Source organism: Cupressus sempervirens, chromosome 9, assembly GCF_028749045.1.
Source record: "Cupressus sempervirens isolate cs-2001-9-10 chromosome 9, ASM2874904v1, whole genome shotgun sequence".
Lineage (NCBI taxonomy): Eukaryota > Viridiplantae > Streptophyta > Pinopsida > Cupressales > Cupressaceae > Cupressus > Cupressus sempervirens.
In genome coordinates this window covers 522,334,596-522,406,684 of record NC_143126.1, presented here as the reverse complement: position 1 = coordinate 522,406,684, position 72,089 = coordinate 522,334,596, and positions in this window count along the sequence as shown.

Below are 72,089 nucleotides of genomic sequence, written 5' to 3'. Positions count from 1 at the left end.
GATCGAACTATCTATTCTATTAGTCTAGGTGGCCTTGTGAACCCTAGTCCCAAGCTCATCCCATCCTATTGGGTGCTTGCACGTTCTCGGGCATGCCAAATTGAATTGACCCTAAGAGTCACTAAATGCCATAGGGATGTGATCTTTGATGAGGCATATCTCAGAGCTCGTGCAAGGTATGGATATGATCATAGGTGCTATAGGACCATGTTGCTAATACCTACAATAAACTCTCTCACTTCTTGGAGATTGGATTTCTTTTTCTTTTTCTGCCCCATCTTGGGTGATGCTAAAACTTGTAGTGTTGGCCAATACAAAGTTGGAAACTACTAAATCTCTCTCACCATTCACCATGGGATTAAACTATCTATTCATTAGCTCTAGGTGGCTAGGTAAACCCTAGTCCCAAGCTCATCCCATCCCATTGAGCACTCAAAAATTCTCAGGCACATTGAATTGAATTGACCCTAAGAGTTACTAAATGCCATAGGGAAATGCTCTTTGACATGGCATGTCTCAGAGCTCATGCAAGGTATGGATGTGATTTTAGGTGCTATAGGACTATGTTATCGAGACCTATAATAACTTCTCTCTCTTTTTGGAGATTGGATTCCATTTTGATTTTGTGGCCCCATCTCGGGTGATGCTGAAACTTGTAGTGTTGGCTAGTACAAAGTTGCCAACTATTGAATCTTTCTTACCATTTGTCATGGGATCAAACTATCTATTTTTTTAGCTCTAGGTGGTCAGGTAAACCCTAGTGCCAAGATCTTCCTATCTTGTTGAGCACTCAAACATTCTCAAGCATGCCAAACCAAATTGACCCTAACAGTCACTAAATGCCATAGGGATGCAATCTTTGATGGGGCATATGTTGGAGCTCATGCAAGGTATGTAAATCTTCCAATCACCTATCAATACGAAACTATAAACTATACACTCTCAAAACTCTCAAAGAGCTCGAACAAATTAACTCCAATACTCCATTACCTTATCAAAACCTTTCCAACTACTAACTTTTGGGCTCATTTTCATTGAGTAGAAGTAATATTCTTCAAACCCTTTTCTTCAAAGCCTTCCAACACACATGCAAACTTTAACCAAGCCACTACCACATTTTCAATTGCTGATTCTCTATATTTTCTATGAAATCGAAAGGTATTTACTAATTCTTGGTCATATCCATAATAAGAAACAAAGGTATGGTGTCATCTTATAAGATGGTGATCTAAAACAACCAAGGGACCTTTAAATCTTCCTCCACTTTATATAAAAATAACATGCAGGTACTATGATCATTTAACTCAAAGAAGCATGTAGTTTACTACTCAATCTATGAATACAAAGAGCTTTGTGAGATAGTTGAAGAATCTCTTGGGAGGATGGAATATATGAGAGACTAAAGTTGTGAGATAGTTATCTTATTTAGCAAGGAAACCCTCATTATAACAAGGGTTTGGAGGTTTGTGTATCTCCTCAACAATTATGACTTTGAAAATCAAAAGTTTGTAAGATCTTGGTAAGGTAAAACTATAAACAAGTTCATTTGTTATTTTTATTTGAAATTTTAATGAGTTGGGAGTTAGAAGGTATGTTTTGGGCCTATTTGTCTAGATTTAGGCCTACAAGTTATATGCTTTATTGAATAGTTAGGAGTCTATGTTTTTGGAATTTAGTCAAGCTCAGTATTGGGTATCCTAATTCCTCATTGGTTTCAGTATTTTTTTGGAGAAATTTTGATTTCCTACCTTAAAACCCGAAAGGTACAGCTATAAGAAAGAGTCTTTTAGGTTTGATTGTGAGAATTGATGTTTTGAAGTCCACTAAAGTATATAGCACCTTATGAATGTTAAAACCACTTAAATGGAAATGAGTTAAGCCTTTTGGAATCTTATTGGGGGGTGTTTTGAAAGATCCTAGAGGGTGTAAGGTAGTGGAGGTGTTGGGTATTGTGAGAGGTAGTTGGTTGAGTTTGTGAAGGGTTAGGTAGATACATTTCGAATAGGTAGTTTGCCTTAAAAGTGTTCTTCTTAGGAATCCACTAGCTTTTGGTGTGAGCACTCTACATCATTTTGGATGCAAATTACATTAAAATGAAAAATATGAAATGTACTTAAAATGTAAACTAAAAAAAAAAGATATATATTATGATAACCAATAATGTCATACATGAAGAAACATATAATATATTATGATAACCAATAATTTCATACATGAATATTATGATAAGAAATAACATCATACATGAACAAGCATATCATATATTATGATAACCAATGATTTCATGTCTAATAATTCCATGCATCAAATATATATCATACATCAAATATAAAATGTCATATATACATCAAATGTATGTCGAAAATGTCCACTAACATAAAATCCAAGATATATGTCTACTAATGCCTATACATGTGTGTTTATCCCTATATCTTCTCCTTCCTATGAGGGGAAGGAAACAAATCCCTAGAGGTCTTTGTTTGTTGCATGGAGGGAGATGATGGGGTCTTCCTCACACACTCACTCCACTAGTACATTTCCCCTTGTTTTTCTACCAAAATTTTTGACCAAAGGCCATATTGGCCTATGATTTCATTCTTTTTTAAATTTTTATCCTTGTGTTGGTCAAAATTTTGACCAAACTAGGGTTTTATGCCTGAGTTGGTCAAAATTTTGACCAACTTGGGTTCATAACAATTTTTTTTTCGTGGGAGCTTTTTGAGAAAACATTTGAACACAAAATTTTTGTAGTGGCTGATCTCAATCGAGGAGGGACATGCAAAAATAGTATGGAACTCAAGAATAGAGATGGGGATAGGAGCCCCACCCTACCCCCCATAACTAGGAGAAGGTAAACTACAAGTGCTTTTACCTTTGCTGCGGGATAAACTGATTATGATTCCCCATAGGGCGATGGGAGTTTGATTCTTTAGGGATGTATCTAGAGCCTCCCAAAAAGTTTCTACTATCAATGTCTTTAATTTCCTACAACTTTCCAATGCTTGTATTTTTTTCATCTATTGACCACAATTGATTATTACAAATTCTTGGAGTGAGATTGACTCTGCAAAGTTTGGTCTTAGAAGGAGAAGCTCAAGTTGATTCTTCTTTACCAACAGCTAAAGGTGAAGGAGAAGGACCATGTAAAAGCTTGCTTGAAGATATTTTAAAGTGTAATTAAAAAGACATGCCTACTACAATTGATAAGTGGGTCAAAGATGGTAATTAATTTCACAAAGAAGAAGCCAAGATTATTATCAGGTAACTTAAAATGCAAAAAATATTTAGATGAGCCCTCTAGGTCAGTGTCTTTTATCATCTTTGCTTTCCTAGTCTTGAGTGTTTCGTTAAACATTAGTTTTCCTTTGAAAGAGAGAAAAATAATCTAATTTAGGGGTTTTGTTAAACATTAGCTCTATTAAATGTTCCTACATGCTTTCCTAGTTTTAGGGATTTTGATCTCTTCTAATTGGCAATTATAGCCCAAATCTAGATATTCGAGGCTAGCGCAACATTGTTGAGAGATTGATAAAATCTCAAGAGATAAACCTACCAGTGATATACATTTGAGGCTACACAATGATGAAGAAAAGGAACCTGAGAGAATAGTCAACTCAGTTAGAGGGCACTGTTCAATATTTAGATATTGAAGGTTAGTAAGCTATACAAATGTTTTTGGTAAGGAATTCAACAAACAGTTGTTTATTATCAACTCCTCCAATTTGGTTAGTTGACCAATGCTATCTGGTAATCCCATGAAGCATGTCTCACCCAAATTCAACTTCTTGAGTGATCCCTGGCTTGTGACTAGCTGAGGAAACTCCTTCATTTGAGTACATCCCCAAAGAATCAGAATCTAGCAATCTAGATCCTAAAGTTTTATTAGAGTTTTTAAAAGAAACAGAGGTATTTCATTCTATTAATTTGATTAGAAATACATTTTTTATATGTAATCAAAATGATATATATGGTTTACTTGTGTGTAGAAACTCAAAAACTTAAAAGGCATCTATTTTTGTGGAAAAAATGAGCAGCCTCCAATCGAAAATTAAGGACTACCATCTCAAGTGTATGAGAAATTCCTTAAGAGTGCTGGCATACATGGATTTGGACTCTGGGCTAAGCCAAGACTAGTTCAACCAGTTGAATGAAGAAATCTCCTACTATTTGGGGTTTGAGTAGATGGGTTTTTCTAGTAGCCTAACAGGGGCATTACAAGCTTTCTTCTCCAAGTGAGTTTTTAGTTTGTAAGTTCAAGACTTCATTGTTTAGATGAAAATGTGTTAGACCCACTTGAGATTTTGAAGTGTTACCTATTTCATGAAAGCAACCCATACTCTAAATCATGTAATTTTTGTTAGTTTTGATGATTTCATAATCTTGACAACAGCACATGGTCATATACAACCCTCCATACAAAAACACATTATGCCCCCCCTACACTTTCTCTATAATTGGGGCCTCAACCTATGGAAATATTACATTTGGAATGGCCTTGAGATTCCCAAATCCAAGTGTTATTGGTTTCAATAAAATAGGAAATCTCTGTAACTGCTTAACCAAATGAAATACCATGGATGCCAAAATAAACTTAAGTTGATGATTTAGATCATATAGTGCATGGAACTTTAAAATTATGACATTAAAAACACAAATCTAACCATTAAAAACTATAAAGATAGTGAAGAGATTCATCGATATGCAACAATATGACTTTATTAATATCTCAATCTACATACATCAGGTTTCAAGACAAGCCATGATCTGTAGAACCTTACTCTTAATGGCATCACTCCATATACTTGTTGCATACATCATTCTCCTTGGCAAAGAAAATAATTTCCAAGTTTCAAGGTTCCTTCACATTGATTACCTTTGGATGATTATATTGTTTCTAAATGTTGATTACTTATTGCCTTACTAGAATCAGATGCCCTTGATCATTTGATTATGTTCTTCTCTCTTGTTCTATGTTATATATTAATGATCTTGATCAGATTTGAAATTGTAAGCACATTATTTTTGCACTTACTTTTTGATTAGATTGATGCTTTCATGGATTTTTGTCATGAAAGTTTCCTCTTTGATGAAGACAATACCTTTTAACTCTCTCAATTCCCACATATAACAAACAATAATATCTTGACTTTAACCAAATACTAATGCTATTCATAAGATATAAGATATTTAGTGCTCATTATAGATGGTACTTGATTACTAATTCTATAATATTCCTTGTTGATTGCATTTTTGTATCTCTAACAACCAAAATTTCATCATATAAAATCATTATTCTAGAGGCAACATCATGAAATCATTCAGTTCAAGACACTTATGATAGGTCCCTTGATCCTATCCTTAATCAATAATCTTTAAGGTTTATTGCCTTTATTCAATCACCATATTCATAAGATCGTCATTCACTATGGTGCAATGTTTCTCAAGAGCATTAGTTCAAAGGGTCATCAACTTAATCATCAATAAATCTTACCTTATCAATAAAATCTTATTCTTTCCATTCAAGGTTTCAAACATATTTATCAATCCAAGATCCTTGTCCAATGTCCTTATAACCTACACACACAAAACCTTTACTCTATTGCCAAGTTTCATTATTAACATACCTTGTCCAAATATCCATTCTAACAAATAAGATTCTTACATTGTGTCAGAAGCCAATCAATGAACTCATTATCATAATGGCATTATAATATTCATTATATAATAACTCTAATGTTGAATTAGATATCTTTGGGAATCAAGCACTATTAAACTCTTAAAATATCCTTGAGAAATCAACAGTGAAGTACAAAATCATAATATTGTCTATTACTTATAACAAGGAATATATATTCACTGTTAACATTTGAAGTATGTTAATGAGATTTCATTTAATCTCAAATTTTGGAATCTTCAACACAAGGAAACCTTAGTCCTTCCAATTCATAATCCTTAATGAATTGGTGAATCAAACTTCACAAAAGAATAATGGTCCAAAATTATTGTCAATATTTAGACAATTAAGCTGAAATTTTCATGCAAATTATATTGTTTATCTTCATTGGAACTTCCACCCAAGAGTATAGAGTACTCATTAAATTTTCCTCTTATTAACCTATTTTCATTGTTCACAAACCTTTATATAGTATTCTTTTGATTAATAAGACTTGTTATAACTAGGAAACATGGGTCTTACTATTTTAAGCCACTAGGACATCATGGCATTCTCACATGGAACCACTTCTCAATAAAAATTCAAAACCAAATGAAAGATTATAGAGTTTACTATCTAATTACATAATATTAGAATTTTTGACTAGTTACCTAGCAAGGGTTTCAAAAATCTTACACAAAACATAGATATCTTCCTCATTATTAATGAAATCTAATCCCACAAAAACCACAATGGTGAGGACTCAATGCTCTTTCATGCTGTGAAAATGAATCTTTAGAAATAAGTCAAATATACTATAAATAGATTATGTAAAAATGCTTTAAATACACCGAAATAAGTCATATTTATATTTTTTGATAGTTAATTTTTTTGTATCTATTCTATGCACTGGTGATTCTAAGATCCATTATCTTGAATATGTTAAGATAGTAAATCAAAAGTATCTTGGTTTGGTAGCACTGATTTTCAATTAGTTTTAACAGAGAAATAAGTGATCATTGTTCATTGACAAACCCTTAGGTTGGAGAATAAATGTAATTGTCACCTTAAATATAGTGAACTATGGGTACAAAAACCATCTTTTAGTTGTGAAGTATCCTTATCTAAGAGGATCAATTTCATTTCTCTTCAATTGAATCAGGTGTAGAGGTTGTGTTGCATCAATTGGGTACACTACATAATTGAGTGGTATATTGAAACAAAGAAACACAACTTCTACACACTTAATTCCAATAAATAGAGAAAGCACATGGATCCTTGATGTTTGACGAAGATGATTCAATACTAAAAGATGGTATCCTACCATTCATACCTAAAAAGAAATTTCATGATCTAATATGTCCTTCCAATGCATAATGCTCATCTGAATACATGACTACCAACATGAGTCATCCTTAGACTCATGTACTCTCATAGTGCATCCACCACATAAGCCATCCCATATGTACATCATAACTTATATTCAACATCTCATGAAGAGTTACAATGTTCCTTCATAGATCATAGGGAAGATCTTATATGATATCTTGGAAATTATTTCAAGGCAATGAATATGGGATACCATCTTTCAATTGTGAAGCATCCTTATCCAAAGGAGATCAATGTCCTTTCTCTTTAATCAAATTAGGTGAAGAGGTTCCTTCAAAGCAATGGCTGGTTCTATGACACCCCTTTGCTCAATTTCTGAATAGCAATAGAAACTTGTAGGCCTTTGTATAGAGAATTCCTCTAGTTCTCGAAGATTTGATGGAACTCCCACCAAAACCAAAGGGAAGGGTTGTGGAAAGGCTGATGATTTAGAGTTACCTCCTTTTACATCACCACAAAAGAATAGATCTATACCATCCTCAACTACAAATGTGAATAATAGAAATAGGTTTGGCTAGACATAGAGACATGAAACCAATATTACTAATGGAAGGTGGTCTCCACTTCCATGGGAAAATTGTAGTGAAATATCTGGACACACAAATTTTACTCCTTAGTCTTTAAACAATGCATTTGGAATTGAGGAAAACCATGCAAATGGGAATGCAATTCAATCTAGTAGAGGGTTTGTTGTTGGCAATGGAGATTCTAATAATGCAACTCCTTGCCCTATAAAAACTGGAGGGAAGACATCATTGAATCATTTAGACTGCGGTTCTACTAGCAGTACACCTACAAAAAGTGTCACAAGAGCAATCAACAATGGAGCTTCCATTGGCATGGCCACCAACAGTTTTAGATTTCCTACTTCTTAGAACTCAACTGCAAATACTGGTCATGCAAGTAAAACTCTTGCTATGGTATTGGCAACACCTACAGTGGTAAATACTATTGAAGTGCCACATTTTGAACTCAAGGAAGATCCTTCATTTTGGATGGATCACAATGTGTAGGTGATGAATTTATTTTTTATTCTTCTCATTAAGTAGAGTGTTTGGGCTAAAATGCAAAACTTTGTTTTCAACTTACATTTCCAGCTATTTGTAATTCTAGTTTGATTTCCTTCTCTTTTTCTCTATGTAGTTTCTTCATCTTCTTTGCTTTAGCTTTCCTCTTGGCATCTTTCTCAACCTATAAATATAATAGGTTAGAGAGGATTCTATCTAGAAAATCAGATCATAGTGAATATTACTAGCGCTTGCACCTACAGAGGGTGCAAGAGTATAGCCGATAGGGTCAGGCTGTAATAGTTTGAAAATAGATTGAAAGCAAGAGCTCATATATGTTCAAAAAATGTGTGTATAGAAGCATATAGTAAAAAAATATAGCCTACATGCATGCCTAGAAATCTTGAGAAAATACAGGAGAGTAATAGTACAATATGACAATGCTTCATGATCACATCTAAAGATGGCAATAGTTTATGATTAGAGCCATTCCTTCTAGCAAGAGTTTCTACTATTCCTAATCCAATTTTCATTTATCCTTACAACCATTAATAGGTTTATCAGTAGTAAAATTCATTTATTGATCAACTGACAAAATAAGGTCATGCATAAAGTTTCAAACAATAAGCACACAAATATTATGATATGAGGTAAATGTTATTAGAAAACCCTAAATACTCCTTTATGCTTCTAGATTTATAAACATAAATGAATTTTTGAGAGTAGATAGATTAAATGATTGAAATTTTGAGAATAGATAAATTAAATAGTTGACATGCAACAATCTAGAATGTTGGTTGCTGACGTGCATATTGTGTAGCCTGCAAAGTTTTTATGATCCTTTAAGCAGTCCAACTGGCTTAAAATTGGAAAGATAGCTACTCAAATTAAAGTTTCTACTCAAATTTTGGGAAGTTGCAACAATCAAAATTACATATCTACATTATTATCACACCAAGGTCCCATAACATAAGAAACTACATGATATCCAAAAAAAAACACTGAGGCTATCTACTCTGGAGCCCAACATGATATGGAGATGCTACTTGTAAGTGATACAAAATGATAATGTTATCTACTCCACTATCCTCTACCATATGAAGTAACTACCCATTACTAGTCCATAACAACAATGTCATCTTCTCCAAGATCTATCATCATATGTTGGAGTTATAACCAATAACTGCAATTCTACAATTATGCATCATGAGTTTAGCTTACATACTCTTTGTCTTAGTCTATCATGAGAACTAGCCATCCAAGATTTCTTCTCTTTCTGTATAAGCTTATTGATACATCGAATCTATCGGAGAAGAAATGACTTCTCACTCCCTACTACTAATTTAGGGTAACTAGTATCCTAGGAACCAATACTACATAGTATTCTCCATCATTTCATTTACCAATAATAACATCTAAAACCATGAAGCCCATCTTTGAAATGATGGAAATGAGTTGCATCACTTACAATTATAGATCTTTTAGAAATATCATGAAGATGTAATGACATAGTTAACCAATGAAGATTCTTCAACATCATTAGGCCTTTTGTGGGGAATGTACCATGGCTTGATTTTTTCCATAATCGATTGTTGCAAAGGGAATATCCTTGGTCTCACATCCACATCATGCAAAACATTTTTTGTCCATCTTGATGAGGAATCATGGAATATGATCCAAAATGTTGAATCAAATTAGATATTTACAACTCTTTCCAGAAGCTTTATTATTAAGTACAACAGGAGCTTCCTTCACATCTCAGGTCAAATTCTACAATATTCGCATGAATTTCTTTTTGATGTTGATGATATGTTTCTCCTGCTAAGAATAAATGTACCATACCCTTATTCAATATCTAGCTACATCCAGGGCTCTTTACCAACCCCTTCTCTTTTATCATTAATTTCAACTTGGTTGCATCATACCATTTTCCAATTCTGGAATAGATACTTGGCAATAAATAAGCTCTAGACTTTTGAGAATCTAATTCAAGGAGAAACTTTGCCACATGTTCACCAAGCTCAATATTGCAACAAATTCTGCAAGCAAAGAGAAAGTTAGCCCACACACTAACAATAGGCTCTAACGACATGTTTATGATAAACTCATGAGTAGAGGTTGGGTCCATTGGGCTTAAGATTGAGGAAAAGTCCATCCTTGTTACAACTCATAGACTTGAAATTATGTCTCCAACAAAGAGAAACTGTAGAAGATGTGAAAAGTTCTAGTTCATGGGACATAGCTAAGAACATGAGTACCTTTGAGGAGAAGAAAAATGCCTCCAACTTCTCAGCCCTTGCTCTTAGAATTGGTGCTTAGGAGGTAGGTGATTCATGGCTTCAATAATATCATTATTCACATAAAAAAAATAACCCTAAATCCTACTCAAGAAATGACTTTAACATAATGTTGATCAATTCAATTTGGGTATTTTGTGATTTTCTTTGGGCCATTGTCCATTCAATCAATTTATTGATATTGGTTTATTTGCACTATATTTTAAGATATGAAGGTGACTTGGTGGCAAAATACTATTTCTCAAAATGAAAGCTTGTTTGGGAAGTATTGGAAGGTGGGTTGAAGAGAAAAATAGAAATCCAATGGGGACATATCTCTGGTCTTGAGGCAACATGTCCTCAAAATGGACCAGGCACCCTTGAAATAGAGGTGTGATATCTAAATTGAGCATATTCATAACTTTGTAAGAAATTGAATTTTAGTTAAATGCGTGATATATGATATATTGCAAATGAATATTAAGTAATGAAATTTACAACTAGTTTGCAAGTATAGCTATCCATGTCACCCATGTTCTTCAAGGAATCTAATCAATAGCCAAGAAAGCACACAATTTGGCAAGCAACCTCTGACTTCACCTCTAGTCAAGAAAATCTCTACAAGTTAGTGAATTCATCCCTTGTATACAGAACTATTAATCCAATTGAATTCTCTATTGCATATCAATTATAATTCTTCAAATTTCTTTTTGACATAGGATGATTTAGACATTAGATAGTCCAATAGTGATTTAACAATGTTACCCAATGACTACTAAAGAAAGATTTGGATGAGTTTAACATTACCCATTTATCAATGGATTTAGTATTAGTTATTTCACTATTTGAAAATTTTGATCAATTATACGTTATGTTAGAGTAGACTCAAATTCAAGACCTCTGAGAGAAAGACTCAAAATAACTCTTGCCTTTGATCAATAGACTTAAAATTACCCATTCAACTGTTGAATAGGTTTAATGGGTTTAGACATTTATCAATACATATCCTAACTAAAATTTCTTATATTATTTTAGGAGACATTTGTTGCATTTTTCCAAAGGATAGCTTGACAAGCATTATTAGAACCTTATTGAATCTAATTCTTTCTTGATGTTGCTAAGTAAGAAAGGTTTATCAAATAGGGGTTCTCCATTGTTCGAGACATGATTTACAGATCAACAAAGTCTTTACTTTAGCTTGTTGCAACAGAACATTCAAAGACATTTTTATTTATTAGCTAGGGAATTTTTTGTGTCAATGGTGTTCAAATATTTCTTGTAGATGTGAAAACGACCACCAAGAATAAAGTTCCTTTAGTACACATGCTGATGCTAAACTAGGTAGCCTTTTGCATTGAGGCAAGAAACAAAGTTGCAGTTCTGAAATTGCATAAAGACTATGTTCCAATCTGTATGGAGGTAAATACAATATTTATCTTCTCTATAGTTGAAGTAATTTTGAAGTTGAAATGAATGCGTATACATATTAGTTTCTTAAATATTATTGCATAAATGTTGTGTGAGTTGGGGTATGCATCTCTGTCAGTGTTGACCATTATCTTAATAGTTTTTGTTAGCATTGACCATTATCGTAATAGTTTTTGGTTTATTATTATTAGTGTCTAGATGATGGAGCTCTAGAAGTTAGAGATGCTACATTTTTAGTATTGGCAGCTATGGAAAAGGTATGCCAATGTAAATATATGTTATTTTGGATTTTTTTAAGGTTGATGCTCATTGGACTTGTGGTTTTGCATTAGCTTGTTGGAATGAGACCTTTAAAAAGATCTTTGGAAAAACTTGATGAAGTAAGAAAGAAAAATCTTTCAAAAATGATTAGAACATCTGGGAGTGGTCAAGCCACAACTGCACCATCAACAGGTAATATATATGACTATATTATTCTTTCTCAAGAGAGACATTGGCTGCAAGTATTTGAATTGAATTGGTTTTGTTGCCTAGGTTGATCATGAGTTGGAGAAAGTGGTGGTGTGACTTTAAATTATGAGGTGATACTTTGGCTATATTTAGGATACATGAAAAATCAAGTCATTTTTGTGTACATTCAAAACTTTAAATTTTAAAGGCTTCTTGTTTATTTTCATGGTGATAACTTTGAAAATCCAGCTATTGAGAAACTCATAATTAGAAAGGCAAGAATTGGAAATTGAGATTTTCACAGGTTACGTTTCTTAATTGAAACCTATGTATGATGTTTGACTATCCATCAACACATTAAAAGAAAAAACATCGGAGCCCCAACTTTGACTTGGATTTTGTGGCTTGGCAACTCAAATCAATACTTAAATTCCTTAAAAAACATAAATTATATGCACAATAGTTACAAACTGTATTTAATTTTAAGCACTGGCTTAACCATAGGGAAATAATCTATTATGTCCTGTTTGGACATGTTTTTCCTTTAGGAGGTTTTAATTTATATCAAATTAATTAATTGATGTCAGGACGTGTATGTTACTAAAATAGTCTTCAGAATAGTGATGATGAGTTATTACCTAAGTCACAAGGTACAAATTCAAATTCTTAACGATCACAAAATTCAGATCAAAATTCTTATTTCATTTTTTGGGGAAAATTGAAGTGAAGCAAGCTTTTCCTTTTCTCATTTTTTCAGTCTAATTGTAATGCAAGCTACTCCTTTATTTTTACAACAATTATAGAAAATATTAGTCCATCTTTATGGTTTGTGTCTAGTTTTTCCCTCATCATATATGTAACTTTTATAAGTACTTGACATTTGTATACTTATACAGAAAATAAGTGAAAAAGGATCATTGTCATTGAAGTTTGATATAATTTTTTTTGGACTCATATTCTATAGTTGAAGTCATTGGAAGCTACCTTGATGGGTGCCTTGAGAAGGGAAAATGTGGCTGAAACTGCATCAAGGAATCTTGAAGCTAAGATTGAATACCTAAACTGACAGGTATGACCAAAGATGATCCATTTAATTTTTTCTATGAGTTCATATGCTTTCAATAGTCAATTTGTGAGTTTAGAAGAAATGGTTAGAACCCACAAGTTTAATGTTTCAAAGTTAAATAATAATAAAAATTCTTCTAATCACATCCAGGGCCCTTGAGAAATCACCTTTTTAATAAAGCTGAATGAAAGCTAATTGGGATGTCGCTTTTCTACTAGCAAATAAATTGAATACTATTTGAATATATATTTTTTATGAACTTGGTTTGTGATGACTAACCTACAAGTGGTTGAAATTTTTTTCTATATTTGTTAGATTGTTTTGCATTCCCATAGAGTAGTGTATTCTCAACAAAGTTATACTTACTGGTAGAATGTTCCTGATAGGATCATGGAAGAGAAGAAAATAATTTTCTATCCAAATCTTAAATTTTAATCAAAGAAGAGTTTTATCTAGTTGCTGAGTTTTAATTATCATGCCTCCATAAAGCCCTACTTAATTGTGAAATGTGCATAATAGGTACGATAGAGAGAGGAGGATACCCAACGTAGTTTGTGATCTAATTTTGGACTTGCGACATTTTACAACCTTGATCACAAGTAGCCTATGACTAGTCGAGTGGTGACACTTTTGTATCATCCTCTAGAAATTTTGTTAGGTGCTACAGATTATGGTGTAGGTGCTGATCTCTGGAGTGTAGGTTGCATACTTGCTAAGCTACTTGTAGGAAAGCCAATAATGCCTGGATGTACAGAAGTAAATTTTAGAAGTCAACTCAGGGTTCTATTTCTCTAGTTGATATTCTTGATTACATCATGCATAGATAGTAACCTATGTTTAAATAATTTTGTGAACTAATTGATCCAAGTTTATATGTTTACTTCTACATGCCATACTGTGTGGAAATAAGTAGGATTGTATTTTGATTTATTGTTTTCCTCCTGCACTGTGAATCATGATTACTGAAGGTTGCCCAACACTATTTGGGTTCAATTTATTGAACAAAATTGAAAATAATAGCAAGAGTTCTGATCTTATCACATCTTCGAAGGTTTTTTTAAATATTTTCATCTATTTATAGCTATATTCGTATTTGTGTATAACGTGCTGACTCCAGTGGTACTTCTGATTTTCTCATTTCATTGAGTTTGAAGCATATACATATGCTTTACCAACAACATGTCTTGTATGGTAGCAAAAACTCCTTAAGTTTTTAGTTATGATGCCCTTGGTTGTTGATAGTTTTCTACCAAGACTTGGTTGAATTTCAAACAATTCTTGATAGTTTTCTACCAAGAGTTGGTTGAATTTTCCACCAATTATAAAAAAATTTGACCAAAAATTGGTGGAAATTTTGACCAATTCTTGATAGTTTTCTACCAAGAATTGGTCAAAATTTCCACCAATTCTAAAAAAAATTCGACCAAACATTAGCGAAAATTTCGACCAACCATGACAAATCAGAGCTAGCTAAAATTAAATTTTTTCGATGAATGTATAGGTTGAAATTTTGACCATCTATAGGTTGGTCAAAATTTTGATGAGAAAATTTATCACAAATTTCTTGGTCAAAATTTTGACCAAAATTTGTCAAAAATTGAGTTTAAATGTACTAGGGCCATCAACACTCTTACTCTAAATTTTGAACAATGTCAAGACATGCTAATTAATTAGTGATTCACTATACATATGAAATGTGATCAAATTAGTTTATTATGATTGTAATTTACCTATATGTCAATGCCAAATGTGTCACTTAGGAACTCATCAGTGACTAGCCCATCATCCATAGTGTCTCCAACATGACTTCCAAATGTGCATAAGGATCCACATGATGTGCACAAGTGACCGTGATGCAAAGAAGGCTCCTCCTCAACTAATGAACTTGCACAATAAATGAGGGTTTGTGTCAAAGCATTGATAGTTCCCAGAGTATTGGTATCTACATGTTCCTTCACAACTGAAGGAATAATCACATGCTCACCTTGTGGCTTGACAACAAGCGCCCTAACTAAATTAGGGCCACAACATGCCCCTGACCTCTCAAACAATGACCCCCCACCTCTACCCTGAGATTCTAACATATCAAAATAATTGGGGATCTCCCTAAGGACAAATTCACAATACAATTTCTTTAAGAAATACATTGGAACCTCATGATTATTTTAGGGAGGGGTATCATAGACCATCCAACATCTATCCAAAAAGTTATTTCTAATATCATCATTTATGCACCAATGGATGGGGAACCTTTTAGTTGTATGTTTAATAGTGTCTTGTTCTCCAGGCTTTTTAAACAATGCACAAATGCTATCTTTTGCTATGTCCTTTTTTCTTACATCTTTATAGGATAATTTGTTTGCATAATGTCTTCTTTTTTCTCCTCTCTTAACATGCCAAATATCCAACTGACCACTAACAGAAGCTACATGGCTCATAATGGACTCAAGGGAGGATGCCAAATGTGCTCTCATAGGATTGGTTTTTCTACAAGCTTTCGACCTACCAATGATTGCTTCTAATTCATTTTTCCCTCTTTTTATTTCATTCATTATATTTTCTTGGGTGTCAGGAGGAGGTCTTTCAATTGGTGGAGGTTGTAGAATTTCTTGCTCTTCTTGTGAAGGGTTTTCATTTTGATTTTTTTGATCAGGCTAGGGATTTGGCGGTTGATTATTTGCATTTTCCGATAAGAAACCAATTGCATTCTAAGTAAATAAAAAAATTTAGATCAAAATTGAAAATCCCTATAAAATAATGTAAAAACATACAAAACAATGCAAAAACATATTAAAAAAATGCAAAAACAAGAGTGGAAAACATACTACATGATACTAATCTTGATCTTTGATGATGAGGAGGCATTTTCAAGAGGCAAGTGAGCAAATTCTTCAAGTTTTACAAACTACATGAGCTCTATTGAGGAGAAAGAAGGAAACAAAAATAAATAAATAAAATGGCCGCAAGTTTGCAGCCCATATATAAAAAATTGTAATTTTAAAAAGCAAGCATGTGCTTTGGCTTGGGCTGCACAAGCCTAAGGCTTGTGGAGCCCAAGCCCAAGCATGTGCACACTTTAAGAATTTTAAGAATTTTTTTTTTGTGTCATGTTTTTGGCACCACAACTTGGTGCATCAACCCTAATAAAAGGTAGAATAACCAAAATAAATATTGATGCACGATTCAGAGCCATTCCTTTGTAGAAATATGATTCTAGGATCATTGGCTCACATATTTTATGATGTTCTAATGTAGTCAGAATAGAAGAAGGAAATGCATGGAAAATTTATTAATCATTTCCAACAAATTTTTTTTGTATATTCTTTCTTAGATGTTTGTAATTGATTTCAAAAGATTAAAAAGTAAAACACATGCAAAAAAGAACTCAAGGGCTCATGATGGTGGTTTTGTACAATTTTCTTGTAGTTTCAAGCAATTTCATTTTCAAATAAAGTCAGGTTCGAGTTAGAAAATTTCATTTTGAAATCACATAAATAAGGTTTCAAACAATTTTATTTTCAAATCACATAAATGAGGTTTCAAGAAATTTCATTTTGAAATCACATAAACTTGAAGCAGTACATGTCCTTACCTAGATAGTGTCAATGTTATGTTGGTTTGCACCATTGAGTCAAACATATATATATATATAGATAGATAGATAGATAGATAGATAGATAGATATATAGGTAGATAGATGGATAGACATAGACATAGACATAGATAGAGACATAGATATTGATGTACTGCAAGGTAGGAGAATTATCTATATCTATATATAGATAGATAGATAGATAGATATAGACATAGACATAGACATAGACATAGACATAGACATAGATATTGATGCAGTGCAAGGTAGGAGAATCCCCAAAGGAGATATCCTATCCCCTAGCTACACAACCACATAGTGGAAACACAACAACAAGAAACAACAATGCAAGATCTGATACCAAATTATAATAATATATTCATAAAATATAACTGATTACATGTAATGTGCTAGGCTGTAAGGCCTTCCTGGTTACGACCAAATACAAAGCAAGTAATAGTTTTGCAAAATACCTAAAGATCTAATCCAAATACTAGCTAGTACAAATCCACACTCCGATAGAAATCCTCAGGGAAGATCTCAACTTGTGCTCGCAAGCCCACCAAGCAATCCCCTTGTTTTCCAAGTCGCAGCTACTAGCTCTTCTCCAAATTCTCTCTTCAAGCTTCTCCTCTTCTCCATGATGGATGGATAATGACTAAAGACTTTCCCAAAACCCCTACTTATAAAAATCCAAGCCACAAGTCAGCTTAGAACATAAATTAAATACAAATACATAAATTAAATGCCACAAGTCAGCTTGCAACAATAATTAAATGCCCAAAATCGATGTTTGAGTAAAATTATGATATCTCCTAGCTTAAAATGAATTAGAACTCGTGCTTCAAACCATAGGTGGAAATATAGATCCTCTTTAATCCTTACAATTTTCATCCTCTAAATAATTGTGTAAAATTAGTTACACATCTTGCAACAAGCACCAAATTCTTAAGCAAGGCCAAGTTCCATAGACCATGCCGAGCAACCAAAGACCATGCCGAGCTCCAAGACCATGCCGATATCCAAAGACTAGGCCAAGGTCCATAGATCATTCCAAGAAACCAAAAACTATGTTGAGCTCCAAAGACCATGTTGAGTTCCACAGACTATTCCGAGCAACTAAAGACTATGCCGAGCTCCAAGACCATGGCAAGTCCCATAGACTATGCCGAGCTCCTAGACCATGCTGAGCTCCAAAGACCATGTCGAGTCCCATAAACCATGCCAAGCTCCTAGACCATGTAGAGCCCTAAAGCATGCCAAGAAAAAGTCCTTCTTTGACCAAGTACAAGTCCAAGAACCCACCAAAGCAATTACCAAGCCTCCTCCCATGAACACCAAAGTAGTCACCAAGAAAACCCAAGATGCTCTTTCATCAGACTCCCCAGGTAAATAGAAAACTGTGTTGCACACTTTGATGCCCAAAGAAAGATAAAAAACCAACTTCATCTTCACCAAAGGCTTCAACTCTGATAGGGATAAGAAAACCAATCTTCCTATCATCCACATCTACATCACTCTATCAAACACTAGAATCTCAACCATCCAAACAACATGCTCGCTCACAGGAACAAACTGAACATAATGCTTCAAAATCAAATCCTAGTCCATGGTAGCAACTAGTGAATCCACTAGCAACAATATGTAACTCCTCATCAACATATGCCAAACTCACAACACCAATAGTCTCATTGCTCACAACAAGATGCTTTGCAATTTCCATGTCAGACTCAATCGATTGATCATGAAAACCAATGTCCATCCCAACATCAACAAGGTTAGGAATATCCTTAGCAACAACCTCTAGCTACTTTGAAAGTTCTATATCAAACTTGACAAATTGATCAACAAAACCAACTTCTTCCCCTTTGACCTTGGTATGCCATCTTCACTCATGAACAAGTCTCTTAACTCGCCGAACAGCTCTCTTCCAAATTGGTATACTCCAACTCCACAAAAATCTACAGAATTCCTTCCTCACCCCATCCTTAACTCAATCAACCAAGCTAGCTTCACATTGAGCAGACATCTCAGAAAACCTCCTCTCCACCACATCACAGATATTTGCAATCATCTCAGGGTCCAATCCTCACAGAGCCATATCCCAAGATCTTCGTAAACCCTCTGCAACAAATCCTTCCCACGCTATTTTTGACAACCTTGAATTATTTGCAAGTTAGATCACAACTTGCCACCTCACATGAATAGTTAGAAACCAAATCACAAGTCTAGGACCATAGATCTACAATCCAAAAAATCTCTCTATGATCATGCCTCAACAAGATCAGTCTTCCATCTTTGCATCCATCGATCCATCCGTAAGCCCTCTGCAATTGCAAGTTAGAACCATGATCTACCACCTCACAACCAAGAGATCTAGGACTCCAGAAAGAATAATACACCACCAGATCAAGATCTACTCAGATCAACATCTCCAACCTAAATCCTAATGCAAACTACCTCAACTTCGGTGATCTGTCTACATGCTCAAGAACAACCTTCACTTTGATACCACCTAATGCAGTGCAAGGTAGGAGAATCCCCAGAGGAGATATCCTAGCCCCTTGTGACACAACCACATAGCAGAAACACAACAACAAGAAACAACAATACAAGATCTGATACCAAATTATAATAATATATTCATAAAATATAACTGATTACATGCAATGTGCCAGGCTGTAAGACCTTCCCGGTTATGGCCAAAGACAAAGAAAGTAATAGTTTTGCAAGATCCCTCAAGATTTAATCCAAACACTAGCTAGTCCAAATCCACACTTTGGTAGAAACCCTCAAGGAAGATCTCAACTTGTTCTTGCAAGCCCACTAAGCAATCCCCTTGTTTTCCAAGTCGCAACTACTAGCTCTTCTCCAAATTCACTCTTCAAGCTCCTCCTCTTCTCTATGATGGATGAATAATGGCTAAAGACTTGCCCAAAATCACTACTTATACCAATCCAAGCCACAAGTTTTCCTAGAACACAAATTAAATACAAATACATAAATTAAATGCCACAAGTTGACTTGCAACAATAATTAAATGCCCAAAATTGATGTTTGAGTAAAATTGTGATATCTCCTAGCTCTGATTGAATTAGAACTCGTGCTTCAATTCATAGGTATAAATCTATGTCCTCTTCAATATATAAAATTTTCATCCTCTAAATCATTGTGAAAAATTAGTTACACATCCTGTAACAAGTACCAAATTCCTAAGCAAGGCCAAGCTCCATAGACCATGCCGAGCAACCAAAGACCATGCCGAGCTCCAAAGACCAGGCTGAGCTCCATAGATCATGCCAAGAAACCAAAGACCATGCCAACCTCCAAGACCATGCTGAGCTCCAAAGACCATGCTGAGTCCCATAGACTATACTAAGCAACCAAAGACCATGCCAAGCTCCAAGACCATGCCGAGTCCCATAGACTATGCCGAGCTCCCAGAACATGCCGAGTTCCAAACACCAGGCCGAGTCCCATAGACCATGCTGAGCTCCCAGAGCATGCTAAGCCCCAAAGCATGCTGAGCTCCAGTCCTTCTTTGACCAATTATCAGTCCAATCACCCACCAAAGCAACAACCAAGCCTCCTCCCATGAACTCCAAAGTAGTCACCAAGAAAACCCAAGATGATCTTGCATCACATATACATATACATCTACATGTATATATACATATTAATATACATATACATATACATATACAGATACATATACATATACATATACATATACATATACACATACATATACATATTACATATTATAGATGAACCCAAAACAAAACTGTGAAACTACTATCTAAAACCTTTCTAATGAGATAATGTGTTATGAGCTCTTCATCAGCAGGATAGAACCTAAATTTAGGAGGTAGGTGTGCATCACCCTTATCATGAATGTAACCAAAGTTAATAGTCTCCATTATTGATTTCTCTTCCCAATATTCTCATAGAAACACAAGAAAACAAATGAATTGTTTCAATTGTCCTCCACTATATAGGTTAAGGTAGTTGTGTCCAATTTGTTAGATGCCCACTTAGCCTTTACAAAATCTAATATGTGGGTTATGAGAAGATGTTTTATTGAATTCTTATATGGGTGTTAGGAGATATGGAAAAATAGGATGGGATGGGATGTGTTTAGAGGCACAAATCAAAGATGAATATGAATGAATCCTATTGCTAGTCTGAAATGGATTCCCTCAGCCTAGTGTGTACATGTGTAAGAAAATAATCACCATAGATAGGATTGCTTGGTATTAGAAGAGTATGTTTATACATCATTATCATTATAGGATAACGAAAGGAGGTGAGGTTTTGTGTGTGTGTGTGGGGGGGGGGGGGGGGGGGGACTATTAAAAGCTCCTCCTATGATGTATCTCAAAATCCTAAGAGAGAGAATCTATGCATGCATGAATATGTGTGCTATGAGTAATGGTAGATGGTAAGTGAATAAAAAATTAGGTCATAGGGGAATAAAAAGGAGTTTGTGGGGCTATAGCTAAGATTGATAAATAATTATTTGGATTTCCTATTATATGTAAAGAGGAGATAGAAGAGCCCACAATAAAAAACTAGATCAAATCTACGTACAACAAGGAACTACACTATTCAGTGCTTGGTCAGTTATGATAACTTATGACTATTTATATTCTTACCCACCTAAGAAAAATCCCATATATTTCTCATCAAATCCCACCTAGCTTTATAAATGAAAACCCCACAAACTAGAATTAAAAAAAAACCACAATCAGGGCCAATGTGTGGATATACTAAATGAATATATGAATTCCATGGGAATTGGCATGTCGTATAGTTGGGCCAGGGGGTTGCGTTTATGATGCAACTTAGTGCTGAAGGAGGTCATCCTAAAAATATTAGTTCCACAAATTGTGATGCTCAAACAAAACAAGGGTTGCAAAATTTTGAGGGCATAATTGATGGTATTTTTGCACATGTTTTTGTTGTTCCAAGCAGTTTCATTTAAAAATAAAATTAGGTTTCAAGCTAAGAAATTTCATTTGCAAATCATGTAAGCTTGAAGCAGCACACATCCTTACCAAGGTAGTGTCACTAGTGGGTTTGCAAAACCAATACACATCCTTATCTGGGTAGTGTCATTGGTGGGTTTGCAACATTGCGACATGGTACTCACATTTTTGTGCTCAAATGAGAATCCTACCTTTCATGCATGGTCTTTGGTGAAAATGGTTTGGTGTTTGTCTCTCTTTTAATGATAGCCCATTATTGTTGGAATTAAAATGGTTAAAGTAATAAGTAGTCAGACTTCTAATGATGTCAGAGAATTTTTTTTTAAAAAGACACCAATTTCAAAAAATCTACCCCTGTGTTGGAAATTAACATCGTAAATTAGGGCCAAATGTATTAGTTAGCTAAGTTCATCACACAACCACACACATCTCAAAAGAATTGAGCCCAAGCAAAGAGATTCTTTCAAACCAATACTGAAGGTGTTAAATCTTAGTAGTCTAATGCAATCCAAGGGATAAAGAATCATCAACACAAGACAAGATCTAATGATTATGAAGATAGGTAAAAGAATACACATTGTCCTTGAGATCTAAATCAATTTCTTCTATATCTATACAAGATATGCAATATAAAGTAAATAAATTTCTTAGAAGAAATGATAAATTTGTTAGAAAGGCTAGGGTTGTCAACCTGTTAATGCCCAATACAACCAATAGTCTTATAGAACCACAGGAGGTAGTTAAGCCTTGTTGCAAACCCTATGAGGGATGTTGGCTCACTACCAACAATCCCCCTCCTAGCATCACTCACTGTGGCTTATGAGATTTGAACCTATGTCCAAACTCTGATACCAATTGTTAGAAAGGCCAGGGTTGCCATTGCACCAAAAGATTGACCTATTAATTCCCAATACAACCAATAGTCTTATAGAACCACAAGAGTTGGTTAAGCCATGTCACAAACCCTGCAAGGGATGCTAGCCCACTACCAACAATTCCCCTCCCAACATTACTTGCCATGGCTTATGAGATTCAAAACTATGACCAAGCTCTGATACCAATTTTTAGAAAGGCCAAGGTTGTCATTGCACCAAAAGATCGACCTGTTAATGCCCAATACAACCAATAGTCTTATAGAACCATAGGAAGTAGTTAATCCATGTCATGAACCCTGTGAGGGATGTTGACCCACTGCCAAAAAAATTGTCGAGGAGATAAAAATATACTTACCATAGAAAATGGAGCCTTGATTTTTGTGTGTTGTGCTATTTCTAGAGATGAACATAGCTAGATGTGGGCTTGAATCATGAGGAAAAAAAATTAGAAATTATTTGGTGATCTATCAGGGGTGAACTAGTTAATCAAGGCTGACCTAGTCATTGTTGATGCATCCAAGGGTAGCCAGTCAACCTTGATGAAATGTGTGCAATGTTGATTTTGATTTCACAATTATGATAAATTAAGAAAAGGGTACTTTGATCCGTGGTTGGTTTTTTCCTTCTGAGATCTTCTAATATCTAAAATTTTGGGTGTTGGGTGGCTATGTAGGGGTTTTTGTTATTCAACCCCTAATTTTGGTGATTTACACATCCATAGATAGTGAATATGTCAAATGCAATGTGTCTAATGATTATGTAGGAGCTTTGAATGTAAATTACAAGGATCCAAATCCTTAGATAAAAATCTCTAGCATGAAATATTGTACTTGGATACTGATGAAATAAAAATTAATAGATGCAAGGATAACCTAGAAAGCATACTAAGCCCCCAAGGCTAAAGATATCTAAGCCATACTCATGATCCATGTTTTCTATTCCATGATTGAATCTTGAATGATTGAATGATAGAATGTGACAATGAAGATGAAGAAATCTCTTTCTTCAAAGGATGTTTCCAATCCTCTTTGCTTTCACCTTGCACATGTGCTAAGACAAATTGTGATGTCCACAATGGTTTGTCCACATGAGAAATATTTGCTTGATATTACTTGAGTGTGTGTATGCTTGCTTGGTTTTCATATATTCCAAATGAAGCTATTGAGGGAATCTATAAAGGATTTAGATTAAATTTATCTAATAGGCTGGCCGAGCTCAAAAACCTAACTCTAGACCAAATGCTGAAAAGGAACTAGTGACCAAGACCCAAACTATGACCTACTCAGGGGTGTACTACAACCCTAAATAGTCCATTAGGGGTGTATTGCACTCCTGATTGGTCAAGGCCACAATTATCCCCTAATAATTAGGCCCAAAAACCCCTAAGACTATGTCAGGACTCTAAAATAGGTCACAAAATCCAAAAATCAGGTCAGATTATGTGGAAATCCTATTTTGGTGTAGAAGAAGAATTATGTTGATTCGAATGGAAGGAAAGGGGAGGAACTAGATAAATATATGCTACCTTGAGTTTTTCATTGTAGAATAGGATTTCCCAAGAGGACTTATTAGGTCCTACCTAGATCCCTTTTAAGAAGAGGATAGGAGAGAGTTATGAATACATCTTAAATGCAAGTTTATAATTAAATTATATTGAATATGTGCTAAAAGGTCATAAATTGAAGTGCTTCCAATTTAAGACAATAAATTTTGGTCCCCACTTTAGTTGGATATGACACTATGTGGATATACAAGCTAAAGTGAGGAAACTTTTTAAAGGAAAAAAGGATAGCAAAGTCCAAAAGCCATGATCCTACAAGAAAGTGTTAGTACCTGCATCTTGAAAAAAACATGTTTGTAAAATTTCAAAATCTCCTAGAGCTTATTAAGAATGATATTATGAGGTTCATAGGTGCCTATATTCCCCCCTATTTTATATTTCTCTTTTCAGAGTGGTGAAACAAGGTGATATAGATGACCCTAGGAAAAAAATGAAGATTGATGAAAAAGGTCTTAAAACTTAGTGAGGAAGTTATCAAAAACATATCTCAACCAAATTCAAAGGTAAGATAACTAAATCATGATTCAAATACCTCTAATAGTGAGAAGATTGAAGTTATCTAGCTCAAGTTATGATAAAAATAGTGAATGCCTATTCTAAATGCATAGAAATGAAACATTAAATATGTTGAAAAACACTATAAATAGAGGTTCTTACCATTCATTTGTTACCTTCATAGATTTAATAATTTTATGGAGTTTTGAAGATGAAGAAGGAGCTAGTACCAATGTAGATAGAGGTTCTGAGAGTAGTCATTGCAACCAGTGATCCACTACTTGAGGTGAGTGTTGATAGGCCAACACTAGGGAAAATGAATATGAAATATTTAATACTTTAAATGAATTTCATCTTGGTCTATTTGTGTCAATCTAGGGGCATAAGCTTGTGAAAGGTTTTTGGGTAATATTCCATCAAGGGGTGCAGGTTGTGAGTTAAGCAATTATGAATGCAACTAGAACACACTAAAATAAACCTACAACAAACCAAAGTAATTCAAGTGATAGGAAGTGTCACTTCTTGGAAACTAAAACATTAGAAAAAAAATAAAAAGAAACATCAATCCATAAAAATAATAACAATAATGATTTATGGTAGAAATAATAGTAACATAAATAGTTATAGAAATATTTCATTAAACTCTAAATTAACTAATCTAAAATCACTAAATAGATAAAAACATGAATATCTAATTTAACAAATAGAAAAGAATGAAATCAAAATCTTAAATAATAGGTTAAACAAACACACCAAATGACAATATCATCATTCTTTTCCAAAGAGTAAGCCTTTACTCCGTGACTTGAATGGTTTAATAAAGAACAAACAAAGCCTATAGTGTTTCGATCATGAGAATATGATGTTTTTATTTATTGCATAATAATGTAATTTAGATCTGTGTATAGTAGTTTCCTTTGTGGAAATGTATATATCCCCAATACTATGTCTCATGCCACTTATATATATATATACAACCTTACATTCAAAATTATTGGTAAATGGTTGATGTCAGACCAACTATGTTTGCACAGGGGCAAGAGATTTCTAAATGTTTGATACCTTTGTAACCATTGATTTCCTTGATGTAGCATTCTTTATTCTAGTAGCTTAAGAAGTAAAGGACACCTTCGGTGATAAAAAATATGTTAGCACATAACTTGCCACGATGTCCTCTCCACACATAAATACATTATGGATAATATTGGCATCACATATTAGTAAACCCAATGTATATCTATGCTGACAAGAAATGATATCCGATCAACATGTTTTCTAAAATGAGTGCCACCGTGGATACTTGAATGTTTCATAAATTAAAATAGTTTTAGAAGAACATATGAAAATGGTTGTCACTTATTTTCTTTGTCTAGAAATTGTGCCTTTTACCAAAAACTAAAACTTCATTTTGTCTCCTTCCATAATATTATAATATTCACCAATTAATATAGGAAGATGCATAGTAAGTGACAAGAAGAACTACAACTCATAATAAATATGTTAGATAAATACAATCATATCTATTTATTCACATACATTATCTAATAACTAGATTAAATATTACTCATATATATTAGATTATATGCTTCATAAAAAGGGAAAATAGAATATTAAAATGGACATGGAAATGAGTATATCTTTTATGAAGGCTAAAATGTGGTATAATATAAGACATAAATATCTCCCATCAAGTACTAGTGTAGGGTGATTTTGGCTTGATATGCACATTTTTTACTATTTTGATGCATATTTTTATCTTTTTATGATGTAATTTTTATCTTTAGAGGAGAGTCTGATTGTCAGGATGGGAAAATGTTGACTTTGATTAGCTAGGTCAACCTTAATGATCAAAGCCAACCCTAATCAAGGGGAGGTCAACCTTGATTAGGGGAGATTGACCCTAATAAGGAGGAAATTGGCCTTGATCAAGAAGATGTAAACCCTATCAAAAATGATCAGTTTGGCTCAGTATGTGGTACTAATGTCTAATATGATGTGATTTTGTAGGTTCTAGTGTCTCTATGGGAGCATTGTATGTCACAATTGATGTACTTCATTTAGGATAATATGAAAAATGTGATTGGAGAGGACAATCAACTACTTAAAGATGTGGGCCTATTTTGGGTAGGCCAAATTCTATAATTGAGACTCCGTTGAGGCATGATTCTAGCACTAATGGAGTGGTAGAATGAGGACACATACATACATTCCATCTTCCCACCTGAGAGATCACTATTACCTTAGAGGATGTATATTGGGTACTATGTCTTCCTATTAGAGGGCTTCTAGTGAGGTGTCATGCTAGTAGAGATGCAGATCAAATATTTTCCAATGAGGAGTATTATAGATGACATATAGCATTGATGAGATCTAGAGTAGACTAGATGGGTCTACATGATATCATTATAGGTGATAGATCCTTGTTGAGATTGTGGATATGTTTCATATTGAGATGCATTATGATGCCAAATGGTAAGAGGACAATATTTCTATCACCTTTTGTACATTTTGTAGGAGTTGTGGAGAGAGATCAATAATTGTTTGCATGGGATAGAAGTATGCAAGATAATATATATTTGGAGTTGAGAAGACTCACTGGATACCAAAGAGATAGCTTGAGAGTATGTACACTCTTACAGGTGTGGTTGTTTGAGAATTTTACATTCACCGGGCCAATAAGAGTTCTTATAACACTAGACCAAAGCATTCTGAGAGTGTATGCATGTCCTCTTGCTAAGATGTGGTAGTTTGGAGACATACTATTTTGGAAGATTAGATTCGATCATATGTGAGGAGATGAGATAGTACAAAGACCATAACTCAAGATGGCAGAGTGATAGAATACTACATATCAGATGAGATAATCATAAAGGAGGATATTTCTAGAGGGACACCAGAGTCATGTGATCAATAACATGGGTATGTTAATTGTTTTCTAAATGCATTAAATTCTGTAAAAATAAAAAAATGTTCAACATGCAGAATGTGGACTCTGCAGTGAAAAAAAAATTGAGATAAAGTCCAACCAATATAATTGAGGAGTTTCCAAAGTTGTCACAGAAGATGAGATTACTACGTCCGCAACAAGGAGGCAATAGTTGTCTGGGATCACATTAAGAAAATAGAACAAAAACAAAACAACCCCTAGAAAGAAGTTACCTTCCACAATATCGTTGACAAGAAATGATGATAGTCTAAACATACATGAGAAGATACTATAACAAAAAAATCATCTTCTCACAGTAGCTCCCTCAGGAGTTGTTGCACTGTATTTACTCAATACCAGATGGTGGGTTCCTTTTAAATTTAATGCTAAGAATCTATTTGTGATGCTTAGAATTTGGTGGTTTCATGGTTCTATACCCTATTTGCTAGCTGATTTTTAATGTTTATAGGAGTCTGTACATCTTGATTTTACTCTAGCTCTTAAAGAATTCAGTGCAAATACTGAATTAACTTAATGTGTGGATGTTAATACAGCTTTGTTCTGGTCTGATTTTTGAATGCAATTTTTGAGAATGCTTGAAGAGAGAAGACATAATAGAAGGGAAAATTTATATTGCAAAGAAATTATTTAAATAATAGGCTGAAATAGGAGTAAATTTGATCACCCAAATCTGATACAAAATCTGAAAATGACATAACATTGTAAACTGTGAATGCCTAGTTGATTAAATCACATTATAAGCACAAATTCAATGTATGCATTTACTTGAATTGAAGGTATGCATTACTCGAATTGAATGTAAATGTTTGAAGCAATTATAATCAGCACATGCAAAGGGTTTTCAAACCCTAGCTTGCATAATACATTACCAATTGCCACGGCCGACGGCCGGGTCCAACAATGGACACCCTTGCCAAGTTCCACAAATTCCTTACAACAGTTTCTATAAATCAGATTTGTGATATTCACTGCTAACTTCCAATGAACTCCAATTTGACTCCTATAGTGAAGCAAGCATCTCTTAGACCTCCAAATTGTATCTCTCAACAATATGGAGGATTTCACCTGCAAGGGTTTCTGTCCTCACAAATCAACAAGAAGCACAATCTCCTTCAAGAATAGAAGCGTAAGCAATTACAATAGGGGAGACGACCTAGTAACCATGCAAACTAACTTCAGACACCTAGAACTCCTAATCTGTATGTTGAAATTTTACTTTTTGGTGAACCTCTATAGGCAAGTGAAGAGCTTAAAGCTAACCTTTCGGCTTTTCCGCATTTACGAAGCTCTTTGTAGAACTTGTAGAGTGTGAGGTGGTCTAAAAGTGCCATTTTAAAACGTCACCCCTATTATGTTCACCCCCCAATAACTGCTCACCAAAGGAATAGTACTTTTTGCAAAAATGGATCAATCAACAACCAAGTTAGTTAAAAAATGATGAGAACATGTCTAATCAGCGATTAGTATATGTGCTATCATTTTTGGGGGTTTTTTATGAGCGGTAATTGGGGGGATCTATAATGGTAGACGTAGCAGTCATTGGAACGTGGGTAGCTATTGGGTCGTCTCCCCTATTGAACATGTCTAATGAGAGCTCCAGTCCTCCTTAAATAGCTTTTTAGCTTCCTTATTGAGAAAACACATTTTTTCTTCCCCCCAATTTTTTGGTAATGCATTTTGTCTGATTGTTTGGAATGCTTTTCCACAATTGTTTTGAGAATGCTTCTTTAGTGAAACATGGGGACACTTTTCTGCCTTAGGATCCTTGTGTTTTGAAGACAGACGACCTTGGGATATCCCTTGCCTTCACACCCTTGCCGCCACATTGTTTTGGAACAAACAGACCACATGACATCTTTGGAATGTCGTTTCATTTATGATCAAATAAAAATCTGGGGATGCCTAGACATCCACTGACCATCTTGGGGGTGTCTGCGCGTTTCCCATTCTTAGATGGCAATAAAATGACTTAAGAAAATTGCAATTCTTTCTTTTGTTTTTAAGTTGCCATCCTAATCTTAATTTATGATGCATCCCATCTTGGCCCTCCCAAGCTCTAAAAAAGCCCCTCCAAGCTTCATTTTTGCTCACAACTTCATTTCTCTTTGTTTGCTATAGCAAATAGAGAAGAGTGAAAATGAGAGAAAATAGTGATTGGAGGAGTGAAAGGAGTAAGTGTAAATGAAGGAGGAGTGGCATGAAGCAAGAAGATGAAGAGGAAGATTCTACACCTTGAAGAGATTTTTCAAGTACAGGGTTTGTTTTATTTTTTGATTTTGACTTGTTTTTGTTGTTTCATTCTATACATCAGAGTATATGTTCAATCTTGAGGGCAATAATGGAATAATTTTTTATTCTGTCCTCAAGATTAAAAATAAATAAAATTTATTTTAGTATGTTAAATTTTTAAATTAAAATAAATTTTAGAGTTAAAATTTTCTAAAATAGGCTGAAACAAGTTGCGTATTGAATATATTTTCATTTCGTGAAATGGAGTGTGACAATGAGCTTTCTTAGTCATGATATGAGTGAAGATGAGATGGAAATTCATTTTCATGGTGGAATTCAATCAAAATATGAAAATGAGCATGAGGTTGCAAGGGGTGAGCATTGGGCTGATCTAGAAGTTCAAAGTAGTTACATCGCATGTGCATTAGTCCTCCCAACTTTAAATAGAGTTTGCTAGGTTGGGCTGATCTAGAAGTTCAAAATAGTTCCATCGCATGTGCACTAGTCCTCCCAACTTTAAATAGAGTTTGCTAGGGGTCCTTATGATCCCAAGCATCCTCTCAAATAGTTTTTAACAACAATAACAATCTTAACTCTAATAGGTGGTGGCACAAGGCAATGGAGATGTAACATTTGTGTTAAGGAATATTTTGGCAACATTACTAGAGTTAATGCACAAATGTTTATTTGGGGAAAAGGTGTCGATCCATGTAAAATTTGGAAGAGCCTAAAATGTCCACTACAAAAATGAGCTCAACAAGCTTTGGGGTGTACGTAAGGAAAATACAAATTCAATACTTTGTCATGTAGGATGCATGTTTAGGCTATTCAATAGTCTCAAAAGCAATCACATGTGTCTACTTGTGCATTGCATCAAAGAACATGAAAAATGTTAGGACCTTCATCCACTTGTAATGCAAGGGAATATGCAAGATGCAAAGTAACCCCATACTTGAAATGTGTAATATCCTGCTCAAGAATGAGATAGTTAATGTTGCTGGCAAGTTCTTCTTTGCTTCTCCTTTTTATAAGACAAGGTTGCACAAATACAAAGATACTTGAGGATTATGTGTATGGGTACGACTATTCTTCAAAATAGGGGTCGAGGGAATGCTAATATTTTATAATATAATTTAATATTTATAGAAAATTCAAAAATATGAGTCATGACAATGGATTTTCAAAATAAGAACAATGCTAAAGTTTGTAGATGTAATGTATTATTGTCAATTTCATATTTGCAATATGTTTGTAATAATTATATATGCTAAATGGTTAGAAGCATATCTTAATCAAGTTCTTCAACATTGATGCTCTCCACCGAGTACTTGGTACTTGGGTTCGTGGATATGCATTCTAGGGGGTGTACAAGCACCCATGCAACCTAGTTATAAGGAGATAATGTTGATGGTGGCAAGGGGAGGACCATGATATGTGCTCGTAAGTGAGCATATATTGAGAACCAAGATCTTGGATAAGAACTATTTCAAGATCAATGTTTTGATGGAGAAGATGAAGGCATGTTGGGTGGAGTCTAGATGTAGCATAGCTATGGACGGGAGGATGGATATTAGCCATTGTCCACTCATCAATATCATGGTTACATGTAAAGAGGGCTCATATTTTCTTGGGGTGGTTGATTGTTCAGGGCATCTAAAAGATGCTGATTTTTAGTTTGAGGTTCTTAGGGAACCTATTGTCAGGGTTGGGCCACAAAATGCAATCTAAGTAGTGACATATGTAGCACATATGTGCACAGTTGTAGGAAAGCTTAGTGAGGTAGCCTAAGAATATATATTTGGCTGATTCCATGTGTGCATGCCATGAATAAAACACTCAAGGGCATGTGGAAGATTGACTGGATTAGAAGTGGTTAGTGATGTGAGAGATGTGCAAATGCTTATCTGTAACCACCACACTTCACATGCACTCTTCTTGAGCTTTGTGAAGGAACTTTTGAAACCATTTGAGATTAGATATGCATCCCATTTCATTCTCTTGGAGAGATGATTGATTTTTAAGAGTCATTGTAAGAGCCATTGCAACTCATGCTTATAAGACATAACTATTGAGTGGAATTGGTGGGTTGAAGCAAAGACAATGCAAGGGAAGAGATTGAAGGAAATAATGAATAGTGATTTATTTTGGAGTGATGCAAAATAAAAAGTTTCAATAATTGCTCCATTTTTCAGGTCATCAAATATGGGGATGGGGATGCACCTATCCTTGGAGAGGTGTATGTGTGCATTGATTCTATGCTTGACTAAATGAGGGTTGTTGTGTGATAGGATCCCACTTTAGCATTTTGGTATGAGCAAATTTGGCCTCATTTAGTGCAAATGGGACAAGTAAAACACTCTGTTGCATATGACTGCTTATGCATTGAATCCAAGTGGTACATGTCTATGTTTGTGAGAGTTACACTAATTTAGGATGATGAGATGAAGGCAATGCTCCTTAGGTGCATTGATAAGATGTTTAAACCTATTATTGCTAACATGATTTATACTTAGTGGACAAAATTTACCACTCTTGGGGGTTATTTGGGCACAACAAAGATGAATATAGAAACTATAGCACTAGAGGACTTGATTTATTGTAAAACAATCATGGATAGAACTCAAAGACTACAATACTAGATATTTGGCTGCAATCTTAGGTTTCTAGTTCTTCAACTACAAGGACGAACTAGTTTACTCACAACTTTATCTGTTCTTTTGAGAGGAACAAATTTTACTCTTAGAAGAGTAGAGAAGCTGGTTATTGTACATGATGCCTTGTGTCTCATTGACCACAAGACAAGTGTATAAGGAGAGTCCAACAACATGGTGAGATGTAAAGCTAGTGTAACCATCAGAGATTGATGAGGATCAAGATGTCATCGCTTGAGATTTAGGGCTAGTTCATATTTGTTTGGTAAAACTTGATCATAAGGAGTCTAGTAGTCTGAGTGATAAGGAGTTTGACTTGGGGGAGGCTTAGATGCCTCCTTTCATTGCATTTTGACATTTTGTACTTTGATATCATGACACTCATTGCAATTTATGATATATTAGAAATCTTCTATTTTATTGATTCACCAATTTCATTTGTCAAATTGAAATTTTATTTTAGTATTAAGTATTTAGTATATGCGGTTTTTTTAAAACTAATATTCCAAAGTTTCATTTGAAATGTAATTCTTTTGCATCTTTTTATAACTAGCATATCAAGTGTTATACACACTATATATAGTATATGCAACACCTCCCCCAAGCATCTTCTTCCATCGTTGAACTTAGGTCCTTTGCCCCCCTATCTTGAAAACTTGCCCCTATCGCCTCGTCCTGAATAAGTGGTGGAAAATTGACATTTTTGACTATTTTTTGAAGAACACTTTTAAAACTTTTTTTGCTCCTTTCATTTGATAAGAATTACTTCCCTCTTTAATTTCTTCATATACCATTTAATAAAGACCAATATGTTAAATTAAATGTAACATGCTATTTTCCCATTGCTAAATTAAACAATTAAAAGTAAAATAAGATACACTTATTCATATTCACATGAAATAAGGATAGTTATAACATACTATTTTACATATTCACTTGAAGGGGTTTAATGAATTTAATGGAAACATCCTAGATCTACATATCCCAAATTTATTGATTTAACTGAAGGAAAATACCATTTCTTTTTCGAGTCACATGAAAAAGCAGTTATAACTACCATCTAATAAGCCTTTCTCATGCATATAGTTTCATGTTCAATTGAAATATCAATTGATTTAACTAATTCCCTAATATATTGAAACGGAAAATTGATTTCTAAGCATTGGAAGGAATAAGTATTTTAACTATATTACTGATCAATATGCATCAAATAGAAAATGCAGAAACATAAAGTAATGTACCTCATATGTATACAGATTATGCCCTTGTGTTGTGCAAGCCTTGGCATCTGGATGAGAAGAGAAGCATTGCCACAGGTTTAACCTCCAAACCATGTACCCTGAAGTATCCTCACACAATCTCAACTGAGAAAGGCCCTCCCTACCCTGGTATTAGGCTTGGGACACCTCTGTCTTGCCACTGACCATCCTGAAGAGTATCGACCAGTCAGTCAACCAGGTTGTGGATACCTTCCATCAACCTATCTACCAACTGCTAGTACTCTGACATCTAGTGATCACAACAACAAGCATGCTACTAACCTACCTTGGTCAAGGATTTGTGTGGGCACTGCGTACCTAATCACGCACTGCTCGGCTTGATCAAAAAGATCTAAACTTTGGACTACCGTGAGCTGACTCAATTATTTGATTTCCTTACATTCATTTATTTTTTTCCTTCCTTGTTTTCAAATTCTGTTTTAGCCATCTCCTTGTAGCAGTAGAGTTTTTTAAAGAGTTGGGAATTGTTTCTGTATCATCTTTGTCATGAGAGACACTGCTGCTCATGATAGAAAAGACGATTTGCAATTAAAAAATGCAGGTTTTCCTATGTAATGTCCCTTTTTGGGGTGCACCAAATTTTTGTGCGAAAATAGCAATTCCAGTAATATAATTTATTTACAAAAGTTTTCTTTCACTAAATTTGATAACAATTGAACTTCGAAAAAATAATCAATTAATATCAAACAAATGATCATTATGATTCCTAAGCATATGGATCCTTACTATAGCTTTTTCCAATAGCCGACCATATTAGGGATTTGATGGCAATGCACAATAGGATGCCAGGAGAATGTTCTCATGACTAAGCCCAAGGGCATAGAACATCCATCTAAGACAATTTGATCTCTTGGCCAACAAGCAAACCAACTTGGGGTAGTCTACTCAGTTGAGAGAACTGGTACTACAACTTTAGCCTAAATTATTCTTAACGGCTGCAACCATGATTTCTTCTAGTTACCATGATACAACTTTTATTAAGCTGCAATCTAGGAACCTCTTTATTGGAGGCATGCAACTTTGACATCCAAAGTGACCTTTAAGTAAACAATTTCTGTTCTTAATATCTCTTGTCCAAGATAATGGCAGTAATCTAAATTTTAATAATGTTGCAATTTATCCTCAATGGTGGGGACAGCTATTGAAGTGACCAAATTTGGCTAATTATCTACATATTTCACTTGTAGCTTGGGTTCAAGAAGCTTTCTATCCTAAGTTGTGGAAGAAATCATTAGCTGAGAAAACATTAAACCATTATCTGTGCTAACCAGAAAATACCACTAATTATAACTGGAGGTAAAGTACAATTTCATGCAAGCTATCTATGGTACTCTCTAAGGCATCATTGAAGAAGAATAGTGAACATCATTTCTAAAGGTAGATGCATTTATGCAATTTTGATTGATGTGAACTGGGCTAGGAGATTTGTATACGAGTTGTTGATGAAACAAAGGCAAACTTTGTCAAAGCTAATGATAAAACAAAATGATGATTTGTCATATTTTTTTAGCCTCTAGCTCTAGTTTCTCAAGTATTTTAAAGTCCACTTCTTCTGGGGAGTTTGTTACATGTTTATCAATAAGTTGTTCATTGTTTAAACTTATGGTTCATATTAGCATTCATCATGTGTGGTTATGTCATGCCCTTGAAATGACAGTAGACCCAACATCAACACATCTTATTAGCAATCAAGAAATTTTCTTTACAGTAAGACAGACTTCCCAATTTTTCCTCAATTGACAATCATTATCATGCCTCCACTGTACTGATCAAAGCGTTTATAATAGAAATCACAAACCTTAAATGGTAACCTAGACGATTTTGATTGGTTTTAAAGAAATGCCAGTGACTCCTAAATAAAAGTGATCAGAATACTTCAAACAAAGATTAGACTGATGAGATTAACAGCAGTTAGAGTTTAACAATGCAGGGTTCTGGCTTAGGAAGGATAGTAAATGTTTAGTGAAGGACATGCAAGAGGTGTGATTGAAAGGAATTTTGAATTAGCTATGATAACTATTGTTGAGCCTTGGGACACCATAAGGAGATCCAGCTTTTCATAAAGGAACAAACCAATTATCATTACAATAAATATTGAACACCCTAATAATAATTACTTTTGAATAAATCTGAGTATTGAGGCATCAGGTTGCAAGAAGGGGATTAATCTATAAGTGACATGATATTCCTAGGGATGGGTCCCAAAGGAAATAAGACAACTCCTCCTTGTCCTCCTCAAGGATGTAAAAGGGTAGTATGGGGAGGGAAGGAAAGCCAAGGTGGATATGGGTAATAAATCAAGGCATATAGTAGTTTGATTACAGGTATATAGTCTAGCAATAGGATATTTGTGTATCATTGTTTACACCTACATGCTTATACACACACAATGCATGCCATAATGTAGGATTCTTAATACGTTTTGTTCAAATGTTATAATCAGGCAAGACAAGAAGATAATAGAATGAGAAGATAAAATAGCATAGTAACACAGAGATGCCTCCCCCCCCCCCTTTATGCCTCATGTCTCAGAGACAAGGACGCATTGAGGACTTGGATACTCTGCCCCTCATCCCCAGTAGCACAACCAAATTTTGCCACCTCCACCGAGGTTGGGGGGATGTCCCAGTGTTGACTATTTGCTGATTCGACTATTTATGTTTAATGCTTGATGTTCTAATTCAATGCAATGTTCAAGTTTTTACTTTTTTACATCTTTATATCTTAAGTTGAAATACATCTTTTCATAACTAGCAGTTTAAGTGCCATATGTATAGTATATACAACCCCCCATCCCCCATCCCCAAATTAAGGCCCTTCCTTTCCCCCATCCTGAAAGCGTGTCCCCCTATTCCACTGTCCCCCAAGGTGGTGTAACTATGTAAAATAGTCATGAGAAAACTAGTCATATGTACAACACTAACTATATATTGTGGAGATACAGTTTTAATTACATATTGTGGTATGGATTTCTGTAAATAATAGATAATTTATGGACTTCTGTAAATAATAGATAATTCGTTTACATCTACATGTCTTTGATTTATTATGCATTTCATAGTTATCTGTCATAGTATCATAGATATATTTTCGATTCAAGAATGTTCTAATATAGGAGATGTATGTAATGTATGTTATACTCTCTGACTACTGTAACCAGCCATGGTACATGAAATGAGGGATTGAAGCAAGGAATCAGGGATGGGGTCACCTTCTAAGCACACCACCTTGTGGTATAGGATTGGGAAGTCCCACAGGGTCAAAGTTGAACAAAGGAGATTGCTTTTGGGCTTAGGAAGCATGGACATTCGAGCATTCTGTTGAGAGTACTCATTGAAAATAGACACATAGAAGCATTCAATAATTTGAAGTATGAAGTGGCAAGATTGAGGAGAATGTTGATAGGGCACCTCACAAGGTAACCAACCTCAAATGGTTGGCATGGACCACATGAGGCAAGAGGGATGGTATATCCACTCTTGGGCCTAGGGGTAGATGGTCTCTAGGGCACCCTATCAAGTCGCCCCATCTTATCTCTTTTGTGGTTGAATCATTACAAAAATGTTTTAAGTAATCTAGTGTTATGATCTTTATTTCAAATATATGCTTATTTCTAACTAAAGAAATATATTTATGAATTATGATTATAAATGATGTAGGGTCTCAATCGAAGTGAGATGTATGCTTAAACTCTACTTATTCTGATAAAAATTTGACCAGGGCAAAATTTGGGTACTCATAATTTGGGGGACATTAGAAGTGGTATTAGAGCTTAATTTTCCCATCCTACATGAACAAGCTACCTTAATATTCTAACTAGGGTTAACTACTCAGCCCTTCTCTTAAAGTAAATCAAGAATATAATCAAGTAGGCCACATTGTGTTTCTATATGTATATGCCTTGAACTATTTCATGTTAAAAACTTAAATATAAGCAATGCTTATTATAAGTGTATTTTCTATGCCTAGTCTTCATATGCATACCTTGTGTTGCTACACAACTAATGAACATCATTCCTGTTTACTCCAAGTGATATTCCTTATATATGCTTTGTGTATTGCTTCATGCCTTACATGTCTGACTTGCATTTATTTTTTGCTTCATATTCAACTTCATACCTTACTAGTCTAGTGTGTATATATGTGTATTGCTTCTTGACATTTTTTTATTGCAATATGCCTGACTTGTATACTTCAATGCATTGGGTGAGTTTATATGGCCTCATGCCATAAGGACAATTCATGACTTACATGTATTACTATTCATACATGCTCATGTATTCTTGTGTATGATTCAGGCCTTGCATGTGTGTGTGTTTGTGTGTGTGTGTGTGTGTGTGTGTGTGTGTGTGTATAGTGTATTTCAGGGTATGATTCATATATATATTGTGTATTTTTGGGTATGATTCATACACACACTCAAATGTATACTTAATGTTCTGTGTGTTGCATGTATTTGTGTGTCTGCTTCATGACTTTGGTGAATTCATATGTATACTTGATGCTTTGTATGCTGCGTGTATTCATGTCTAAGCTTTATTATATGCCATGCTTTACGTGTTGTGTATTCAAGTGTATGCTCCATGATTTAAGTGAATTCATGTGTGTGCTCAATGCTTTATGTGTTACATGTATGCTTCATGCTTTATGCATTGGGTTTATTCATGTGTTTGCTTCATGACATGAGTGAATTCATGTGTACACTTCATGCTTTGCATGTCATGGGTGTTCACATGTATGCTTGGTGATTTAAGAAAACTCCTAGTTATAGGCGCTATGACTTAAGTGAATTCATATATTTACTTCATGATTATATGTTGCATATAATAGAGTGTTTTCTTCGTGACATAAATGAGTTCATATGTAAGCTTCGTTCTTTGTATGCTGTGTGCATTCATGTGTATACTCCATGACTCAATTGAGTTCATGTGTGTGCTCCATGCTTTATGAGTTACATATATGCTTCAAGCTTTGTGCACTTGCGTGTATTCACATGCTTTCTTCACTTCATGCTTTGTGTGTGTGGGTATTCACATGTATGTTTTGTGAAGTGAACTTGTACTAATACACTACATGTATGCTTCATGCCTTATGTGTATTCCAAAGTAACAAGAATTGGAATCGGATCGGAATCGGCAAGGCCGAATTGAATCGTGAATCGGCCATGAATCAGAATTGAATCACCCACAAATCGGCAAATTTAAAATACCCTTGGAATTTAGTGAGCAACTTATTTCATAAATTCTTTATTGCTGATTCGATTCACCGATTCATAAAAAATCGTTTGGCTTGAATCCAATCGCCAAATCACGTGAATTGCATGAATTGCCATGATTCTTGGAACTATGGTGTATTCACCTATCACTTCATGTCTTATGTGGATAATTGATGTTGTATGGGTAATCACATGCATAATTCATACTTTGGGTGTTCTTCATGCTAATGTGTGTTTTGCATATTAATTAATAGCACTCTGTATATTTATGGGCTTACCTCACATCAATCATGTGTGTATGTGCCTTGCTAGTGTATATGCCTTGTGTCTTAAATACGCTTCACCTCATGTTCGATTTGTTTCAGCTAGTTTATTCCATTAGTGTTTTATGAGTACTTATAGTATTGGCGCATAGAAATGACCATATATTTGACTGCCATCAAGTTCAACAATAATCTATCATCATGCTTGATGCTAACGGCCAACTTTTTAATAGTATAGAAGAAGTGTCAAGTCAGAACTTTTTACTGGGAAGATACAAGTTATGATTGGTATGTGCCATGGCACCCCTCTCTAGTACACCATATAGTGTATAAAAGGTTTGCTTGTCTAAACTTTTACATAGAAAGTCATTGATTGAGATTAGTGAGTGACAAATCAAATTCTTGAAACCAAACTAAGCCCAATACGATATAAAGGGGTCAACATGCAATATCTCAAAAAGTTGTACTTTAGTTAAACCTTGAAGCAACAATTGTTGACATAGAAGATTGATTCATATTTGAATGAAGGTAATACATCACTGCAACATATAGTAGCAGAAATTTTACACTGAAAAAATTAGGGCTTAGCAATCCCTTCTTTAATATCTCAATAGGATAGAGGGAAGCATGGACTTTCTGGGCATCATATATCATGCAAAACAAATGCATAAGGATGTTTAATCATTGGAAGTAAGAAGTGGCAAGATTAGGAGACCTCCTCTCACATGGATGATGTTGGTCACATGAAGCAAAGAGGGATCAATCGCAATTTACTTTTGGCCCTAATGCTCTCACAATTGATGGTCAATAGCAATTTCATTGGTCAACAAACCAATCCTTGGTTGAAAAAATGCTCTTATTCATGGATGATTCTCCACAAATCTGCAAATTTTAATTGATTTTTCTTGGAATGACTGCAGATGTCTGCTTGTCAACAGTCTCCCAATTTTCTTTTGTTGCCTTTACAAATTGGAACCTCTAAAAATAAATTTCTTTATATTTCAGTTCATTTAATTTGTTGCGGGAAAGCCACCTATAATTGATGGGAATGTAAATATCTGCCCGTCCATACTAAACCAAGATTGTAGGAATGTCAGATGCTTTTTTTCATTCATATAACTACAGTCACCCGTTCCCTTTGACCAACATATTAAATATGCATTTTTTCCAGAAAACTTCTTTCTCACTAAAATTAAAAGCAGTCTTTTTAATACAACAGATTTACAAAGAATGTTTTTTTATCTCTTGCCTTGTTAATGAATAGCCCCAAAAGTACACTACTTGTGGTATGAAACAATTCAAATAGGGAGGAATTGGAGTGCTTTCCTAACTGCTTTCATTAATGATGGAATTTATTTCTCTTAGAGTAATCTGTTTTGTCATCACCTTTTGGAAATACAAAAATCTAATCAAGCCTCACATTTTAAAAATTCTTGTCTGATTACATATCAAATGGGCATTTTTTCTAGAAAACTTCTTTCTCACTAAAATTAAAAGCAGTCTTTTTAATACAACAGATTTACAAAGAATGTTTTTTATCTCTTGCGTTGTTAATGAATAGCCCCAAAAGTACACTACTTGTGGTATGAAACAATTCAAATAGGGAGGAATGTGAGTGCTTTCCTAACTGCTTTCATTAATGATGGAATTTATTTCTCTGAGTGTAATGTGTTTTGTCATCACCTTTTGGAAATACAAAAATCTAATCAAGCCTCATATTTTTAAAATTCTTGTCACTGTCTGGTTTCCTTGATTTCTTGTTGAACAGGTCTTTTAGGATGTAGAATTCTTATAGGGATGTTTGTAAATAATAAGGTATTTGTTATTTCAAGTTTTTTGGCTTGTTTGATTAAAGCAAAGTCTCTAAAATGTGTGTTCAAACTGGTATATACTGTATGGCCAGATGTGTATGGTATGATTAGGAATATTCAGAAAAAAAATTCCATACGAAATTGCTGGGAAAGTATTTCTTGGCCATTTCTTGTGTTACTATTTTACTGTTTACATACGGTTAAGATGTTACTGACATGGAAAACCTTTTTTTGAGTGTGACTGGGTTTGCCCACTTAATATCTGTCAAGAAGTTAGAAACATGGAAATATGGTGGAACCCTAATGGTTTCCGATTTTCTTACAATATTGAATATGTTGATGTTTTGGGAAATATTTTTTATAAAGAAATGTTCATAAATTCTTCAACTATTATATCAAAAGTTCCATTCTGTACTTTATGCTCTTCTAGCTCTGATTATTATTTTTTTTACATAAAATTTGATCTGTAAATGTTATGTTCAAAAAGTTTCTCCTTTTCCTAATTTTTTTAATTCTATTAAGTCAATGCATTATGAATATTTACAAATTATTTAGATACCCACATAGCTACCTACCAATTTCTAATCTCCCAAACTTCTAAAATTGTCATTTTGGAGGCAGTTCCCTGTTATAGGAAACATAAGCCTTTTCCCAATTTTCATTAAAAGAAAAATTGCCTTACAAATTTTGTAACTTATTCAACTGAAATGTTTTTCAGTTGTTTCGAAGGTTCTACCTTATGGATAGAACCAATATATTTTTTATTTACAAGATACCTTCAAATGTTAAGCTTTCATCTTGCAGGCCAAACACATAGTGTTAGCCTGTTAGGTGAAAGAGAATCCAGAGAAATAAAACAATCTAATAGTTTGTCCCTCATTTATTGCCAACTTGCATGAGACACATGCAATGGTTTATTGGATGACAAGATAGTGGTTTTTATTGTGAACATTTAAATGACAATGCTTTGTATATTAGGATTGCTCTTTGCTGTGGGCTCTTTTTTTATTGGTTTGTTATATTTGATTTAAAATGCAGCATTTTCTTTCCTTTGTCATTTGCAATTTTTTTCTGTCTAGGGATGAGGAAATTCTAGTTTATAATCATTGCCTAGCCACCTATCTCATGGTATCGCATTCTCTGTTTATTCAGGGGTTCTGCCCTTACACACTAATTCCTGGTTGTTACATTGATTACGCTGTCTTAAAGCAGTAACTTTGTTTGATCTCCTTGTTGGTTTGATTCTCCAGGTCATTTGTTGATGGCTTTTCCTATATATGCTTTTCTATTTGGGGATCCTGCTAGTTTGCCTTCATCAGCTCTATTGGATGTGCATTACTACTTCATTTTGGACTCTCCTCTTTCCTCAATTATTTCGTGGCTGCCTATTATGTGTTACTTTTCTATCCATGGTTGAAGTTTATGGTCTCCTTCAGCTGTTAGTTTTATGAATTTCTGTTGCATTTATTGTTGGGTATTGCTCTAAAAACAATTAATTTGATGTTTCTTCTTATCTCAGTATGTTGGTTTTCTTTGAAACTTTAAAGCACCTTTTGGGGCTTGGTAGGTTTCCTAGCCCTTATATGCAGAGATCTATCACTTACATCTTGCTGCTTTCCAAGCATTTTTTGTTGCTATCGACCAGTGGGGATCTAGAAATCTGAAGAATGACAGATTGTTAGCAACACCTAGTCTTTGTAGAAAATTTGGGATTGTATGAGAGGGTAAAGAGCACATTAGGATTGAAAATCATCTGTCTTATTACTCATTCTATTTTCTTGTTTTGACAAATGAATAGATTGGGGATTGTTTGCATGTTTGCATTGCATTTCAGACTATTTGAAATAGTTCCTGTACAAATTCACTTATGCAAGGACTCTTAAAGCAGTTTATCAATAAGATGGGGAAAACTTGTCATTGCTGTTGGTGAATTTAAAATTTGGGCCATGGATTTGGTTGGTATGATCATTAAAGCCCTTGAGCAGGAGAGAGGATTGGTGGATGGCCGCCATTGGAAGTAAAAGTATAACTGCATACAATTCTCAGACTGTTGGAAAACCTCAACTGAAATCATAAGTGATTGAAATTACATTACTTGCTATGTAGTTCTGACTGTTCAATATTTGACCATGGATGTTCTTTCCGTAGAAAGTGGTAGGCTTTGTGTGCGTATAAATAGCTTATGTCCAAGTCTTTCTGTAAGGCACACTATTTTAGTAGAAATGTGATTGTCGGTATAACTTGTCTATTACTCAAAAGATCACTTAAGGTGCCCATCTTTCCATTAGGACAGGCTCACCCAAACCTCTTCTGCTATACTCCCTTTTAAAATATTAAGGCTGGTCAGCTTAAGCACATGATTTCATTCCTTCTTGATTATGCTCAGAGACCATGCCTTAAATCCAAGTCGGCCGAGTGGTTTTGTTTGGAAAAAAAAAACCTTTACAAGGACCTTTAGGGTGGAGGGCTTTTAATGGGATTTAAGCTTCAGTTAATATAGGTCTAAGGCCTTTAGGTGCTTGTGAGATACACTCTTCCAATAAAGTATTGTTTCAGGGATTTATGCCCTTGATTAATGAGGGTCCTTTGGCTTGTTAGATTTAGGTCTTAGATTTCCCTCGTCCAAGTAAGGATCTTCAGGGCTTTTATACTCTTGATGGACATACTGAGGGAGGGTCTGCAGGCACTCAATCTTGAGGTCAAGTATTTGAAATTTAGGTTACTATCTTCTATTGTCTGAGGAAGGGTCTAGGGCTTCTATACTCTTGTTGGATGTATTGAGAGGGAGAGCCCATGGGCTTCCCAATTTTGATGTCAAGTGGTTGGGATGCACTTGCCTGAGGTTAGGCATTCATGCACTCAATGTTTAGGTCAAGGATGAGATCTTTAGGGCACTTACACCTTTAATCAACAGGAGGAGGTCAAGGATGGAAAGGACCCTGTCTGGATGGAGGTGTGGGAATTGGAAAAGCTTTTAAGTGTTCAGAGGCTTGTGGATTTTTCTTGGGATTCATCTAATGAAACATTTTCTTTCTATAGCTTGTCTTCCACTCTAAAATCAGTGAAGGGCAATCTTTGCATTGGGAAATTCAAGGACAAGCTTGCCTTACTCTCTGCTGCCTTTACTTGCAAATTTTACTTAAAGCTGCTTAACATAAGGTCATCATGATTCTGCAAAGATATCATAGCTTGCACGAGAAAGTTAAGGTGGCTCCGTTGTTCTATCTGGAGAGCTTGACCATGAATTCTTATAAGGGTGTAAGGATAGAGACCCTCTAGGGCATTTTTATGCTCTTAATCAGTAGATTGAAGGGCTGTGGGCACTTTGGGAAGTCAAGTGGTGTTTGGGGTAGACACTCTTTCCATGAAGGGCCTTTATGCAGTAGCAGTTCAAGGTCTTCACTCTGATGAAGGATCTTCAGGACATTTATGGTCCAAGGTGCTGGATTTATACAGAAAATGAATGTTTACAATATATTATAGGTTATTGATTTTTTTCCTTATTAATCAAAATGTGAGAATCTAGAAATATTATGTCCTTAATGCTTTTCTATGGTTGTTTTGGCTACTGGTTGCTTCCATTGGCACTGTTTTTTGAAGGCTATGTTTAGACTATGGTCTATATCTTATAGTCGCATGCTTAGAGTGTAATTTGTGGTTAGTTTATTTTATAAGGTTTTTTCTTGTCCTATACCTTTCAGTGGCATGTTTTAATGGCATGTAATTGACTCTGCAACGCTTGCTATCTAGTAGAATCATTTTAAGATTTATCATGCACACCCCTTCCACTCATTTGAGATGGGAAGTCATGCAGCACAACAACACCATATAATTGTACTGCGACACACCAGTAAACTAAAAGGACCATAACGAAAGTGTGGATATGAACTATCAAACAACTCTCTCTTATAGGTAGACTTCAAAAACTAACTTTGGATTTTAGAGGGCAGATTAAAGTGGCTTAATTCTGCAACATGTTCGGAACAACTGGTTTTGATGAAAAGCTGCATATTTATATTTGAGGGAACTGACAGCAGTAAATTGTCTGTGCATTGTAATTTTAAGTCTAGTGCATTAAATCTTTTCATTTAATGTTAAAAATATTTTAATACTGAGATCACGGGAGAGGGTTCTATAGTAGGACCCTATCTTTGTGCCTCCAAAAATTTGTTTTTGATGTTTCAAATCATTATGAATTTTTGTACTACTACTTTGTGAAAATTTTTACATAAAAAATCTAGTTTTACTGAAATATAATGCCACATCACATGCCTTTTTGATCAAGTTGGTCTTAAAAATGCAAGTCCCACAGTTGTGCACTCAGCTTTATTGGTTTGCTCATGCCACATCACATGAGCGGTTTTAAATTTACTGGAACCTTTTTGTTAGTACGTATTGAGATGCACTCATTGTGCTCCTCTTTGAATTTATTGGGTCTCATCCATATTAGCATTATTGGACCCCACTCGACTACGGTATAGGCTAATCCCCAACAAAAAGTACTAAAGGCAAAACAAAGTGAAACTTTTTTTTTTTTCAAATTCATGAAAATGTAGTGATGTTTTTTTTACAATTATTTTTGTTGTTTTCGACTACAAACTATGCAGATCATCAAGATTAAATGCTGAAATTTTCAAAAAAATTTATGATATTTTTGATCTTTTGAAAATTGGTCAACTGCACATTTTTGTAGGAGGATAGCTATGTCCCTCCACTATAGGCTTCTCCTACCTTTACTATGAAAGGAAAGATTTGTTAAACATGTACTACTGTGGGCGATGGATAACATAAAAGATGGACCCATACACTAACATTGAACATTTATTTTTCTTGCACACCTTTCTTTCAAACACTTAATATTTTGAAGCAAAGAAAAAATTACCCTTATGCCTCTAACCATGAATTTAGAAATTAAGCCAAAACCAACGTGCTAATTATTGAATGGCCTACACCAAGGAGTGCTATAGAGGTATTGATCTTTTCATGGTTTGAGTGTTTTTAGGAACTCTATTAGGAATTAAGAGGGGATAGAAAGGAGTTGAGGTGGACTAGAGGAGCAACCATATGTCAAAAGGGGAAAGTGATATTGCAACCTATTTTGACACTACTTAATTTGAATAAGGCATTTTAGGTAGATGGTGATGTGAGTTATTGATATTAGATATGTTTTAGTCGAGGTAAATCCAATACATAGTTTAGCGAGAAGTTAAATGGTTCCACCAAAGAGTATTTTGTTTTATGCTATAGTCTAATATTTGAATAAATGGAGACACTATTTTTTGTCAAAAGAGTTTGTTTTATAAGTTGTTTATCAAGCCTTCCAATATTTGGATGGTCAAAAAAGTTAAACTAGAGATGCGAATAGTGGATTCAACTTTTTTAGGGATAATTTTGTTTTGAAACACTAGGTGAAGATAAAATAGAGTTGTAGATGTTGCAAGTAGAGTGCAAAATTTGTCCACAAAGTTGAAGCTAGAGGTTGTGTTTGACAAGCTTGAGTTTATAACTTAAAGATTCAAATTTTGGAGAAGGTTGAAGAGATTTCTTAGAACCAATTTATAAGAAATTTTGGTTAGAATTTTTGCTTCACGGTGAAATGTTGTTCAGAGGAAGTTGGTTGTGCATTCCAAGGAGTTCTATGATAGAGAACTTGATTAAGGAGATATATAGTGGATGATTAGTTGGCTACTTTGGTTAAGATAAGATTGTTTCTTTTGTTAGTGAGGATTATTAGTAGACAATAAGATTGTTGCTTTTGTTAGTGAGGATTATTAGTAGTCATAGTCATAACAAAATGTGAAGAAATTTGTGTTAAGTTAAATAGTATGATAAATGGCCATGGGATGTCATTTATAGAGATTTTGTTTCTTGGTTTACTAAGGACAAAAAAGATAAACATCAATATTTGTGGTGGTTGATAGATTTGAAAATTAGAATATTTCATTCCATGTAAGAAGATGTTTACATTGCAGTGTTATTTTTTAGATAGAAAGTTAGATATGAAGCCTACAAAAAAACTTTAATTTTAGATAAGGATGCCAAAGTTGTTGGGAATTGCTAGAGGACCTAATGGAAGAAATTGAAGATAGACTCAAAAATTTGGTTATGCACACTAGCCACAAACTAAGGGAAATTGAATTGGTGAATAGGTGTTTGGGTAATCTATTTATTTGTTTTGTAGGAGATAAGTCCAAGGGATGGAATTTGATCACAAGAAAACAAATTCTTATAATAATTCCATCAAAGGAAGTATTAATATCCCCATTTTAGATTGTATGTGGGAATAGTGAGGAATGCTTTTGAGTGAGGGAAGATAAACAAGGTAGAAAATAGTAGTGCTGATGTTGAGGACTTTTGTAAAGAACTTGAAGAACTTGCGTAAAGAAATAAGGAAACATATTAATAAGATATATACAGGGTACAAGGAAAATGAAGACTAATAGTGGAGGTTTTGAAGAATTCAAGTTTGGAGCGAAATTGTGGTTCATTTGAGAAAAGAAATATTTCCTATTGGTATGTTAAATATAAGTACTTTAGACCATGTTAACATCACAAAGAGATGATTCAATTAATGTATATGAGGTGAAATTAACTAATGAGATTAACATTTTACCTTTTCTTAACATTTTTAGATTTAATAATATATTATGAAGGAGATAGAGAGGTTGGAAAAATAGACAAATTTGACATATATTGGTTTTTACTCAAAAAGGATAAGATAAGATAAATCTATTAATGTCTAGCAAAAGACCATCAAGGGTCTAAGGGATTGAGAGAATACAACCAAAGAAGCGGCGAACAACAAGACACTAAACATTTTCTAGGAAAGAGCAAGCGAGAAACAAAAGAAACAAAGCAACTAAGGAGCCAACAAAGAGGCAAGAACTAGGGATCCTTCCTTTGCTAAAAGAAATCCAACACCAAATGAGACGGTTTTCGGTAGGAAGGAACTTTGGTCCGTTGTTGCGAGTTGTAAGAGTGGTGCCACTGAAGAGTAAGAGGAAGAGAGAAAAAACTTAGATAATCATGTGGGTATATGTACAAAAACATGCAATATGAAGAATATTTAAGTGGGAACATGGATATTTCTCAAACACTTGAAATGTGGCAAGTTCACTTCCTAAATGATCTTAGATGTCTAATGTAGGAGCATCTATTGTTGAAGGGCAAGCTCACACCATCAAAAAATTAAAGAAAAAATTGCCTTATATTTTTTCATATGTTTTTGTAGTTATTTGGAGCCTAGGATGACACTTAATAGGTGTGTATAACAATTGAAATCTTTGAGAGGTCAAGTAGTTACTTTTAGTAAGATGGCCTATATGGATGCATTTGAACCTATTTCCTCCCTAAGACTAAAACAAAACATGATGTAAAAATACTCTCAATATCATATATTAAAGGTTTTACAATAATGATTTAAATTAACATTTAAGGCTCTTATAATATAAGTTTCAAAATTGAATGAATCTATCTTTAGATGATTTTGAGGTTGTAGATCTCTTGATAAGATTTACAACGATATGTAATAATTAAATTTTTTTCATCCAAGTCAGATTATGACCCTAAAAACTTGTAACAATAGAATTCAAATGTTATGTTTTAAATAAATTATCTTCTTGGTTGAGGAAATTGGTTGGTTGTATTTTTGGGCACCTAAAATAATAATTAGACTTTTGACAACAATTAAAGGCGACTATAGTCCCCAAAATAAAGAGGTGAAATGCATTTGTAGAGAGAATGGTCCATAATGCAAATTGTGGCTTTGACTTGCCAATTTTTGAATAGAATTATATTTCTTTATAATAAGAAAGCTCATGTGACTATAGCTTGTAATTTCTAGGAATTATAAATCATTCATGAAATTAATAGAAATTGGTTATTTTTCTTTGCTATCGTTCCTTGCACGTGTATTGGATGAAGTAGCTCTCTTCAAGTCTCTTTCACAAGTTTTCCATACGTACTTGAATGTGTTAGCACTTATAGCTCTTATACCTCCCCTCTACTTGGAAACTTGTCACAACGCCAAGCCTTTAATCCATCCCATATCTATAAATAAATCCTAGCCATCAATTGGATATTCGATATTATCTAGAATATATAAGTTGAGACATTTACTCTCATTTTAGTTATCTCTTCATGTCTTTAATTATTTTTTTAATCTATCTTCTATGAATCCCCATAATCTACATCCTAACATCATGTTGTTGGTATGAGGAGCCACAATCGACCTAACAAAAAACATCAAAAGGACCAAATCAAGTCAAGATTTCTGGAGGATCAAGAAGGTAATGAAGGGATGATACAAAGGTAGGTAGAACATGAATGACCATGGCTAACTAAATTTACTAATTTTTTTTTCGCATGAAAGGAAAAATGAACATGCAAATTAATATAGATTCTCGTACTTGTTGGAGGGAATAGTGAAACCACAAGTGTTGAGTCACACCAATATATTGGGGAAGCTAGAGGTTGAATATCACCAAATATCAACTTAGTTCTTAGAAGCATTAACACAATTATCTTTAAGTACAAACAATGAATGCAATCACACAAAGAACATAACAATAAATTCAATTTGGAAATCCTAGGATAGAAATGACCCTAATTCTATGTGAAACTTAACCCTAAATTCTATGGTGGACAAGCTACTACTACCCAAACTCAACCTCAAATAGAAATAGGAGTATTAAAAATGACTATAAGGGAAGCAACCTTAAAGAGACTTCAATCCCCTCAATAATACGTTAAAATTATAACACCAACTGAAGAGGACTAGAATCCCTACAATTTGATGAACTCAATTTGAAATAGGCACTTGCTTCATATAGAGAAAAATGCTACAACCTTTCAAAAAAAAGACATTACATTGACAACCATTCCATTGTCTAGGAATTTCACCAAAAATTAACTTTTCTAATTTTTCTTTGTCATTTGGGCATGTGTACTGATGGTGAGTAAAAAAGTGGCCACTCATCTAAAAAAACTAAAAAATATAGCTAGCACATCTAGGTTATTTGAACATTTAAATAGCTTGAATTTTGCATGGCTAAAAAAAAGAAGAGTTAATGCTTATGCGGCTTTATATATAAAGCCACAATTACATTTTCAACATAAAAATTGTGATTGGGTTTTTAAAGTAAACATAACTAAATTGCATTTTTTTTCTGAGTATATAATTTTATAAAACTAGTCAATTTGGTAATTTTAACCCACGGGTGACACCAAATAAAGCACGTTCTTTAAAAACCAAAGGAAACCCTATCATGATTTTGTTGCTATCAATCAAATCAAAATGCCACAATGTTGAAGAGGAAACACACTAGCTCTCACAAACTAACTACATGAAGAGGTAGGTCTTGCAACTCTTCTTCTTTTTAGGTCAATAAGTTACATTCATGAAAATAGGTCCATCTTAATGAACCTAGGACATCCCAATGTGATTGCATAAGTTGATAAGATAATTAATAGGAATGGAACTAATTTCCTTGGAAGTATGGCTACATATAGTTGCACTAACAATAAACTTAACAATCATTGAGTTGTGTAGCTTTGAATATTGTGAGAATATTATGTGAACCAACTAGAAAAAACATGTGTTTTAATAAGGAGTGCCTAAAGAAACTAGGAGTGCCCCAAAATGTACCAATATAATAAGTTACCTCTAACCCTCTGTTTCTGCCAAAGCTTTCACATTTAGGGTTTCCATTATATCATTTCCCTAGTACAATTTTTTTTGGGTTTTACAAAGGTGTATTTTGAGAATTACAAAATTCAAGCCATCACAAATAGATTGAATCCATGAGAAAAGAAAGTAGTTCCACCTTCATAGTATATACGTGGCCATGGTGTTCTTCAAAAACTTTTTCAATATTATTTTCTTCCCCCATAAATAGTTAATCACTTCAACCTCAAGCATTCAAAACCAACCCTAGCCAATAAGAGAATGGGAAGAGGAAAATAAATATGGGTTAAGTACACCAAACCCACTAACCCAGAACTAAGGTACACTTCTCATTTTCAATTTGGATGCTACTATGTCTCCACACACTCTTAAGGTCCTAATTATTAGGATATGGTATGCAATTAAGAGAGTGGGGAGGGACAAAGGAAGATTGAGGAAGTGAGGAGGAAAGGTTGAATTAGTTTGGATGTATTCAAGTTCTTTGTTAGGTTTTTCTTGGGATAATAACAAATGAAAGATTCCTAGTTGTGAAAAACCATATCATAAAACAATATAAAACCCAACTTGACTAAAAAATATTGTTTCTAAAAACAAATGAATCAATTAATGTAGGCCTTCTTTGGTGATGAAAAAACCCCTTAACTGCTAACTCAAAATTGAAAAAGGAAAAGAAAAATGAAACTATTACTAGAATGTTGAGGTTTCTAGGATTGAAAAGACCTAGTAATCTACTAATCCACTAACTTAAATCACAACTTCATAGAACTAATTAACCAATGCTAGATATAACATCTAATCATTCCTCCATTCATTCCATGTTAACATATGAAACAAACAATAAAACAACTCATAAAAGCATTCACACAAGAAACACAATAACACCAAGATTTTTATTGTGGAAATCCTTGTTTAGAGGAAAAAAACATGATGAAAGTTGATACCCATAAGTATTTTGCACTGTTCTAAAATGCACGCTTTTAAAGGCTTGTCCCTATGAGGATCTTACAACAATTCCCAATTAACAGTAGACCTTGTTAGGACTCACCCGGTTAAGGGATTTACTATAGACATGTTAAGATTTTTTACCCAATTAGAAGTAACCTTGTTAAATAATTATTTAACTCAAATTAATGAGCCACTCAGTTAAATGAATTAATTTCAAATCTTGCTAAAGATCTTACTCACCTTGTTACAAGTGACCTTGTTAGAGGTTTTTAACTTGACAACCTATTGCAATTAACCAAGTAGAATGATATGATAAATAACACTTCAATAGTGCTTGAACATATCCTTTTTAGTTCACCATCAACTCCTAGCAGCTATTCAACTACTAGCTTGATCATATAGCCCTTGTCGATCAAAAACACTTTCAATGATCCACCACTCTACAACATAACATTTTGATATAAAGATATACTTTTCAACATTAGGTAACACTAACCCTATTGGAAAAATGTTAAGAGATCCCCTCAAGATTCATGCCAAGGGCTTAACCACCTCATGTGTACTATAAGTTGAGTGGTTGTATCAGGCACAAACAAATCAGGCTTTTGGCACAACAAAAACCCCACTCTATGAAGTGGTATCATAGATTGGTCGCAACTTCAAACCCTTAGAGCCTTGGGACATTGAGAGGGAGATTGTTGGGAAAATTTTCAACGATCCCCTTAGAATTCGTGACATGGGCTTAACCACCTCTTTTGTACTATAAGTTAAGTGGTTGAGATCAGTCTTTTGGTGCAACAACCCCACTCTAATAATCCCTAAATGAGTTACACCATTAGAACTATCTATGCTTGACAGAAATATTACCAAACCCAATTCATCATCAATAGGTACAACATGATCAAACACTTGAATCACACATCAATCTAACATAGAACATCTAGCCTTATCATTTTTTCGAATAAACATACACACTTCCAATTAATTCCATCAAAACTGCCAATGCATAACTAATCCTTTATTTGTAAAATTCCATGTCATATCCATATCATCAACAAAATCACCAACTTGAAAGATCTACCAGAAATGGCCTACATGTTACCAGTTCAAGATCATCCATGAACATCCAACCTATTCTTCATTTTCCTTTCTGAACTTTATTCTATTAGTCCAAAACATGTCTTCTTGTAAACTAAATCAAACACAAATTTGATCATGATCTAACATCTTAGTAACCATCATAAATTATGAAATTCATCACTTGAAATAACACAAATTTGTTAAATTAATCAAATCAATCACTATCATAAATTGACCAATTCAATTAAATTGTCTCACTTCAATCAATCATAACTCACTCAATACTGATGTTTTGCACATGAAATTACATATACAACTAGATACATCTTTGAGTACCCTATACCAACTTTTCACTCTAACTCACCATACAAATCAACCATACACTTGATTTATCACCTACACAATTTTTAACTTGACTTCCTAGTAATAGTTTATCACTAAATATTAAGTTGACATAAGTTACAACATAATATCTGATTTAATCATCATCAAGTGTATGCTTTGAGACATCTGCATTAGTTATACCAACAATAGTTACCATTGGCATTGGTTACAAAGACTGAGAAAACCTAGTTAATACTGCCTTCAAATCCAAAATATGATTCATAGTATTTTTCAGCTACATTCTAGCCCCTTTGAACTTTTTGTGTTTAATAATGTTCATGGTACAAGTGGCAACATTTAAGATTGGTTTCACTATGTTTCTTTGAAGAAACATTTTTGATTAGGTGAAAATAAGGTTTTGAAGGAACCCAAAACCCTATTCAAGGTAGGTTTTGTAGGAACTTGAAACTCACATCAAAATATATTCAAGACTACTCTCAAGGTGAAACAAAATAATGATAAGGTAGGTCAGAGCAAAAAAAAAATCCACCACCAAAAGAAATTGTTGCATGGAAAGAAGAAACAAAACCATGAAAAGCCAATCAACAACCCTATCAAACAAATATAATTATATTTTCATTTTGTCTTTCCCTAATACGAATAAAGGGTCATATAAAAAGAGAATCAGGGAGATTTATAATTTTTTTAAAAATATTTTGACCATGATACAACCCTCTTCCACCCTAACAACAACATTCTGCAGAGAGATCAAATCAATCACAAAAGAATATCCACCTTGGGAAGGAGGACTAGCATGAACCAAGGGAGGGCCACTACAAGCAAAATGATCAGGATTAGCATACATATGAGAATCAAAAGGAATCTTCATAGGTCTAGTAGAATCATGTGGAGCTACACCAACAACCATAGGGTGACAAACTCCAACCAACAATTGATCAACAAAAGGACCATGTAATCTTGAAGACACAAGAGAGCCAACAAAAAAAAAATGCATAACACAACCATCATATCGAGCCTCATAAAAAGTAGAAAAATAGTAGTAGTAGTACCTCCACGAAAAGAAAAAGGCAAGCTAGCCTCAACACTCAAAGAATCCTACATAACTACTCGAGAAAAGGTTTTCTTTTGAACATAAAAGTGTTTAGAAAAACACCCTTCCACCAAGTAACAAATATTTTCTTTTTTACTAATTCACATTGAGCACAAACATGTTGAAGGGGTTCATAGTCAAGTTGCTAAATCCAGGAATCCGTTGGAGAATCAATCTTAATTTTAGTAGGGAGCTACCCACTAGAAACATCCATGTCAGCCAAAATATGGGATAAGTATAGTGAAAAATACCAAATGAATCCTTATCTATCATAAAAAAATCCCTCAAATCTCTACACACTTCCTCTAATAGGGAATTAGTCCATATATAAAGAGGCAAGTTGAGAAGCCAAACCCAAATAGGAATTTTGTTGAAATTCTCAAAAGAGGGGATAAAATTTGGATGCTAGGGTTTAACCATCAACATAAACTTATCTTCCTAAATGAATAAATCATCACATATAATCTTCATTTTATCCTCAAAATAATTTAATTTAAAAATGAAATAACCCTTATCCATGGGAGAAATATGCACATAACTTGTAAGGAGAGCTTCTCAGTGTTGGGAGATCTAGACATGAAGGTAAGGGATGCTAGGCTAGAAACCTCAAAATTGATAAATAAAATGGCAAGACAATAAAATACAACTGTTGTGAAAAATATCCTTCTCTATCTTTGCAAATAATCTAAGAGAAAATGATGAAACACAGGATTAGGGGCATTATGAAGGAAATCTAATACCATACAGACACTTGTTGTTGAAGCTGGATACTTAATAGAAGACTCTGAGATTACCTTGGACATACTAGGAACTATTTTTGAAATATTTCTACTAAGAAGTAAAGAGGACACAAGAAGTCCAATAGACATTGAAGGGATAGGGCCACACAAAGATGAGCCAACCATACAGTTTGATTAAGGAGAAAAGAGAAAAGACTTGAATAAAAGTGGATGAATACATATCTTATTCCCTGATAGAAAAGTCCCTTTCTTGGCCTTCAATGGAGAAATAATATAGATCTATGCAAGAAAACACCATGAATTCTTGAGTGGATTGCTAGATCTCGAATGCTTGGAATTGATATCTTCATAGCTCTTGAACTTGATTTGCTTCCTTGCACTTGATAAATTGAATGGTTATTTTTTGGAATAATTTGACAATAATAAATTCATTTGATAATATAGTGTTGATTTCCAAATGAGGAGAGATAGGGTGTTTATAAACATCTACAATAGTTTGAGGGTAAAAAATCCAAAAATTTGACCAGAAGACCTAATTTCTTGCTAATATTCTAGGATAGGGATTTGGGTCAAATTTAGACACAATCCTTAGGGACAGAAAGCCATTGACACTCTTTACCCTGGAGGTTGATCCATAACTTGGCTAGGATGTCCAAAAATAAGGTAGTCGTAGGATTTTTAGGTTCAACTTATTCAAGGGTGAAGGTAGGTAACAAAGGACACAATAGGGATATAGAGCATAGGTGATGAAATGAATTATGGGATTGAAGGAAGAATAGAGGATCACATATAAAAATAAGGGCTAAGATTAATTTTAAGTAAGACTAAAAGGATAAAGGATCTATATCTGAAGTTAGGTATAGATTACATGTCATATGACGTACTACTATAGGAAATACACTAAAGTGGTCAAAAAAATAATCCTTAAATTGTACACAAATTTAGTTCCTACAATTTAGGATGGTACATCTAGCCCTATATTTAATGAGAGTATGAGACAAACTCATGCTCACAATAAAGGAAGATGAGAGAGAGAGAGAGATGATCATGAGAGAATTACAAATAGATAATACATCACTATGTTAAGGTATGAAGTACACAAAATAAGGAATCTCAAGTTATACATCCGTACATAACTGAACCAAGAAGAAGAAGAAAAAAATACAAAGACACCAACGATGAAGGGGGTTAGTACAAAAAAAACAACTTCAAACTAACTAGTAGAAGAGACTTGACCAAGAAATTGCCTCAACCACTAATATAATATTTGGAAAGATATTGCAAGAGCATAAGTGACAAAAAGAAATTGCCTCAACCACTTATAAGAGTTCTTGAACAAAGACACCATCTTCCAAGGAAAAGAGGGGAATGGAACAAGAATTCACCTATTGGCCCCCAATTTCTAGGTGACGAAGGGAAGACTGATAAAGAATGACACACTTTAAGCCCCAAAAAAGAGAGATTTTTCAAAGAAAGGAAGATATTTTAATCAAGTATATACTCCTCTTACATAAAATATAATCTTGAATAAAAAAAAAAATTCCTTCTATGCAAAAAGTTTCACTTGATAAATAAATACGGATTTACTAAAGAAAGTTGATCCTTATAAAGGAAGGAGATGATTGACATATAAAACCTTGTCCTCAAAAAATAAGGGAAAAAAATATAACACCTTGTAAACCGTAGGTAATAGATGTTTTATAATAGGCGAGCACTTTGAAAAATAAATAAATAGTAAATCAAGAAGCAAATCTCTTGAAAAAGAGAAGGTCCTAATGTAAAAAAAAATATTTATGAAAGAAAGAGCATCATAATATAAGATTAGGGAAAACAAATCTCATTCAATCTATAAATGGAAGATCATTTTATGATAGACATGCACTTTGACGCATGAAATAAGGTCGTTCGAGGAAAGATGAAAATTCCTTACATAAAACAAATCATCTCATTCCAAAAATGATTTCCTATCATAAAAAAATTAAAATCCAAAAAGATTCAATGAAGACATATGGGAGAATTTCACTTATAAAAACTTAGCACAAAATTGATTATACAAGATATGAACTTCCAAAAAAGGAAGAGATTTGTAAAGGATATCAATCCCATTAGAGAAAAAGGTCCTACAACAATTAGTCCTATATTCAAGTACATAATAGTATAAAATATGTAATATAACGAAGAGCTAATGGATCATTTAAAAGGACAAGAAATATGAAATAGAGAGAGCTTGGGGCCCAATCTAGGAAACAAGTAAAATAAACTATTGCGATGCTTGTGATCCATATTATGCAAAGAAAAGAGCTACGCTATTAAATGTACGCAATGGAGAGAAACATATTAGGAGAAGAAATTCCAAGTTATTACATTTATAGTACCAATATCTATAGCTCTTGAATTTTAATGTTAAATTATGAGATGTGTCTTGTTTAGAAAAGAAATGATTGGCAGTCTTTAAAAGGGTTGCAAAAAATATTTTTTGTGTGATATAAATCTAGTGTCTTGTGACTGAAGAAGATCTATAGGAGCTTGGTCCATATTTTGAGGATCTTTCCTATTATAGGTTGATGGGGTTAAGCAGGCTTAGTCTCTTTACCTAGGGTACCTTTAGGAGGAGAAGATTTACTAGTCTCTAATGAGAAATTCATAGCAAGATTAGAGTTGTCTTCATAATTAATATATACCTTAGGAAAGGTAACATTGTGAGTTAAAAATGCTTTATCATTGGAATTAATGAAAAAACATAAGAGATAAAGTTCCACCTTCTTGATTAAAAACATCACTATGAGTAAGAGAGTCTTTAGTAGAGGGACAAGCATAACGACTCATATATAGAAGAAATATCAATAGAGTACATAGAAAGTGGTATATAATTAGGATAAATAGCCATTCTATCATCCTACAGCAAATTATCCCTATAAAGAAGAGACATTCTAGAACAAAAATCATGATTATTCTTGAAAGTGTCTTTGGTAGTTCCTTAAAAGAAGTGGTGATAATCTCTTCTCACATCAAAATGTACTTAGGGTTAAGATAAATTTTGGGAGTAGTACATAATGGGAATGGATGAAAAATGAAGAACCAAATTATCATCATATGCTTGAAAAATAACACCTTTAAGGTCTTGAAGAAAAGTTGAAATTGAACTAGCAAAAGAAATAAAATTCCATTCAAAATATATTGCAATGAAAATGCATGAACTATTTATATATATATTTTTATAAATGCAATGCAATAAAATATAAGAATGAACTAGATCTATATAATAAGGGAAAACAAGATACACTTTTTGTATGCCTTTTTCACAATGCAAATATACTAAATGCATAAATGAAACAATGCGATTAATGTAAATAAGATCTAAATGTTGACCTTACAAGTCTCTTTGACATAAATGATGAAATAAGTATGTTGAAAGGAGTGTTGTCATTAATGGCCAAAGTATTTGATTAGAAAATTGCATAACCAGTCAAAGAGAAAAGAAGATGTAAGGAGATTTGATTACCAGTAGAAGAGCAAACCGGTATGCATGTATGTGCACCATGCCAATGTAGGAAGACAAGTATGCAAGTTGGCTAATCTAGGTCATCAACGAAGTGAATAACCATGGATTTAATAGGATAATAATGAGCATAGTTGATGTGATAGATGCAAGGAATGAAATGACATATGCAAGCAAGGAAAAAGGCTACCATTGGTTCATAGATAGATTGGTAGGGGTGCTAGTCTAGACCATAGGTGTAGGGGTCATGAGTTTTCTTTGAAAAAACTAGACAATGGAATTTTAATTTTGAATTTGAAAATGAGTGGGATAATCTAGTTACAGGTAACTCTGCCCTCACAATGCATACTGAATATAAGGAGAAGATTAATGTTTTTGTTGTAGTTTTTTTTTAAAGAGTTTGGTTGTCGAAGAGAAAAGAACATAGAGAGAGATAGAGGAGTGTGCATAAGAACACATAGCACAAAGACCAACAAGAAAACAAGTTGTGAGGAAAGAAAATACAACTACATGCTATTGCAAACAACCAAGGGGAGAGGTGAGACGAGCAGACCCACCAGGTGAACGAGAAGATCAATGGATCTTCAAAGACATAAAATGAAGATCTATATGACAATATAGTGCCACATTTAAGGTCTAAATACAATAGTATTTTTTCTTACCATTACATCTATTTGTAGTTCTTAAGAGGGCAAGCTTCATTCGTAAGCTTATTATAAAATTTTCTACCAAGGTGTCTCTCAGAAGGAGATTTGTAAACCCTCTAACAAGGTAGCAATCATAAAATTTTGTAATCATGATAGGTTATAGGCATTCCTAACTTGATGAATTTCTAGAAGAAACACTTGTGGTTCATAATAGGGAAACCCTTTACATGCATTATAAGGGCTAGTGGATATATTATCCCCACTTTGATTTTCACCCTCTAACCATGGGTTTCCACATACAAAAATATTTGTGTCATCTTGATGAATGGTCTTGCGTGTGAACTTTCTTTCTTTTAACTCACTACGTTTATCTTGGTTTTAGTTAAGTGGCCTACTTTAAGCATTATTAAAGTGGTTAGAAGAATAACTGACTTTCAAGAAGGTACTGATTCAAACCCCCCTATCTTAGTATCAGTTGGGAGAAACATTAAAATCCAAAACAAAAGTGGAAATATCATGCATCAAGCTCACCAAAATGTACAAAAAGAAAAGAGAAGAAAATAAAAGAGGTAGATTACTTCTCATTTCACACATTGAGAAGAAAGATGCTCTACAAGGCTCAAGAGGAGGCATAAATGCTAAATGAGACAATGATCCTTATCTAAATATGTAATGATAGAAATGAAAATGATAATAATATGTAAACTAAATTATAATACAGGGAAGATACTGAAAAATAGAAATAACATAGTGATACAGACTAATAAAGAGTTGGAATGCATAGAAACAAAAATTAGAATATAGATTTGACCTATGGATGAAATTTGAAAATCTAATATAGGGTATGAAAAGGGTTTGGTTCCTTGTACCTAGTTATAGAATTTTTTTGGAATTCTTTACTTAGTGCTTTTGATTGAATTTTTAAGAGATCTTCCAACAAATTACAATCTTTTCAAATTTTTTTCAACAAATTCATAACTTGTTCTCACACATAGAAAAATAGATAAAAATGTTGGATAGAGGGATTTTCCTCACCCAAACCCCTATTTATAAATCACCCTTGAAATGAAATGAATTAAAGGAAAGTGTTTTGTCATGTAGTAGAAGCTAGATCTACAAAATGAAGTATATCATACTTGACAATGAAAATGCTTCTTTGAATGTGATGAAACATGTCGATGCAATATATTTAAATAAGAAGAAAAATTCAAAATGAAATCATGCAAGAAAAAAACTATTGGAATGGATGTCTTTATTCACCACATTATTTGATTGATGAGAAGAGAGAGAAGACTATAATGGAAAAATATTCTATAGAAAAATACTTTACTTAGTTTCTAATGGGGAAGACGTTAGATCTATGGAAGAAAACAACTTGAATTCTTGAGGATAATGCTAGATCTTGAATGTTTGAACTTGATTATTTGATGTATCTTAAACTTTATTTATTCCTTGTATTTGATAGCTTGAATGCTTGATTATTGGAATAATTTGACAATAATGGATGCACTTGATATTAAATTCTCGATTGCTAAATGAGGAGAGGTAAGGTGTTTATTTGTATAGGGGCTCCTAAAAAAATAGAAAGGATCACGAAGACATAAAGACAAGAAGAAGATAAGATTGGGTCTAAGAGACTCAAATTTAAAGTTTTGAAGCCCATTATGACAATGGGATGTATGAAATCAAATGTAATGGTAAATGTCTCGATGCTCCTTATAAGGATTATAGGACCAAGATGGAGAAATATGGCAAAAAATTCCTAATTGGGTCAAGTAGGAGTCTAAGTAACCAAAATAATGAAACAAGGTCATACACAACCATTTATTAAATTGAAGGTCATTAGGAGTTAAAATAAACAAAGCTTGTAATTCAAATATATGAAAACCAACAGTTGGTTTTGGGTGGGAAACCCTAAAATGAAGGATTAGTTGAGTTTTAGGGAGTTAATCAACATGGATCAGTTTGGGAAGTTGTAATGAAGATATATAAAGCTTGTATAAGACATTCCACAACTAGGGGATGATTGGAAATAACCATTTGTACAAACTAATCAAAAGGAAATGCAATAAATGTCATCATTTTATGTAAGTTCCACTATTTTTTTTGATTCTTTCAATCAATTAATGATTGTTGATTGAAAATTAAATATTTACATACAAGTTGTAAGCCATTTCAAGGGTTTAAATAGTTTTATTTTACAATTTAGTACTGAAAAGCCTATAGGAAGCATCATTCACATTATAGTTTGAGGTTTTCAGTGAATTTGAGGGCCATTATATGAACATATGATCTATTTATCATAAAATGAGCCCATAAAATCTATATCATGATTTACTAAAATGAACTTGTAGGGATAAGAGGAAACAAGGGTGTACATTGTGGCAGGATTGTTGAAACCTTAAGGAATTTGGTGCCATGGCTATAGTATTGAAGGATTCACCTTAATGGGGTTTTTTTCTTGTTGGAAATTATTTTCATATGTTGAATACATATTGAAGAAGAAATTTTCAAATTTTGGAAGTGAGATTTGATCATTTTTTGAGAAAGCCCTAGTTATAGAGGATAAATAGTGAGGGTTTTGTGGTTTGGGTGTTTAGATAGGGTGGCTACCCCAAAAAACCCTATAATATTGGAATTTCAAACATATTTAATGACTTTCTAAATTGGTGAAGTCAGAGGATAAGTATTTGGGGTTGCTACTTTGTAAAGCATGCCTAGTAGGGCCTTAAAAATAGTCAAATCTCTGAATTCTAAGTATATGGTCCAAAAATAATAATATATAGTTTTTGAGAATTTTATGTAACATTGAAATGGGTATCTAAAATTATGGTTTTTTGCGGAAGTATTTTGGAAAAGATTGAAGAAAACTTGTGAAAATTGTCTCTAGAGGGCTACTAAGTCACTAGGCTAAAACAAGACAGGCTGGTAAAACTAAATCGAAGGATGTATTGGGTGTTTCGTTTCTACCAAAACAAGTTGGTATAGGTTTAATCAAACTCTATAACATCTTGGAATAAGATACAAAGTTTGAGAAGTAGGAAAATACATTTTGTACAAAAGAATTCAATTGCAGGAAGTGGGAAACTTGTTGGATTATTGGGCATAGTGTAGAGTCTATTTGATCAAGGTGTTGTGTGGTCAATAGGATCTACATAATCTATATACATATCAAAACATATTAGGGGTTAAAAATAAATAAAGCTAACCACAAGACTCAATTTCTCACTAGTAACATGAAAAATGGCCTCAAGGAAAATTTGAGAGACAATCCTTGGAGACATAACACCAATGAAATTTTGTACCTAGAGAATGAGTATAAATTTGGGCAAGGTGTCAAAAAAATAGGGTACGATTAGGATTATCATATACATCTTTCTTTTAGGTTGAGACAAGTCACAAACACTACAAATAGGGATATGAAGCCTAAATGATGAATCAAATTATGGGATTAGATAGAAAATAGAGAACACTAAGAAATAAGGTCCAACCTCAATTTAAACAAGATTGAAAGGATAAAGGACCCATATTTGAATCTATGTAGTACTATATGAGTTCCTACTCTAGAAAATACATCAAAGTGGGCACACAATAATATTCCTTAATTGTACACAAATTAGGTTCTTAGCATTTAGGACAATACAATTTTTATGTAAAATTATTACAATATTAACATGGTCTATTGAGCACTTCATATTTTCACCAAACAGTCCCAAATATTGGAATGCCTCTTTCATCTTCATCTATTAGAGATTTACCCTCTCTTTAGATGAAGGAAGAATAAAATGTAGTGGCCATTTGTTTCACAAACAAGTTGCTTCATTTTTAGCATCTTCCTTCATTACAACAAATGCTAGAATAGTTAGATAAAAAAAAATTGTTACATGTAAATATAACCAATATCAAAAAGGAATAAAAAATACATAATTGAATAGAAGATAAAATAATTTAACATGGTTCACCCAATTTTTTGGCTACATCCACCAAATAGAAAGTCCAATATTATTATCAAGTGATTTAATCTAATACAATCGGTAATCCCTTACAACTCAATGCTACTGCAAGACGCTACTAAAATATCACACATCATAAAATCCCTAACCCTAATCCATTTTTTACAAGACTTATGGTGGTTACAAATATAGGGTTACAATATGTCATCTAATAGAAATAATAACTCTTGACAACTTTTATAATAATAAAGTCATTTTTTGGCCCCATAAGGGGCACTTCCCCTTGACCTCATCATGGAGATGCTTCCCCCAAACCCTTGTAGAAAAATTTAGGGGGAAACCACACCAAAGGAAGAGGGAAAAAGTCAACCTCTAAGTTTGATTAGGCTCCACATAATAACAACATAGGTAACTTCTTTACAGATATCATCATTAGATTCATAAACTTCAACTGCAACATAACACCACTTCTTTCCTTTGTCCTTGAATCTGCCACTCTTTTCTTTTCTTTCTAATCTGCTTTAGAGTTAGGACATCTTGAAACAATAATACCAATTTTTCACATGAGAAGCAAACCAATGACACATTTCCTTTATATTTATTGGAACCTCTAGTTAATCTATTAGGAAGTAATACTTCAAATTCATCTTGTTTTCTTTCTTCATCAAAGAAAGACCCCAAATCACTAAAAGTAGATTGTGTAGAAAATATCTTACATTTTAGGAATATTATTTTCATAATTATTCATTTAAAAAGTTGTAAGATTACTAGTTAAATCATCAAGAGACACTCTCTCAAAAGTTCTTAACTCATGGATTGCACTGTTAGAATGTTTACAATAATGAGGGGGGGGGGGGTGGGCGTTGAATCAATTACTTAGTTTCCATAAGTACCATTTGAATAATCAATCATTAAACTTTATCTATTCTACTAATCCTGTTGTAGTTTGGTCTTTACTGTATACTAATAAACAAAATTACTTGTAGTTCATTGTCCTATTATAATAGACTTTGTTGAATGTAAACATGTAAATATAAAGCACCATAGAACATTCAACACAAGTTTGACACTAGGATTTAATATGGAAACCCAATTTGGGAAAAGCCACCAACAACATGTCACCACTTTTTCACTCTTTTGAAGTGAGCTATATTAGGAGCCAACCTTGTTAAAGGTTACAACATAAACTGTTAAATGTGATTTGGTTAAAGGATTTAATCACCCTGTTAGCAGTGGCCTTGTTAGAGGACTTTAGAGCATTCTATTAGAATGTCACCTTGCTAAAGGATTTACATAAACTGTCAAGTAGTTCAATGAATGTTAGGTCAACCTTTGATTAAAAGGATTTCAATATATAATTTTTTTATAATGATTAGAAAGAAAATAGTAGGGTTTTAATCTGTATAATTACAACTCACTTTGCAATTTTGGATCCCTATGCAAGTCATGTGCTGAGATCTTGATAAGCCTTTCCTTGTCACCTCTATCTTTCTTTGGCAATCCTTCAAGCATTCATCCTACCCTTCACATCAAAATTAAGCCTTCTGCTTAGATTCACTTATCAATCTCAACAACTTTGTTTACTCTTACTAGAAACATACATAGGCTCTCTGTTCTATCTCTTGCTTCTCACACTTCATGATCTTGTGCATTCACCCTTGTGCACCTCTTCCTATGTGTCTTTAAAGCTCAACTTTGCACCTCCTTAAATAAGTAATTCTGGTCCTTTGCCATTTTCATGATCACCGTAGATCTTAAAGATTACAATTTGATTCATCAGGCTCATTATATCTATCCATTTTCTTCTTTTATAGAAGCTTCTCATTGAATTATTTCATTACATATTATACCTAATCCTCTTCTTGAATTAAAAGATTCAACTCACTAATCTTATCTTCAACATGGTTTCCACATCTCAAGAATTCAAATGGGTCGATTGAAAATCACGATTCTTCATATGCATTCAAAATACAGTTACTTGACCATTACTAAATTATGACACTTAGTCATCATTGAATTTTCTTAGTTATTGTAGATTATCTAGCTCAACATCAATGCTATTACTTAGATGATATTGATGCTCAGTCAATACTAAATTTTCTTGACGCTTACTGTTGCTCAGTTGACACTAGCATCACTTGACATTCCTTAATATTTCACTCTATTTCTCAGTCAAGCTTTACATAAGTGATATATCTTGAATTGTACTATAAATACTTGAACATCAATATGATTTAAACAATCACTTTATTTTGTCAAAGTCAAACTAATAAAATGTCTATTGTAGCATCCTTTTCATAACTCAACCTTTCCTCTATGTGCTTTTGTTATGAGAAATCTCCCAAATCTTCTTCATTAATCAAATAGATATGACATTTAGATTAGCGAGCAACATTTCTCATTAGTATATTTGACATCAATGAAAATACAAAAATTGTTCCATTTTTAGTTGCCAACAATCTCCCTCTTTGGCATTGATAGAAATAACTTAAAAATATCTTAAAATATCGCAAGTATGTGAATATAGTTTAACAATATCCTTAGTTTCATTCTGATTTTGATTCATACAATTCAAAAACTCCCTTTAAAAACTAATATCTATCTCTGGTGTATCTCTCCCTCTTACATAATTCTCTCCCTCTGAGGTTTATCTCTCCACTTATGTATATTTTCCCTCTATGCTAATTCTCTCCCTCTTTGATAAAAATGCCAAAGACACTAGCTTTCTTGACCTCATTCACTTCATACATCTTGATTATGTGGCTATTTGCATATCTAACTAAATTTTTTCATCTATCTATGACTAATCTATTATGCTATTTTCCTTCTTTATTGAACTTGAATACCTTAAGCATCTCCTAAATTAGAACTATCTACATTATGTGTATGATATTTTGATTAGCACATTTTATGCAATGAACCATTTCTCCTTTTATTTTCTTAGGGGAATGACCCCTACTTTGCCTCTAAGATATTCATGAGCATCTTTGGTTAAGGATTTAGTGAATATGTCAGCAATTTGTTCTTTGGTGTGTACATAGTCTAACTTCACTTCTTTTTCTTGAACTAGTTCTCTCAAGTAGTGATACTTGATAGAAATGTGCTTTGTTTTGGTGTGCATTACTGGATTCTTTGATATATTGATAACACTTGTGTTATCACAATAGATAACTATTGGATATGTAATTTCTTCTTTCATTCCCTTTAGTAATTTCTTGATTCACATAATATTTGAACAACTCACTACAACAACCACATACTCAACTTCAACTCTTGATTGGGAAATACATTTCTATTTCTTGCTTGTCCATGAAACCAATCTCTTTCCTAGGAAGAATGCATCTCCACTAGTGCTTTTTCTTTCATCAATATTTCCTGCCCGATCATAGTCAGTGAATACCTTCAATTCAAACCTATCTCTCCTTTGTAATATAATCCATAATCCTCTATACCTTTTAAATATCTTAACATCCTTTTCACTATCATCATGTGATTCTCCTTAGGATTTATTGTTAATATAACAACTATCCCAACTACTAATGCAATATCAAGTCTACTATGAACACCATATTGCAGTTTTCCAATCATTGATATGTATAATGTTTGGTTCACATTAGTAAATTCATCATTCTTAGATATCTTATGTCTGGTAGACATAGCTATGCTCGTTGGCTTTGACTCTTGCATTCCAAATTTTCTAGTATCTCCTTGATATATTTGGACCTAGTAATGATAATACCAAACTTCATTTGATATACTTGCAAACCAACAAAGAATTTGATCTCACCGAACATTGACATTTCAAATTCCTTCTTTATTTCATAAACAAATGATTTGCATAATGCTTCCTTTCCTCCAAATAAAATGTCATCAACAAAAATCTCAGATAGTAGTACTTCATTGTTCTTACTAGTCTTCAAGTACAGATTACTATTGTCATTTGTCCTTTCAAATCCAATCTTCACTAAGTAATTATGAAGTATTTCATACGATGTTCTTGGGGCTTTTTTCAATCCATATAGAGCTTTATGTAGTTTACATACCATATTATTCTTGTCTAGATCCACAAATCCTTTAGGTTGTTCAATGTAGACTTCTTCCTTAGGTATACCATTCAAAAATGTAGATTTGACATCCATCTGATATACCTTGAAAGTTTTGTAGGATGAATATGTGAGCAATGTTCTAACTCCTTCCAGTCTTGGAACAAGAGAGAAAGTTTCTCCACAATCAACTCCTTCTTGAGCATATCCTTTGCATACGAATCTTGCCTTGTTCCTTGTAACTTCACCTTTCTCATTCAACTTATTCTTGAAAACCCACTTTGTTTTAATGACATTTTAATCCTTTGGTCTTGGTAATAGGGTCTAAGTATTGTTCTTTTAAATTTGTTCAATTATCTCATTCATTTCCTGAACCCAATCTTCATTTTCTAGGGCATCTTTTACTAATTTGGGCTCAAATTCACAAAGTAAGCATGTATCATCTCTAAGTCTTTTTCTTGGTGTAACACTTGATTCATCATCACCAATTATTTTTTTAGGTTTGTGATGTATTCTTACATACTTGGATATCATAGGTGGTTTTCCTGAATCCAATTTGCATTTTCTAGGGCATCTTTTACTAATTTCGGCTCAAATTCACAAAGTAAGAATGTATCATCTCTGAGTCTTTTTCTTGTCATAACACTTGATTCAACATCACCAATTATTTGTTTAGATTTGTGATGTATTCTTACATACTTGGATAGCATAGGTGGTTTCCTTCTTTTTTCGTCAATAGGTTCATCTTGAAAGATAATCTCATGCTCATTAACTCTTTCTTGTTTAAGTATTGGTTCTGATTCTGCATGATCAACATTGCCTATCTATGACTCAACATCTTCTATCTGTTGCTCGACACCCACTATCTACTGCTTGACAGCTTGTCATCACATCTCAATATTTCTTGTCTACTAGGAAATTGGAGCTTGGTTTTCTTGTTTGGTATGAGTGATTGAAGCATTATCATCCACATAGATGAATGCATTGTAATCTTTAGGTTCTTCCTTACATACAATATCATTTCTTTCTACAAACTCATCAACTTTCACATTTGCACTTTTCACAACTTTGTTAGTGTTAGCATTCAAACACTTATAATCTTTACTCTTAGTAGATTTCTAGTGCCTGCCCCTAGCTTGCATTTTGCTATCATTGCCAAATTCTTTTAGGCTAGTTTTATGCTTGACTATGAGTTGTATTGTTTTGAGATTATCAAATATTGTTTCATATTCAATTGATTTTATGATGAGATTACTTGATATTCTATACTTCATGTATGCATGATGATTATTACATTGTTTTCAGTTATTAATGATGATTAGTTAGATGGATTATCATATGTGTTTTCTTATGGATACTTACCCCATACTACATGTGTATGGTGTGCATGTATATTTTCTTTATGTATGACATTTCTGATGTGGTTAAGGAAGGGAGTCGTAGTCACCTACTAGTTGGGATCTACACGATGCACCACTTCCTGCCATTGCCTATTTAGTTTAGCATATATGTGTTTGTACATACATGGAATTTATAGATATTGTAGGTACCAGATATCGACTTCATTGAATTGCCAAGATGAGTGTACCCTGTCGCATTATCTCAATGGTAAGAGAGGGGAGATAAATTTTAAGTCCAAATCCTAACCTTTAAACCCATTTGTCCTAGAAAAATAGGACAAGTATCTGAGTTAGTTTACCTATCCGAATTCATCAAGTGATGTGAATTCATGATTATAACCCTTTAGTTTGATCTTGTATGTGTTTTTCTATGATGGATTTTTTGTATTTTGTTTTATAAGTCTTTGGTGATTTTTCTATTAATTAAGTCAAATTAAATGATTGAATTAATGAATTAATTTAATGGAAAATTATTATGATATTTTAATATTTAATTAATTGGAAAAATAAATAAATAAAAAGAATTAAATTTAAAGATAAAAGTTATAAGTTTAATTTTTAGAACGTGATAATATTAATTTAATTTAATAATAATATATTTAGAGTTCATTTTTAAATAAATGCTAAATACTATTATTATTTAAGTTAATAAATATTTTATCAATTAAACATTTCTAAAATAAATTAAAAAGTAAAAAAAAAATTAATTTATTAAAAGTTTTAAGATTGCATAGTTTGTGCATGAGATTAAAATTTAATAAATTAATTAAAAAGAGAAGTCAAGTGAAATTTAATAAAGTTATTTTATAATTCATTAAATGTGCATAGAAAAAATAATAAAGAGTTAATGTCTGGTGAGCAAGGAGTCCTCTCAAGTGATTGCACAATTAGTGCCTCGATTTTAGGAGAGAACTCCTTATCACCAATTGAGGGTTCATTTTCGAAGGACTGTGAATTTTGGAGAAAGAGAATTTTGGAAGAGAGAAGATTTTGAGAGGAGAAATTTCTCTCACAATATTTTTGGATGTAGCAATTAGCATTAGAGTCCAGGTAGATTCTTATGATGATTCACATAGTTTATTACAATTTTCTTTTCCTATCTTCATCATGCTTGTGATATGATTATCTGGATAGCTCTTTGTGATGAGTATTTTGATTTTTAATTTTTGGTGTGTGTGTGTAGATATTTCTTCTGCATACATAGAGATTAAAAGATCTTAAATTTCGTATTCAATAATTTTCAAATTAGATATTTAACTGGGGAGGGTTTTGGAATTTAACAAGGAAGGTTTAAATAGAGAATTCAACGGGTTGGCCGTATTTTCCCTATCAGGGTATTGCTGGAATTTTTATAAAAAAAAAAAAATTAAATTTTTATTTATAAGGGAGAAATTGTTTTAGTTTTTTTTTTTTGTTTTAAATTAAAAAAATTATTTAAAAAAATTTAAATAAAAAATAAAATAAAATGGGGAGGCGGGGCTGTGACACCCCCACCCCCCACCTTACCTTCAGTGGTTTGCATGTAGATTGGTTGCTACACACGACAACAATTATTACTACTGCCGGCAATAACAACCAAGCCTGCGACAACCTTTATAAAAGCCTCACGACTATATACAAAAGCCGTCAGGCTTTATAATAAATGCCAAACTTTATTATATTTTAATTATATTTTTTTATTAAAGTTAAATTTATTTAAAGTTTAATTATTATTTATTATTAAATTTAAATATTAATTATTAAATAAATTTTGTTAACTATTTTAATTTTAATAATTAATTAAAGTATAGTTATTTTATATATGTTTAATCATTAACTAATTTGATTAGATATAATTTAGTTAATTCATTTAACAGTGGAATTTATTTGTTATGATTGTAGATTTATTTAATTATTAGTAATTCTATTTTTAATGAAATTGACAATTATTTTATTTAAAGTCAATGAGAATTATTTTAATAATTTAATTAAATAATTATCCTTAAAATATTTTAGGAAATTGACTTAAAAATATAATGGGGGTAATTCTATATTTTATTCGGATAAATGAATGGATTAACTTGTAGGGTAAACTGAGAATCTTATGTACTTGAAACATACATTGAAACAAAAATTGAAAACCTTACATTTAACTCAATGATATGTTTTCAAATTCAAACCAAACTATGAAACCTATATTATGTTATCTGTATGTTGTCTATGTTTTGGGTTTGGGTTGACTAGAGTGTTGACTAGTTTAGGATGTCTACTAGAGGCTTGGGAGTTTTGTGTTTCTGATTTTATGATGAATTGATCTTGATCTTTTAAACTCAACCATGGCAATGTGTCTAGTATGCTTTATGTTGAGTTTTTATTTATTGTTCATTATTGTTTTCCAGTTTTCTTGTGTGAAGCTGAAGTGGATGTTATGACATATATGATTTAACCATTTTGAGTCTTCGATTAGTATTTTTGGGATGCTTTCTAGTTGCTTGTAGAGAACTAATGTGTTATTGTAAATTATCTTTTCATGCTTTCTAGTCACTTGTATAGGACTGAGGTTATTTTATGTGATTTTTTGATTTATACTTTATGAGCCTAGGATAGGTAATCTATATGTTAAGTTGGGAAGTGGCTTGCAATAGAGGTCGGGGCCTAAAGTGGCTACTAGGGTAACCCATTGTAAGTATTTTAATAAGTGATAACTGTTCATTAAATGGGTTAAAAATTAATTAATAAGATATTGGTACCACAAAAAGTTATTAAGGGGCCAGAAGATTAAAAGACTAGCTAGGTAACCTTAGAGTTAATCGTTAGTATGCCTTGTTAGTACAAAAGGATACTAGTGCTGCATAGGGTCACTAGGGGACTGAAGGATTAAAAGACTAGCTAGATAACCCTAGTGTTGATTCGTGTGATGACACTTGCCTACTAATAGTATATATTTCCTATGTGTTTATGTTTGCCTCTAGGTCTAGATGTCAATTTATCTTGGAACCTTTGAGTTAGATTTCTTTTAGGGTTTCCTGGACTTAGAGATTACTTTTGATATTTGGATTGTTATCCTATTTGGGACTTGAGACTATCTCCTTATTGTTGTGGGAGTGGGCCATTTAGGTTCCGTGCAGCCAGGTGGTAGTGCTTTTTACTCTTACCATTGAGATCCATCTGTAGATGTCGTGACTGGAGTTTCTTGTCTGCATTTCCTTTTTTTCTATCTCTATGTACTACGATGAATGGTTATATCTTTATGATGGATAGTTATATCTTTATTATGGATGGTTTCATTTATTGTATTGTTCTTTGTTTCATGGATCTAAAAGGGATAAATGTAAATTCTATTTTTATAAATGTACATTCTTTTAGCCTTTCATACCCTATGACATGTACAGTGGATGATTGAACATTCCAAATTTTATTGCCAAGTGGCATTTGAAACAAATGTATATTATTTAAATGGACTTTGGAATCTTAATTATTCTTTCATGTGGTTGTGGTAATTGTTAG